The 70,457-nt window shown below is 44.4% G+C and overlaps 1 protein-coding gene across 3 annotated transcripts; it reads left to right on the top strand.

Annotated features, from left to right (window-relative positions):
* Positions 1 to 32,124: 32,124 nt before the first annotated feature.
* On the top strand, positions 32,125 to 59,807 carry HACD1 (3-hydroxyacyl-CoA dehydratase 1). Of its 3 annotated transcripts, none has more exons than XM_037139837.2 (7): positions 32,125 to 32,463; positions 42,626 to 42,743; positions 42,924 to 42,942; positions 43,020 to 43,108; positions 48,599 to 48,720; positions 52,802 to 52,980; positions 55,846 to 59,807. In XM_037139837.2, exons 1-7 carry the CDS (start codon positions 32,324 to 32,326, stop codon positions 55,926 to 55,928), a joined length of 750 nt encoding a protein of 249 aa, XP_036995732.2. In that variant the 5' UTR covers positions 32,125 to 32,323; the 3' UTR covers positions 55,929 to 59,807. The 3 variants fall into 3 exon arrangements, with proteins under 3 accessions (XP_036995732.2, XP_036995731.2, XP_036995730.2); XM_037139836.2 differs by lacking the exon at positions 32,125 to 32,463 and adding an exon at positions 38,328 to 38,419; XM_037139835.2 differs by lacking the exon at positions 32,125 to 32,463 and adding an exon at positions 39,527 to 39,739.
* Positions 59,808 to 70,457: the final 10,650 nt, after the last annotated feature.

Raw genomic sequence — 70,457 nt, forward strand, 5'->3', positions numbered from 1 at the left:
AAATGGAAAGGAGCCCTGGTCACTCACCAGTTGAGACAAAGCTCAGGAGCCCCGCCGGGCGTTTTTTTTGCCTAGTGGATTTCTGGAGGGTCAGAGGGAAATAGCCTTCTCCAGTGCCACAATGAAGTTCTTTGAGGGTAAAATAAAAAATGGCGCCTAAAAAACCTGCATTGGAAAGTAAAGGGGGCTTTCTGATACTGCTGTTTCGTGGCGGGGGTGGGGTGGGGTGGGGGTGGGGTGGGTGAAGAGCAGAGCCTAAGGTGGTTCACCAGGGCCGGGCCTTTCAGAGTCGCTGGGTCATGAGGCTGTCTGTGGAGGTGGGGTCAGAGCAGGGAAATGGCGGCGCCCTCCCTGCCGCTGGCTGCGGGGACCCGCTCCGTCCCAGTCCAATCGCCCACCCCCTCGCTTGTCTATCCGTGCACAGAGGCGCGACCACAGTCAACCCGCAGCCCCGCTCCCCGGCTGTTTGCCCGCGGTGGCTTCCTTGGTCGCTCGCTGGGTCGCTCACTAGGTCCCACCCTGGGCCTGGATTCCGCGCACCTGAGTTCCTCTGACCCAGTTGTCCTGTGCTACCCCGCTCTGCCACCTGCCCCTTTCACCCCTGACGGCTCAGGCTGAAGAATTCCTTGTGAAGACAATTCCGAAAAGCTCAAATTTCTGTGTTCTGGCTGTGTTTTCTGTTGCCAATATCTAGTTGTCTGTAAACTTGGTTGTGTGAGAAGGCCCGGCAAATCCACCTATGCCTCCATCTTGGCAGAAGTCCCCCGCCACCCCCGTTAGGTTTGGAGAGGCTGCAGTGTGAAAACTGGGCTTGCAAAGTAGACTGGAAAATGGAAAGGAGCCCTGGTCACTCAGCAGTTAGGAAAAACCTCAGGAGCCGCGCCGGGCGTTTTTTTTGCCTAGTGGATTTCTGGTGGGTCGGAAGGGGAATAGCCTTCTCCAGTGCCTCGATTAAGTTCTTTGAGGGTAAAATTAAAAAAACGGGGCCTAAAAACCAGCATGAAAAAGTAAAGTGGGCTTTCTGACACTGGACTTAAGACAAAACTCTGGAGCCTTGCCGGGTGTTTATTTTTGCCAAATGTCTTTCAGGCCTTTAATATGAAAAATAGCCATCCCCTGTGCCCTCTGCAGTTGTTTGAGACTAAAAGAGAAAAGGAGGGCTGGGAAAACTAGCCTTGGAAAGGTAAAGGAGCCATTCTCACACTGCAGGGAAGACAGAAGTCGGTATCCTTGAGGGGTGGTTGTTTTTCGCCAAATGGGTTTCAGGTTTTCAATATGAAAAACAGCCTCCTCCTGTGCCCTGCAGGGTTCTGGGATGCAAAAATATGAAAACTGGGCTTGGAAACTGTCCTGGGAAAACTGGAACAGTTTTCCCAGGCCAGTTTCCAAGCCCAGATCCATGTCACAAAGAGCCTTGCTCACTGAGAAGTTAAGAAAACCATCGGGAGCATTACAGGACAGCAGGAGGGTTTCCTGGAATTTGGTTCAAGTTCTTCATATAGAAGAAACGCCTTCTCCAGTGCCCCGTTCAGTTTTGAGAGACTAAAATATGAAAACTGGGCTTGCGGAGTAGACTGGAAAATGGAAAGGAGCCCTGGTCACTCACCAGTTGAGACAAAGCTCAGGAGCCCCGCCGGGCGTTTTTTTTGCCTAGTGGATTTCTGGAGGGTCAGAGGGAAATAGCCTTCTCCAGTGCCACAATGAAGTTCTTTGAGGGTAAAATAAAAAATGGCGCCTAAAAAACCTGCATTGGAAAGTAAAGGGGGCTTTCTGATACTGCTGTTTCGTGGCGGGGGTGGGGTGGGGTGGGGGTGGGGTGGGTGAAGAGCAGAGCCTAAGGTGGTTCACCAGGGCCGGGCCTTTCAGAGTCGCTGGGTCATGAGGCTGTCTGTGGAGGTGGGGTCAGAGCAGGGAAATGGCGGCGCCCTCCCTGCCGCTGGCTGCGGGGACCCGCTCCGTCCCAGTCCAATCGCCCACCCCCTCGCTTGTCTATCCGTGCACAGAGGCGCGACCACAGTCAACCCGCAGCCCCGCTCCCCCGGCTGTTTGCCCGCGGTGGCTTCCTTGGTCGCTCGCTGGGTCGCTCACTAGGTCCCACCCTGGGCCTGGATTCCGCGCACCTGAGTTCCTCTGACCCAGTTGTCCTGTGCTACCCCGCTCTGCCACCTGCCGCTTTCACCCCTGACGGCTCAGGCTGAAGAATTCCTTGTGAAGACAATTCCGAAAAGCTCAAATTTCTGTGTTCTGGCTGTGTTTTCTGTTGCCAATATCTAGTTGTCTGTAAACTTGGTTGTGTGAGAAGGCCCGGCAAATCCACCTATGCCTCCATCTTGGCAGAAGTCCCCCGCCACCCCCGTTAGGTTTGGAGAGGCTGCAGTGTGAAAACTGGGCTTGCAAAGTAGACTGGAAAATGGAAAGGAGCCCTGGTCACTCAGCAGTTAGGAAAAACCTCAGGAGCCGCGCCGGGCGTTTTTTTGCCTAGTGGATTTCTGGTGGGTCGGAAGGGGAATAGCCTTCTCCAGTGCCTCGATTAAGTTCTTTGAGGGTAAAATTAAAAAAACGGGGCCTAAAAACCAGCATGAAAAAGTAAAGTGGGCTTTCTGACACTGGACTTAAGACAAAACTCTGGAGCCTTGCCGGGTGTTTATTTTTGCCAAATGTCTTTCAGGCCTTTAATATGAAAAATAGCCATCCCCTGTGCCCTCTGCAGTTGTTTGAGACTAAAAGAGAAAAGGAGGGCTGGGAAAACTAGCCTTGGAAAGGTAAAGGAGCCATTCTCACACTGCAGGGAAGACAGAAGTCGGTATCCTTGAGGGGTGGTTGTTTTTCGCCAAATGGGTTTCAGGTTTTCAATATGAAAAACAGCCTCCTCCTGTGCCCTGCAGGGTTCTGGGATGCAAAAATATGAAAACTGGGCTTGGAAACTGTCCTGGGAAAACTGGAACAGTTTTCCCAGGCCAGTTTCCAAGCCCAGATCCATGTCACAAAGAGCCTTGCTCACTGAGAAGTTAAGAAAACCATCGGGAGCATTACAGGACAGCAGGAGGGTTTCCTGGAATTTGGTTCAAGTTCTTCATATAGAAGAAACGCCTTCTCCAGTGCCCCGTTCAGTTTTGAGAGACTAAAATATGAAAACTGGGCTTGCGGAGTAGACTGGAAAATGGAAAGGAGCCCTGGTCACTCACCAGTTGAGACAAAGCTCAGGAGCCCCGCCGGGCGTTTTTTTTGCCTAGTGGATTTCTGGAGGGTCAGAGGGAAATAGCCTTCTCCAGTGCCACAATGAAGTTCTTTGAGGGTAAAATAAAAAATGGCGCCTAAAAAACCTGCATTGGAAAGTAAAGGGGGCTTTCTGATACTGCTGTTTCGTGGCGGGGGTGGGGTGGGGTGGGGGTGGGGTGGGTGAAGAGCAGAGCCTAAGGTGGTTCACCAGGGCCGGGCCTTTCAGAGTCGCTGGGTCATGAGGCTGTCTGTGGAGGTGGGGTCAGAGCAGGGAAATGGCGGCGCCCTCCCTGCCGCTGGCTGCGGGGACCCGCTCCGTCCCAGTCCAATCGCCCACCCCCTCGCTTGTCTATCCGTGCACAGAGGCGCGACCACAGTCAACCCGCAGCCCCGCTCCCCGGCTGTTTGCCCGCGGTGGCTTCCTTGGTCGCTCGCTGGGTCGCTCACTAGGTCCCACCCTGGGCCTGGATTCCGCGCACCTGAGTTCCTCTGACCCAGTTGTCCTGTGCTACCCCGCTCTGCCACCTGCCCCTTTCACCCCTGACGGCTCAGGCTGAAGAATTCCTTGTGAAGACAATTCCGAAAAGCTCAAATTTCTGTGTTCTGGCTGTGTTTTCTGTTGCCAATATCTAGTTGTCTGTAAACTTGGTTGTGTGAGAAGGCCCGGCAAATCCACCTATGCCTCCATCTTGGCAGAAGTCCCCCCGCCACCCCCGTTAGGTTTGGAGAGACTGCAGTGTGAAAACTGGGCTTGCAAAGTAGACTGGAAAATGGAAAGGAGCCCTGGTCACTCAGCAGTTAGGAAAAACCTCAGGAGCCGCGCCGGGCGTTTTTTTGCCTAGTGGATTTCTGGTGGGTCGGAAGGGGAATAGCCTTCTCCAGTGCCTCGATTAAGTTCTTTGAGGGTAAAATTAAAAAAACGGGGCCTAAAAACCAGCATGAAAAAGTAAAGTGGGCTTTCTGACACTGGACTTAAGACAAAACTCTGGAGCCTTGCCGGGTGTTTATTTTTGCCAAATGTCTTTCAGGCCTTTAATATGAAAAATAGCCATCCCCTGTGCCCTCTGCAGTTGTTTGAGACTAAAAGAGAAAAGGAGGGCTGGGAAAACTAGCCTTGGAAAGGTAAAGGAGCCATTCTCACACTGCAGGGAAGACAGAAGTCGGTATCCTTGAGGGGTGGTTGTTTTTCGCCAAATGGGTTTCAGGTTTTCAATCTGAAAAACAGCCTCCTCCTGTGCCCTGCAGGGTTCTGGGATGCAAAAATATGAAAACTGGGCTTGGAAACTGTCCTGGGAAAACTGGAACAGTTTTCCCAGGCCAGTTTCCAAGCCCAGATCCATGTCACAAAGAGCCTTGCTCACTGAGAAGTTAAGAAAACCATCGGGAGCATTACAGGACAGCAGGAGGGTTTCCTGGAATTTGGTTCAAGTTCTTCATATAGAAGAAACGCCTTCTCCAGTGCCCCGTTCAGTTTTGAGAGACTAAAATATGAAAACTGGGCTTGCGGAGTAGACTGGAAAATGGAAAGGAGCCCTGGTCACTCACCAGTTGAGACAAAGCTCAGGAGCCCCGCCGGGCGTTTTTTTTGCCTAGTGGATTTCTGGAGGGTCAGAGGGAAATAGCCTTCTCCAGTGCCACAATGAAGTTCTTTGAGGGTAAAATAAAAAATGGCGCCTAAAAAACCTGCATTGGAAAGTAAAGGGGGCTTTCTGATACTGCTGTTTCGTGGCGGGGGTGGGGTGGGGTGGGGGTGGGGTGGGTGAAGAGCAGAGCCTAAGGTGGTTCACCAGGGCCGGGCCTTTCAGAGTCGCTGGGTCATGAGGCTGTCTGTGGAGGTGGGGTCAGAGCAGGGAAATGGCGGCGCCCTCCCTGCCGCTGGCTGCGGGGACCCGCTCCGTCCCAGTCCAATCGCCCACCCCCTCGCTTGTCTATCCGTGCACAGAGGCGCGACCACAGTCAACCCGCAGCCCCGCTCCCCGGCTGTTTGCCCGCGGTGGCTTCCTTGGTCGCTCGCTGGGTCGCTCACTAGGTCCCACCCTGGGCCTGGATTCCGCGCACCTGAGTTCCTCTGACCCAGTTGTCCTGTGCTACCCCGCTCTGCCACCTGCCCCTTTCACCCCTGACGGCTCAGGCTGAAGAATTCCTTGTGAAGACAATTCCGAAAAGCTCAAATTTCTGTGTTCTGGCTGTGTTTTCTGTTGCCAATATCTAGTTGTCTGTAAACTTGGTTGTGTGAGAAGGCCCGGCAAATCCACCTATGCCTCCATCTTGGCAGAAGTCCCCCGCCACCCCCCGTTAGGTTTGGAGAGACTGCAGTGTGAAAACTGGGCTTGCAAAGTAGACTGGAAAATGGAAAGGAGCCCTGGTCACTCAGCAGTTAGGAAAAACCTCAGGAGCCGCGCCGGGCGTTTTTTTGCCTAGTGGATTTCTGGTGGGTCGGAAGGGGAATAGCCTTCTCCAGTGCCTCGATTAAGTTCTTTGAGGGTAAAATTAAAAAAACGGGGCCTAAAAACCAGCATGAAAAAGTAAAGTGGGCTTTCTGACACTGGACTTAAGACAAAACTCTGGAGCCTTGCCGGGTGTTTATTTTTGCCAAATGTCTTTCAGGCCTTTAATATGAAAAATAGCCATCCCCTGTGCCCTCTGCAGTTGTTTGAGACTAAAAGAGAAAAGGAGGGCTGGGAAAACTAGCCTTGGAAAGGTAAAGGAGCCATTCTCACACTGCAGGGAAGACAGAAGTCGGTATCCTTGAGGGGTGGTTGTTTTTCGCCAAATGGGTTTCAGGTTTTCAATATGAAAAACAGCCTCCTCCTGTGCCCTGCAGGGTTCTGGGATGCAAAAATATGAAAACTGGGCTTGGAAACTGTCCTGGGAAAACTGGAACAGTTTTCCCAGGCCAGTTTCCAAGCCCAGATCCATGTCACAAAGAGCCTTGCTCACTGAGAAGTTAAGAAAACCATCGGGAGCATTACAGGACAGCAGGAGGGTTTCCTGGAATTTGGTTCAAGTTCTTCATATAGAAGAAACGCCTTCTCCAGTGCCCCGTTCAGTTTTGAGAGACTAAAATATGAAAACTGGGCTTGCGGAGTAGACTGGAAAATGGAAAGGAGCCCTGGTCACTCACCAGTTGAGACAAAGCTCAGGAGCCCCGCCGGGCGTTTTTTTTGCCTAGTGGATTTCTGGAGGGTCAGAGGGAAATAGCCTTCTCCAGTGCCACAATGAAGTTCTTTGAGGGTAAAATAAAAAATGGCGCCTAAAAAACCTGCATTGGAAAGTAAAGGGGGCTTTCTGATACTGCTGTTTCGTGGCGGGGGTGGGGTGGGGTGGGGGTGGGGTGGGTGAAGAGCAGAGCCTAAGGTGGTTCACCAGGGCCGGGCCTTTCAGAGTCGCTGGGTCATGAGGCTGTCTGTGGAGGTGGGGTCAGAGCAGGGAAATGGCGGCGCCCTCCCTGCCGCTGGCTGCGGGGACCCGCTCCGTCCCAGTCCAATCGCCCACCCCCTCGCTTGTCTATCCGTGCACAGAGGCGCGACCACAGTCAACCCGCAGCCCCGCTCCCCGGCTGTTTGCCCGCGGTGGCTTCCTTGGTCGCTCGCTGGGTCGCTCACTAGGTCCCACCCTGGGCCTGGATTCCGCGCACCTGAGTTCCTCTGACCCAGTTGTCCTGTGCTACCCCGCTCTGCCACCTGCCCCTTTCACCCCTGACGGCTCAGGCTGAAGAATTCCTTGTGAAGACAATTCCGAAAAGCTCAAATTTCTGTGTTCTGGCTGTGTTTTCTGTTGCCAATATCTAGTTGTCTGTAAACTTGGTTGTGTGAGAAGGCCCGGCAAATCCACCTATGCCTCCATCTTGGCAGAAGTCCCCCGCCACCCCCGTTAGGTTTGGAGAGGCTGCAGTGTGAAAACTGGGCTTGCAAAGTAGACTGGAAAATGGAAAGGAGCCCTGGTCACTCAGCAGTTAGGAAAAACCTCAGGAGCCGCGCCGGGCGTTTTTTTGCCTAGTGGATTTCTGGTGGGTCGGAAGGGGAATAGCCTTCTCCAGTGCCTCGATTAAGTTCTTTGAGGGTAAAATTAAAAAAACGGGGCCTAAAAACCAGCATGAAAAAGTAAAGTGGGCTTTCTGACACTGGACTTAAGACAAAACTCTGGAGCCTTGCCGGGTGTTTATTTTTGCCAAATGTCTTTCAGGCCTTTAATATGAAAAATAGCCATCCCCTGTGCCCTCTGCAGTTGTTTGAGACTAAAAGAGAAAAGGAGGGCTGGGAAAACTAGCCTTGGAAAGGTAAAGGAGCCATTCTCACACTGCAGGGAAGACAGAAGTCGGTATCCTTGAGGGGTGGTTGTTTTTCGCCAAATGGGTTTCAGGTTTTCAATCTGAAAAACAGCCTCCTCCTGTGCCCTGCAGGGTTCTGGGATGCAAAAATATGAAAACTGGGCTTGGAAACTGTCCTGGGAAAACTGGAACAGTTTTCCCAGGCCAGTTTCCAAGCCCAGATCCATGTCACAAAGAGCCTTGCTCACTGAGAAGTTAAGAAAACCATCGGGAGCATTACAGGACAGCAGGAGGGTTTCCTGGAATTTGGTTCAAGTTCTTCATATAGAAGAAACGCCTTCTCCAGTGCCCCGTTCAGTTTTGAGAGACTAAAATATGAAAACTGGGCTTGCGGAGTAGACTGGAAAATGGAAAGGAGCCCTGGTCACTCACCAGTTGAGACAAAGCTCAGGAGCCCCGCCGGGCGTTTTTTTTGCCTAGTGGATTTCTGGAGGGTCAGAGGGAAATAGCCTTCTCCAGTGCCACAATGAAGTTCTTTGAGGGTAAAATAAAAAATGGCGCCTAAAAAACCTGCATTGGAAAGTAAAGGGGGCTTTCTGATACTGCTGTTTCGTGGCGGGGGTGGGGTGGGGTGGGGGTGGGGTGGGTGAAGAGCAGAGCCTAAGGTGGTTCACCAGGGCCGGGCCTTTCAGAGTCGCTGGGTCATGAGGCTGTCTGTGGAGGTGGGGTCAGAGCAGGGAAATGGCGGCGCCCTCCCTGCCGCTGGCTGCGGGGACCCGCTCCGTCCCAGTCCAATCGCCCACCCCCTCGCTTGTCTATCCGTGCACAGAGGCGCGACCACAGTCAACCCGCAGCCCCGCTCCCCGGCTGTTTGCCCGCGGTGGCTTCCTTGGTCGCTCGCTGGGTCGCTCACTAGGTCCCACCCTGGGCCTGGATTCCGCGCACCTGAGTTCCTCTGACCCAGTTGTCCTGTGCTACCCCGCTCTGCCACCTGCCCCTTTCACCCCTGACGGCTCAGGCTGAAGAATTCCTTGTGAAGACAATTCCGAAAAGCTCAAATTTCTGTGTTCTGGCTGTGTTTTCTGTTGCCAATATCTAGTTGTCTGTAAACTTGGTTGTGTGAGAAGGCCCGGCAAATCCACCTATGCCTCCATCTTGGCAGAAGTCCCCCCGCCACCCCCCGTTAGGTTTGGAGAGGCTGCAGTGTGAAAACTGGGCTTGCAAAGTAGACTGGAAAATGGAAAGGAGCCCTGGTCACTCAGCAGTTAGGAAAAACCTCAGGAGCCGCGCCGGGCGTTTTTTTTGCCTAGTGGATTTCTGGTGGGTCGGAAGGGGAATAGCCTTCTCCAGTGCCTCGATTAAGTTCTTTGAGGGTAAAATTAAAAAAACGGGGCCTAAAAACCAGCATGAAAAAGTAAAGTGGGCTTTCTGACACTGGACTTAAGACAAAACTCTGGAGCCTTGCCGGGTGTTTATTTTTGCCAAATGTCTTTCAGGCCTTTAATATGAAAAATAGCCATCCCCTGTGCCCTCTGCAGTTGTTTGAGACTAAAAGAGAAAAGGAGGGCTGGGAAAACTAGCCTTGGAAAGGTAAAGGAGCCATTCTCACACTGCAGGGAAGACAGAAGTCGGTATCCTTGAGGGGTGGTTGTTTTTCGCCAAATGGGTTTCAGGTTTTCAATCTGAAAAACAGCCTCCTCCTGTGCCCTGCAGGGTTCTGGGATGCAAAAATATGAAAACTGGGCTTGGAAACTGTCCTGGGAAAACTGGAACAGTTTTCCCAGGCCAGTTTCCAAGCCCAGATCCATGTCACAAAGAGCCTTGCTCACTGAGAAGTTAAGAAAACCATCGGGAGCATTACAGGACAGCAGGAGGGTTTCCTGGAATTTGGTTCAAGTTCTTCATATAGAAGAAACGCCTTCTCCAGTGCCCCGTTCAGTTTTGAGAGACTAAAATATGAAAACTGGGCTTGCGGAGTAGACTGGAAAATGGAAAGGAGCCCTGGTCACTCACCAGTTGAGACAAAGCTCAGGAGCCCCGCCGGGCGTTTTTTTTGCCTAGTGGATTTCTGGAGGGTCAGAGGGAAATAGCCTTCTCCAGTGCCACAATGAAGTTCTTTGAGGGTAAAATAAAAAATGGCGCCTAAAAAACCTGCATTGGAAAGTAAAGGGGGCTTTCTGATACTGCTGTTTCGTGGCGGGGGTGGGGTGGGGTGGGGGTGGGGTGGGTGAAGAGCAGAGCCTAAGGTGGTTCACCAGGGCCGGGCCTTTCAGAGTCGCTGGGTCATGAGGCTGTCTGTGGAGGTGGGGTCAGAGCAGGGAAATGGCGGCGCCCTCCCTGCCGCTGGCTGCGGGGACCCGCTCCGTCCCAGTCCAATCGCCCACCCCCTCGCTTGTCTATCCGTGCACAGAGGCGCGACCACAGTCAACCCGCAGCCCCGCTCCCCGGCTGTTTGCCCGCGGTGGCTTCCTTGGTCGCTCGCTGGGTCGCTCACTAGGTCCCACCCTGGGCCTGGATTCCGCGCACCTGAGTTCCTCTGACCCAGTTGTCCTGTGCTACCCCGCTCTGCCACCTGCCCCTTTCACCCCTGACGGCTCAGGCTGAAGAATTCCTTGTGAAGACAATTCCGAAAAGCTCAAATTTCTGTGTTCTGGCTGTGTTTTCTGTTGCCAATATCTAGTTGTCTGTAAACTTGGTTGTGTGAGAAGGCCCGGCAAATCCACCTATGCCTCCATCTTGGCAGAAGTCCCCCCGCCACCCCCGTTAGGTTTGGAGAGGCTGCAGTGTGAAAACTGGGCTTGCAAAGTAGACTGGAAAATGGAAAGGAGCCCTGGTCACTCAGCAGTTAGGAAAAACCTCAGGAGCCGCGCCGGGCGTTTTTTTGCCTAGTGGATTTCTGGTGGGTCGGAAGGGGAATAGCCTTCTCCAGTGCCTCGATTAAGTTCTTTGAGGGTAAAATTAAAAAAACGGGGCCTAAAAACCAGCATGAAAAAGTAAAGTGGGCTTTCTGACACTGGACTTAAGACAAAACTCTGGAGCCTTGCCGGGTGTTTATTTTTGCCAAATGTCTTTCAGGCCTTTAATATGAAAAATAGCCATCCCCTGTGCCCTCTGCAGTTGTTTGAGACTAAAAGAGAAAAGGAGGGCTGGGAAAACTAGCCTTGGAAAGGTAAAGGAGCCATTCTCACACTGCAGGGAAGACAGAAGTCGGTATCCTTGAGGGGTGGTTGTTTTTCGCCAAATGGGTTTCAGGTTTTCAATCTGAAAAACAGCCTCCTCCTGTGCCCTGCAGGGTTCTGGGATGCAAAAATATGAAAACTGGGCTTGGAAACTGTCCTGGGAAAACTGGAACAGTTTTCCCAGGCCAGTTTCCAAGCCCAGATCCATGTCACAAAGAGCCTTGCTCACTGAGAAGTTAAGAAAACCATCGGGAGCATTACAGGACAGCAGGAGGGTTTCCTGGAATTTGGTTCAAGTTCTTCATATAGAAGAAACGCCTTCTCCAGTGCCCCGTTCAGTTTTGAGAGACTAAAATATGAAAACTGGGCTTGCGGAGTAGACTGGAAAATGGAAAGGAGCCCTGGTCACTCACCAGTTGAGACAAAGCTCAGGAGCCCCGCCGGGCGTTTTTTTTGCCTAGTGGATTTCTGGAGGGTCAGAGGGAAATAGCCTTCTCCAGTGCCACAATGAAGTTCTTTGAGGGTAAAATAAAAAATGGCGCCTAAAAAACCTGCATTGGAAAGTAAAGGGGGCTTTCTGATACTGCTGTTTCGTGGCGGGGGTGGGGTGGGGTGGGGGTGGGGTGGGTGAAGAGCAGAGCCTAAGGTGGTTCACCAGGGCCGGGCCTTTCAGAGTCGCTGGGTCATGAGGCTGTCTGTGGAGGTGGGGTCAGAGCAGGGAAATGGCGGCGCCCTCCCTGCCGCTGGCTGCGGGGACCCGCTCCGTCCCAGTCCAATCGCCCACCCCCTCGCTTGTCTATCCGTGCACAGAGGCGCGACCACAGTCAACCCGCAGCCCCGCTCCCCGGCTGTTTGCCCGCGGTGGCTTCCTTGGTCGCTCGCTGGGTCGCTCACTAGGTCCCACCCTGGGCCTGGATTCCGCGCACCTGAGTTCCTCTGACCCAGTTGTCCTGTGCTACCCCGCTCTGCCACCTGCCCCTTTCACCCCTGACGGCTCAGGCTGAAGAATTCCTTGTGAAGACAATTCCGAAAAGCTCAAATTTCTGTGTTCTGGCTGTGTTTTCTGTTGCCAATATCTAGTTGTCTGTAAACTTGGTTGTGTGAGAAGGCCCGGCAAATCCACCTATGCCTCCATCTTGGCAGAAGTCCCCCGCCACCCCCCGTTAGGTTTGGAGAGGCTGCAGTGTGAAAACTGGGCTTGCAAAGTAGACTGGAAAATGGAAAGGAGCCCTGGTCACTCAGCAGTTAGGAAAAACCTCAGGAGCCGCGCCGGGCGTTTTTTTTGCCTAGTGGATTTCTGGTGGGTCGGAAGGGGAATAGCCTTCTCCAGTGCCTCGATTAAGTTCTTTGAGGGTAAAATTAAAAAAACGGGGCCTAAAAACCAGCATGAAAAAGTAAAGTGGGCTTTCTGACACTGGACTTAAGACAAAACTCTGGAGCCTTGCCGGGTGTTTATTTTTGCCAAATGTCTTTCAGGCCTTTAATATGAAAAATAGCCATCCCCTGTGCCCTCTGCAGTTGTTTGAGACTAAAAGAGAAAAGGAGGGCTGGGAAAACTAGCCTTGGAAAGGTAAAGGAGCCATTCTCACACTGCAGGGAAGACAGAAGTCGGTATCCTTGAGGGGTGGTTGTTTTTCGCCAAATGGGTTTCAGGTTTTCAATATGAAAAACAGCCTCCTCCTGTGCCCTGCAGGGTTCTGGGATGCAAAAATATGAAAACTGGGCTTGGAAACTGTCCTGGGAAAACTGGAACAGTTTTCCCAGGCCAGTTTCCAAGCCCAGATCCATGTCACAAAGAGCCTTGCTCACTGAGAAGTTAAGAAAACCATCGGGAGCATTACAGGACAGCAGGAGGGTTTCCTGGAATTTGGTTCAAGTTCTTCATATAGAAGAAACGCCTTCTCCAGTGCCCCGTTCAGTTTTGAGAGACTAAAATATGAAAACTGGGCTTGCGGAGTAGACTGGAAAATGGAAAGGAGCCCTGGTCACTCACCAGTTGAGACAAAGCTCAGGAGCCCCGCCGGGCGTTTTTTTTGCCTAGTGGATTTCTGGAGGGTCAGAGGGAAATAGCCTTCTCCAGTGCCACAATGAAGTTCTTTGAGGGTAAAATAAAAAATGGCGCCTAAAAAACCTGCATTGGAAAGTAAAGGGGGCTTTCTGATACTGCTGTTTCGTGGCGGGGGTGGGGTGGGGTGGGGGTGGGGTGGGTGAAGAGCAGAGCCTAAGGTGGTTCACCAGGGCCGGGCCTTTCAGAGTCGCTGGGTCATGAGGCTGTCTGTGGAGGTGGGGTCAGAGCAGGGAAATGGCGGCGCCCTCCCTGCCGCTGGCTGCGGGGACCCGCTCCGTCCCAGTCCAATCGCCCACCCCCTCGCTTGTCTATCCGTGCACAGAGGCGCGACCACAGTCAACCCGCAGCCCCGCTCCCCGGCTGTTTGCCCGCGGTGGCTTCCTTGGTCGCTCGCTGGGTCGCTCACTAGGTCCCACCCTGGGCCTGGATTCCGCGCACCTGAGTTCCTCTGACCCAGTTGTCCTGTGCTACCCCGCTCTGCCACCTGCCCCTTTCACCCCTGACGGCTCAGGCTGAAGAATTCCTTGTGAAGACAATTCCGAAAAGCTCAAATTTCTGTGTTCTGGCTGTGTTTTCTGTTGCCAATATCTAGTTGTCTGTAAACTTGGTTGTGTGAGAAGGCCCGGCAAATCCACCTATGCCTCCATCTTGGCAGAAGTCCCCCGCCAACCCCCGTTAGGTTTGGAGAGGCTGCAGTGTGAAAACTGGGCTTGCAAAGTAGACTGGAAAATGGAAAGGAGCCCTGGTCACTCAGCAGTTAGGAAAAACCTCAGGAGCCGCGCCGGGCGTTTTTTTGCCTAGTGGATTTCTGGTGGGTCGGAAGGGGAATAGCCTTCTCCAGTGCCTCGATTAAGTTCTTTGAGGGTAAAATTAAAAAAACGGGGCCTAAAAACCAGCCTGAAAAAGTAAAGTGGGCTTTCTGACACTGGACTTAAGACAAAACTCTGGAGCCTTGCCGGGTGTTTATTTTTGCCAAATGTCTTTCAGGCCTTTAATATGAAAAATAGCCATCCCCTGTGCCCTCTGCAGTTGTTTGAGACTAAAAGAGAAAAGGAGGGCTCCGAAAACTAGCCTTGGAAAGGTAAAGGAGCCATTCTCACACTGCAGGGAAGACAGAAGTCGGTATCCTTGAGGGGTGGTTGTTTTTCGCCAAATGGGTTTCAGGTTTTCAATCTGAAAAACAGCCTCCTCCTGTGCCCTGCAGGGTTCTGGGATGCAAAAATATGAAAACTGGGCTTGGAAACTGTCCTGGGAAAACTGGAACAGTTTTCCCAGGCCAGTTTCCAAGCCCAGATCCATGTCACAAAGAGCCTTGCTCACTGAGAAGTTAAGAAAACCATCGGGAGCATTACAGGACAGCAGGAGGGTTTCCTGGAATTTGGTTCAAGTTCTTCATATAGAAGAAACGCCTTCTCCAGTGCCCCGTTCAGTTTTGAGAGACTAAAATATGAAAACTGGGCTTGCGGAGTAGACTGGAAAATGGAAAGGAGCCCTGGTCACTCACCAGTTGAGACAAAGCTCAGGAGCCCCGCCGGGCGTTTTTTTTGCCTAGTGGATTTCTGGAGGGTCAGAGGGAAATAGCCTTCTCCAGTGCCACAATGAAGTTCTTTGAGGGTAAAATAAAAAATGGCGCCTAAAAAACCTGCATTGGAAAGTAAAGGGGGCTTTCTGATACTGCTGTTTCGTGGCGGGGGTGGGGTGGGGTGGGGGTGGGGTGGGTGAAGAGCAGAGCCTAAGGTGGTTCACCAGGGCCGGGCCTCTCAGAGTCGCTGGGTCATGAGGCTGTCTGTGGAGGTGGGGTCAGAGCAGGGAAATGGCGGCGCCCTCCCTGCCGCTGGCTGCGGGGACCCGCTCCGTCCCAGTCCAATCGCCCACCCCCTCGCTTGTCTATCCGTGCACAGAGGCGCGACCACAGTCAACCCGCAGCCCCGCTCCCCCGGCTGTTTGCCCGCGGTGGCTTCCTTGGTCGCTCGCTGGGTCGCTCACTAGGTCCCACCCTGGGCCTGGATTCCGCGCACCTGAGTTCCTCTGACCCAGTTGTCCTGTGCTACCCCGCTCTGCCACCTGCCCCTTTCACCCCTGACGGCTCAGGCTGAAGAATTCCTTGTGAAGACAATTCCGAAAAGCTCAAATTTCTGTGTTCTGGCTGTGTTTTCTGTTGCCAATATCTAGTTGTCTGTAAACTTGGTTGTGTGAGAAGGCCCGGCAAATCCACCTATGCCTCCATCTTGGCAGAAGTCCCCCGCCACCCCCCGTTAGGTTTGGAGAGACTGCAGTGTGAAAACTGGGCTTGCAAAGTAGACTGGAAAATGGAAAGGAGCCCTGGTCACTCAGCAGTTAGGAAAAACCTCAGGAGCCGCGCCGGGCGTTTTTTTTGCCTAGTGGATTTCTGGTGGGTCGGAAGGGGAATAGCCTTCTCCAGTGCCTCGATTAAGTTCTTTGAGGGTAAAATTAAAAAAACGGGGCCTAAAAACCAGCCTGAAAAAGTAAAGTGGGCTTTCTGACACTGGACTTAAGACAAAACTCTGGAGCCTTGCCGGGTGTTTATTTTTGCCAAATGTCTTTCAGGCCTTTAATATGAAAAATAGCCATCCCCTGTGCCCTCTGCAGTTGTTTGAGACTAAAAGAGAAAAGGAGGGCTGGGAAAACTAGCCTTGGAAAGGTAAAGGAGCCATTCTCACACTGCAGGGAAGACAGAAGTCGGTATCCTTGAGGGGTGGTTGTTTTTCGCCAAATGGGTTTCAGGTTTTCAATCTGAAAAACAGCCTCCTCCTGTGCCCTGCAGGGTTCTGGGATGCAAAAATATGAAAACTGGGCTTGGAAACTGTCCTGGGAAAACTGGAACAGTTTTCCCAGGCCAGTTTCCAAGCCCAGATCCATGTCACAAAGAGCCTTGCTCACTGAGAAGTTAAGAAAACCATCGGGAGCATTACAGGACAGCAGGAGGGTTTCCTGGAATTTGGTTCAAGTTCTTCATATAGAAGAAACGCCTTCTCCAGTGCCCCGTTCAGTTTTGAGAGACTAAAATATGAAAACTGGGCTTGCGGAGTAGACTGGAAAATGGAAAGGAGCCCTGGTCACTCACCAGTTGAGACAAAGCTCAGGAGCCCCGCCGGGCGTTTTTTTTGCCTAGTGGATTTCTGGAGGGTCAGAGGGAAATAGCCTTCTCCAGTGCCACAATGAAGTTCTTTGAGGGTAAAATAAAAAATGGCGCCTAAAAAACCTGCATTGGAAAGTAAAGGGGGCTTTCTGATACTGCTGTTTCGTGGCGGGGGTGGGGTGGGGTGGGGGTGGGGTGGGTGAAGAGCAGAGCCTAAGGTGGTTCACCAGGGCCGGGCCTTTCAGAGTCGCTGGGTCATGAGGCTGTCTGTGGAGGTGGGGTCAGAGCAGGGAAATGGCGGCGCCCTCCCTGCCGCTGGCTGCGGGGACCCGCTCCGTCCCAGTCCAATCGCCCACCCCCTCGCTTGTCTATCCGTGCACAGAGGCGCGACCACAGTCAACCCGCAGCCCCGCTCCCCGGCTGTTTGCCCGCGGTGGCTTCCTTGGTCGCTCGCTGGGTCGCTCACTAGGTCCCACCCTGGGCCTGGATTCCGCGCACCTGAGTTCCTCTGACCCAGTTGTCCTGTGCTACCCCGCTCTGCCACCTGCCGCTTTCACCCCTGACGGCTCAGGCTGAAGAATTCCTTGTGAAGACAATTCCGAAAAGCTCAAATTTCTGTGTTCTGGCTGTGTTTTCTGTTGCCAATATCTAGTTGTCTGTAAACTTGGTTGTGTGAGAAGGCCCGGCAAATCCACCTATGCCTCCATCTTGGCAGAAGTCCCCCCGCCACCCCCCGTTAGGTTTGGAGAGACTGCAGTGTGAAAACTGGGCTTGCAAAGTAGACTGGAAAATGGAAAGGAGCCCTGGTCACTCAGCAGTTAGGAAAAACCTCAGGAGCCGCGCCGGGCGTTTTTTTGCCTAGTGGATTTCTGGTGGGTCGGAAGGGGAATAGCCTTCTCCAGTGCCTCGATTAAGTTCTTTGAGGGTAAAATTAAAAAAACGGGGCCTAAAAACCAGCCTGAAAAAGTAAAGTGGGCTTTCTGACACTGGACTTAAGACAAAACTCTGGAGCCTTGCCGGGTGTTTATTTTTGCCAAATGTCTTTCAGGCCTTTAATATGAAAAATAGCCATCCCCTGTGCCCTCTGCAGTTGTTTGAGACTAAAAGAGAAAAGGAGGGCTCCGAAAACTAGCCTTGGAAAGGTAAAGGAGCCATTCTCACACTGCAGGGAAGACAGAAGTCGGTATCCTTGAGGGGTGGTTGTTTTTCGCCAAATGGGTTTCAGGTTTTCAATCTGAAAAACAGCCTCCTCCTGTGCCCTGCAGGGTTCTGGGATGCAAAAATATGAAAACTGGGCTTGGAAACTGTCCTGGGAAAACTGGAACAGTTTTCCCAGGCCAGTTTCCAAGCCCAGATCCATGTCACAAAGAGCCTTGCTCACTGAGAAGTTAAGAAAACCATCGGGAGCATTACAGGACAGCAGGAGGGTTTCCTGGAATTTGGTTCAAGTTCTTCATATAGAAGAAACGCCTTCTCCAGTGCCCCGTTCAGTTTTGAGAGACTAAAATATGAAAACTGGGCTTGCGGAGTAGACTGGAAAATGGAAAGGAGCCCTGGTCACTCACCAGTTGAGACAAAGCTCAGGAGCCCCGCCGGGCGTTTTTTTTGCCTAGTGGATTTCTGGAGGGTCAGAGGGAAATAGCCTTCTCCAGTGCCACAATGAAGTTCTTTGAGGGTAAAATAAAAAATGGCGCCTAAAAAACCTGCATTGGAAAGTAAAGGGGGCTTTCTGATACTGCTGTTTCGTGGCGGGGGTGGGGTGGGGTGGGGGTGGGGTGGGTGAAGAGCAGAGCCTAAGGTGGTTCACCAGGGCCGGGCCTCTCAGAGTCGCTGGGTCATGAGGCTGTCTGTGGAGGTGGGGTCAGAGCAGGGAAATGGCGGCGCCCTCCCTGCCGCTGGCTGCGGGGACCCGCTCCGTCCCAGTCCAATCGCCCACCCCCCTCGCTTGTCTATCCGTGCACAGAGGCGCGACCACAGTCAACCCGCAGCCCCGCTCCCCGGCTGTTTGCCCGCGGTGGCTTCCTTGGTCGCTCGCTGGGTCGCTCACTAGGTCCCACCCTGGGCCTGGATTCCGCGCACCTGAGTTCCTCTGACCCAGTTGTCCTGTGCTACCCCGCTCTGCCACCTGCCGCTTTCACCCCTGACGGCTCAGGCTGAAGAATTCCTTGTGAAGACAATTCCGAAAAGCTCAAATTTCTGTGTTCTGGCTGTGTTTTCTGTTGCCAATATCTAGTTGTCTGTAAACTTGGTTGTGTGAGAAGGCCCGGCAAATCCACCTATGCCTCCATCTTGGCAGAAGTCCCCCCCCACCCCCGTTAGGTTTGGAGAGGCTGCAGTGTGAAAACTGGGCTTGCAAAGTAGACTGGAAAATGGAAAGGAGCCCTGGTCACTCAGCAGTTAGGAAAAACCTCAGGAGCCGCGCCGGGCGTTTTTTTTGCCTAGTGGATTTCTGGTGGGTCGGAAGGGGAATAGCCTTCTCCAGTGCCTCGATTAAGTTCTTTGAGGGTAAAATTAAAAAAACGGGGCCTAAAAACCAGCATGAAAAAGTAAAGTGGGCTTTCTGACACTGGACTTAAGACAAAACTCTGGAGCCTTGCCGGGTGTTTATTTTTGCCAAATGTCTTTCAGGCCTTTAATATGAAAAATAGCCATCCCCTGTGCCCTCTGCAGTTGTTTGAGACTAAAAGAGAAAAGGAGGGCTGGGAAAACTAGCCTTGGAAAGGTAAAGGAGCCATTCTCACACTGCAGGGAAGACAGAAGTCGGTATCCTTGAGGGGTGGTTGTTTTTCGCCAAATGGGTTTCAGGTTTTCAATATGAAAAACAGCCTCCTCCTGTGCCCTGCAGGGTTCTGGGATGCAAAAATATGAAAACTGGGCTTGGAAACTGTCCTGGGAAAACTGGAACAGTTTTCCCAGGCCAGTTTCCAAGCCCAGATCCATGTCACAAAGAGCCTTGCTCACTGAGAAGTTAAGAAAACCATCGGGAGCATTACAGGACAGCAGGAGGGTTTCCTGGAATTTGGTTCAAGTTCTTCATATAGAAGAAACGCCTTCTCCAGTGCCCCGTTCAGTTTTGAGAGACTAAAATATGAAAACTGGGCTTGCGGAGTAGACTGGAAAATGGAAAGGAGCCCTGGTCACTCACCAGTTGAGACAAAGCTCAGGAGCCCCGCCGGGCGTTTTTTTTGCCTAGTGGATTTCTGGAGGGTCAGAGGGAAATAGCCTTCTCCAGTGCCACAATGAAGTTCTTTGAGGGTAAAATAAAAAATGGCGCCTAAAAAACCTGCATTGGAAAGTAAAGGGGGCTTTCTGATACTGCTGTTTCGTGGCGGGGGTGGGGTGGGGTGGGGGTGGGGTGGGTGAAGAGCAGAGCCTAAGGTGGTTCACCAGGGCCGGGCCTTTCAGAGTCGCTGGGTCATGAGGCTGTCTGTGGAGGTGGGGTCAGAGCAGGGAAATGGCGGCGCCCTCCCTGCCGCTGGCTGCGGGGACCCGCTCCGTCCCAGTCCAATCGCCCACCCCCTCGCTTGTCTATCCGTGCACAGAGGCGCGACCACAGTCAACCCGCAGCCCCGCTCCCCCGGCTGTTTGCCCGCGGTGGCTTCCTTGGTCGCTCGCTGGGTCGCTCACTAGGTCCCACCCTGGGCCTGGATTCCGCGCACCTGAGTTCCTCTGACCCAGTTGTCCTGTGCTACCCCGCTCTGCCACCTGCCGCTTTCACCCCTGACGGCTCAGGCTGAAGAATTCCTTGTGAAGACAATTCCGAAAAGCTCAAATTTCTGTGTTCTGGCTGTGTTTTCTGTTGCCAATATCTAGTTGTCTGTAAACTTGGTTGTGTGAGAAGGCCCGGCAAATCCACCTATGCCTCCATCTTGGCAGAAGTCCCCCGCCACCCCCGTTAGGTTTGGAGAGACTGCAGTGTGAAAACTGGGCTTGCAAAGTAGACTGGAAAATGGAAAGGAGCCCTGGTCACTCAGCAGTTAGGAAAAACCTCAGGAGCCGCGCCGGGCGTTTTTTTGCCTAGTGGATTTCTGGTGGGTCGGAAGGGGAATAGCCTTCTCCAGTGCCTCGATTAAGTTCTTTGAGGGTAAAATTAAAAAAACGGGGCCTAAAAACCAGCCTGAAAAAGTAAAGTGGGCTTTCTGACACTGGACTTAAGACAAAACTCTGGAGCCTTGCCGGGTGTTTATTTTTGCCAAATGTCTTTCAGGCCTTTAATATGAAAAATAGCCATCCCCTGTGCCCTCTGCAGTTGTTTGAGACTAAAAGAGAAAAGGAGGGCTGGGAAAACTAGCCTTGGAAAGGTAAAGGAGCCATTCTCACACTGCAGGGAAGACAGAAGTCGGTATCCTTGAGGGGTGGTTGTTTTTCGCCAAATGGGTTTCAGGTTTTCAATATGAAAAACAGCCTCCTCCTGTGCCCTGCAGGGTTCTGGGATGCAAAAATATGAAAACTGGGCTTGGAAACTGTCCTGGGAAAACTGGAACAGTTTTCCCAGGCCAGTTTCCAAGCCCAGATCCATGTCACAAAGAGCCTTGCTCACTGAGAAGTTAAGAAAACCATCGGGAGCATTACAGGACAGCAGGAGGGTTTCCTGGAATTTGGTTCAAGTTCTTCATATAGAAGAAACGCCTTCTCCAGTGCCCCGTTCAGTTTTGAGAGACTAAAATATGAAAACTGGGCTTGCGGAGTAGACTGGAAAATGGAAAGGAGCCCTGGTCACTCACCAGTTGAGACAAAGCTCAGGAGCCCCGCCGGGCGTTTTTTTTGCCTAGTGGATTTCTGGAGGGTCAGAGGGAAATAGCCTTCTCCAGTGCCACAATGAAGTTCTTTGAGGGTAAAATAAAAAATGGCGCCTAAAAAACCTGCATTGGAAAGTAAAGGGGGCTTTCTGATACTGCTGTTTCGTGGCGGGGGTGGGGTGGGGTGGGGGTGGGGTGGGTGAAGAGCAGAGCCTAAGGTGGTTCACCAGGGCCGGGCCTTTCAGAGTCGCTGGGTCATGAGGCTGTCTGTGGAGGTGGGGTCAGAGCAGGGAAATGGCGGCGCCCTCCCTGCCGCTGGCTGCGGGGACCCGCTCCGTCCCAGTCCAATCGCCCACCCCCCTCGCTTGTCTATCCGTGCACAGAGGCGCGACCACAGTCAACCCGCAGCCCCGCTCCCCGGCTGTTTGCCCGCGGTGGCTTCCTTGGTCGCTCGCTGGGTCGCTCACTAGGTCCCACCCTGGGCCTGGATTCCGCGCACCTGAGTTCCTCTGACCCAGTTGTCCTGTGCTACCCCGCTCTGCCACCTGCCGCTTTCACCCCTGACGGCTCAGGCTGAAGAATTCCTTGTGAAGACAATTCCGAAAAGCTCAAATTTCTGTGTTCTGGCTGTGTTTTCTGTTGCCAATATCTAGTTGTCTGTAAACTTGGTTGTGTGAGAAGGCCCGGCAAATCCACCTATGCCTCCATCTTGGCAGAAGTCCCCCCGCCACCCCCCGTTAGGTTTGGAGAGACTGCAGTGTGAAAACTGGGCTTGCAAAGTAGACTGGAAAATGGAAAGGAGCCCTGGTCACTCAGCAGTTAGGAAAAACCTCAGGAGCCGCGCCGGGCGTTTTTTTTGCCTAGTGGATTTCTGGTGGGTCGGAAGGGGAATAGCCTTCTCCAGTGCCTCGATTAAGTTCTTTGAGGGTAAAATTAAAAAAACGGGGCCTAAAAACCAGCCTGAAAAAGTAAAGTGGGCTTTCTGACACTGGACTTAAGACAAAACTCTGGAGCCTTGCCGGGTGTTTATTTTTGCCAAATGTCTTTCAGGCCTTTAATATGAAAAATAGCCATCCCCTGTGCCCTCTGCAGTTGTTTGAGACTAAAAGAGAAAAGGAGGGCTGGGAAAACTAGCCTTGGAAAGGTAAAGGAGCCATTCTCACACTGCAGGGAAGACAGAAGTCGGTATCCTTGAGGGGTGGTTGTTTTTCGCCAAATGGGTTTCAGGTTTTCAATATGAAAAACAGCCTCCTCCTGTGCCCTGCAGGGTTCTGGGATGCAAAAATATGAAAACTGGGCTTGGAAACTGTCCTGGGAAAACTGGAACAGTTTTCCCAGGCCAGTTTCCAAGCCCAGATCCATGTCACAAAGAGCCTTGCTCACTGAGAAGTTAAGAAAACCATCGGGAGCATTACAGGACAGCAGGAGGGTTTCCTGGAATTTGGTTCAAGTTCTTCATATAGAAGAAACGCCTTCTCCAGTGCCCCGTTCAGTTTTGAGAGACTAAAATATGAAAACTGGGCTTGCGGAGTAGACTGGAAAATGGAAAGGAGCCCTGGTCACTCACCAGTTGAGACAAAGCTCAGGAGCCCCGCCGGGCGTTTTTTTTGCCTAGTGGATTTCTGGAGGGTCAGAGGGAAATAGCCTTCTCCAGTGCCACAATGAAGTTCTTTGAGGGTAAAATAAAAAATGGCGCCTAAAAAACCTGCATTGGAAAGTAAAGGGGGCTTTCTGATACTGCTGTTTCGTGGCGGGGGTGGGGTGGGGTGGGGGTGGGGTGGGTGAAGAGCAGAGCCTAAGGTGGTTCACCAGGGCCGGGCCTCTCAGAGTCGCTGGGTCATGAGGCTGTCTGTGGAGGTGGGGTCAGAGCAGGGAAATGGCGGCGCCCTCCCTGCCGCTGGCTGCGGGGACCCGCTCCGTCCCAGTCCAATCGCCCACCCCCCTCGCTTGTCTATCCGTGCACAGAGGCGCGACCACAGTCAACCCGCAGCCCCGCTCCCCCGGCTGTTTGCCCGCGGTGGCTTCCTTGGTCGCTCGCTGGGTCGCTCACTAGGTCCCACCCTGGGCCTGGATTCCGCGCACCTGAGTTCCTCTGACCCAGTTGTCCTGTGCTACCCCGCTCTGCCACCTGCCGCTTTCACCCCTGACGGCTCAGGCTGAAGAATTCCTTGTGAAGACAATTCCGAAAAGCTCAAATTTCTGTGTTCTGGCTGTGTTTTCTGTTGCCAATATCTAGTTGTCTGTAAACTTGGTTGTGTGAGAAGGCCCGGCAAATCCACCTATGCCTCCATCTTGGCAGAAGTCCCCCGCCACCCCCCGTTAGGTTTGGAGAGACTGCAGTGTGAAAACTGGGCTTGCAAAGTAGACTGGAAAATGGAAAGGAGCCCTGGTCACTCAGCAGTTAGGAAAAACCTCAGGAGCCGCGCCGGGCGTTTTTTTTGCCTAGTGGATTTCTGGTGGGTCGGAAGGGGAATAGCCTTCTCCAGTGCCTCGATTAAGTTCTTTGAGGGTAAAATTAAAAAAACGGGGCCTAAAAACCAGCATGAAAAAGTAAAGTGGGCTTTCTGACACTGGACTTAAGACAAAACTCTGGAGCCTTGCCGGGTGTTTATTTTTGCCAAATGTCTTTCAGGCCTTTAATATGAAAAATAGCCATCCCCTGTGCCCTCTGCAGTTGTTTGAGACTAAAAGAGAAAAGGAGGGCTGGGAAAACTAGCCTTGGAAAGGTAAAGGAGCCATTCTCACACTGCAGGGAAGACAGAAGTCGGTATCCTTGAGGGGTGGTTGTTTTTCGCCAAATGGGTTTCAGGTTTTCAATCTGAAAAACAGCCTCCTCCTGTGCCCTGCAGGGTTCTGGGATGCAAAAATATGAAAACTGGGCTTGGAAACTGTCCTGGGAAAACTGGAACAGTTTTCCCAGGCCAGTTTCCAAGCCCAGATCCATGTCACAAAGAGCCTTGCTCACTGAGAAGTTAAGAAAACCATCGGGAGCATTACAGGACAGCAGGAGGGTTTCCTGGAATTTGGTTCAAGTTCTTCATATAGAAGAAACGCCTTCTCCAGTGCCCCGTTCAGTTTTGAGAGACTAAAATATGAAAACTGGGCTTGCGGAGTAGACTGGAAAATGGAAAGGAGCCCTGGTCACTCACCAGTTGAGACAAAGCTCAGGAGCCCCGCCGGGCGTTTTTTTTGCCTAGTGGATTTCTGGAGGGTCAGAGGGAAATAGCCTTCTCCAGTGCCACAATGAAGTTCTTTGAGGGTAAAATAAAAAATGGCGCCTAAAAAACCTGCATTGGAAAGTAAAGGGGGCTTTCTGATACTGCTGTTTCGTGGCGGGGGTGGGGTGGGGTGGGGGTGGGGTGGGTGAAGAGCAGAGCCTAAGGTGGTTCACCAGGGCCGGGCCTTTCAGAGTCGCTGGGTCATGAGGCTGTCTGTGGAGGTGGGGTCAGAGCAGGGAAATGGCGGCGCCCTCCCTGCCGCTGGCTGCGGGGACCCGCTCCGTCCCAGTCCAATCGCCCACCCCCTCGCTTGTCTATCCGTGCACAGAGGCGCGACCACAGTCAACCCGCAGCCCCGCTCCCCCGGCTGTTTGCCCGCGGTGGCTTCCTTGGTCGCTCGCTGGGTCGCTCACTAGGTCCCACCCTGGGCCTGGATTCCGCGCACCTGAGTTCCTCTGACCCAGTTGTCCTGTGCTACCCCGCTCTGCCACCTGCCGCTTTCACCCCTGACGGCTCAGGCTGAAGAATTCCTTGTGAAGACAATTCCGAAAAGCTCAAATTTCTGTGTTCTGGCTGTGTTTTCTGTTGCCAATATCTAGTTGTCTGTAAACTTGGTTGTGTGAGAAGGCCCGGCAAATCCACCTATGCCTCCATCTTGGCAGAAGTCCCCCCGCCACCCCCCGTTAGGTTTGGAGAGACTGCAGTGTGAAAACTGGGCTTGCAAAGTAGACTGGAAAATGGAAAGGAGCCCTGGTCACTCAGCAGTTAGGAAAAACCTCAGGAGCCGCGCCGGGCGTTTTTTTGCCTAGTGGATTTCTGGTGGGTCGGAAGGGGAATAGCCTTCTCCAGTGCCTCGATTAAGTTCTTTGAGGGTAAAATTAAAAAAACGGGGCCTAAAAACCAGCATGAAAAAGTAAAGTGGGCTTTCTGACACTGGACTTAAGACAAAACTCTGGAGCCTTGCCGGGTGTTTATTTTTGCCAAATGTCTTTCAGGCCTTTAATATGAAAAATAGCCATCCCCTGTGCCCTCTGCAGTTGTTTGAGACTAAAAGAGAAAAGGAGGGCTCCGAAAACTAGCCTTGGAAAGGTAAAGGAGCCATTCTCACACTGCAGGGAAGACAGAAGTCGGTATCCTTGAGGGGTGGTTGTTTTTCGCCAAATGGGTTTCAGGTTTTCAATATGAAAAACAGCCTCCTCCTGTGCCCTGCAGGGTTCTGGGATGCAAAAATATGAAAACTGGGCTTGGAAACTGTCCTGGGAAAACTGGAACAGTTTTCCCAGGCCAGTTTCCAAGCCCAGATCCATGTCACAAAGAGCCTTGCTCACTGAGAAGTTAAGAAAACCATCGGGAGCATTACAGGACAGCAGGAGGGTTTCCTGGAATTTGGTTCAAGTTCTTCATATAGAAGAAACGCCTTCTCCAGTGCCCCGTTCAGTTTTGAGAGACTAAAATATGAAAACTGGGCTTGCGGAGTAGACTGGAAAATGGAAAGGAGCCCTGGTCACTCACCAGTTGAGACAAAGCTCAGGAGCCCCGCCGGGCGTTTTTTTTGCCTAGTGGATTTCTGGAGGGTCAGAGGGAAATAGCCTTCTCCAGTGCCACAATGAAGTTCTTTGAGGGTAAAATAAAAAATGGCGCCTAAAAAACCTGCATTGGAAAGTAAAGGGGGCTTTCTGATACTGCTGTTTCGTGGCGGGGGTGGGGTGGGGTGGGGGTGGGGTGGGTGAAGAGCAGAGCCTAAGGTGGTTCACCAGGGCCGGGCCTTTCAGAGTCGCTGGGTCATGAGGCTGTCTGTGGAGGTGGGGTCAGAGCAGGGAAATGGCGGCGCCCTCCCTGCCGCTGGCTGCGGGGACCCGCTCCGTCCCAGTCCAATCGCCCACCCCCTCGCTTGTCTATCCGTGCACAGAGGCGCGACCACAGTCAACCCGCAGCCCCGCTCCCCGGCTGTTTGCCCGCGGTGGCTTCCTTGGTCGCTCGCTGGGTCGCTCACTAGGTCCCACCCTGGGCCTGGATTCCGCGCACCTGAGTTCCTCTGACCCAGTTGTCCTGTGCTACCCCGCTCTGCCACCTGCCCCTTTCACCCCTGACGGCTCAGGCTGAAGAATTCCTTGTGAAGACAATTCCGAAAAGCTCAAATTTCTGTGTTCTGGCTGTGTTTTCTGTTGCCAATATCTAGTTGTCTGTAAACTTGGTTGTGTGAGAAGGCCCGGCAAATCCACCTATGCCTCCATCTTGGCAGAAGTCCCCCCGCCACCCCCCGTTAGGTTTGGAGAGACTGCAGTGTGAAAACTGGGCTTGCAAAGTAGACTGGAAAATGGAAAGGAGCCCTGGTCACTCAGCAGTTAGGAAAAACCTCAGGAGCCGCGCCGGGCGTTTTTTTTGCCTAGTGGATTTCTGGTGGGTCGGAAGGGGAATAGCCTTCTCCAGTGCCTCGATTAAGTTCTTTGAGGGTAAAATTAAAAAAACGGGGCCTAAAAACCAGCATGAAAAAGTAAAGTGGGCTTTCTGACACTGGACTTAAGACAAAACTCTGGAGCCTTGCCGGGTGTTTATTTTTGCCAAATGTCTTTCAGGCCTTTAATATGAAAAATAGCCATCCCCTGTGCCCTCTGCAGTTGTTTGAGACTAAAAGAGAAAAGGAGGGCTCCGAAAACTAGCCTTGGAAAGGTAAAGGAGCCATTCTCACACTGCAGGGAAGACAGAAGTCGGTATCCTTGAGGGGTGGTTGTTTTTCGCCAAATGGGTTTCAGGTTTTCAATATGAAAAACAGCCTCCTCCTGTGCCCTGCAGGGTTCTGGGATGCAAAAATATGAAAACTGGGCTTGGAAACTGTCCTGGGGAAACTGGAACAGTTTTCCCAGGCCAGTTTCCAAGCCCAGATCCATGTCACAAAGAGCCTTGCTCACTGAGAAGTTAAGAAAACCATCGGGAGCATTACAGGACAGCAGGAGGGTTTCCTGGAATTTGGTTCAAGTTCTTCATATAGAAGAAACGCCTTCTCCAGTGCCCCGTTCAGTTTTGAGAGACTAAAATATGAAAACTGGGCTTGCGGAGTAGACTGGAAAATGGAAAGGAGCCCTGGTCACTCACCAGTTGAGACAAAGCTCAGGAGCCCCGCCGGGCGTTTTTTTTGCCTAGTGGATTTCTGGAGGGTCAGAGGGAAATAGCCTTCTCCAGTGCCACAATGAAGTTCTTTGAGGGTAAAATAAAAAATGGCGCCTAAAAAACCTGCATTGGAAAGTAAAGGGGGCTTTCTGATACTGCTGTTTCGTGGCGGGGGTGGGGTGGGGTGGGGGTGGGGTGGGTGAAGAGCAGAGCCTAAGGTGGTTCACCAGGGCCGGGCCTTTCAGAGTCGCTGGGTCATGAGGCTGTCTGTGGAGGTGGGGTCAGAGCAGGGAAATGGCGGCGCCCTCCCTGCCGCTGGCTGCGGGGACCCGCTCCGTCCCAGTCCAATCGCCCACCCCCTCGCTTGTCTATCCGTGCACAGAGGCGCGACCACAGTCAACCCGCAGCCCCGCTCCCCGGCTGTTTGCCCGCGGTGGCTTGCTTGGTCGCTCGCTGGGTCGCTCACTAGGTCCCACCCTGGGCCCGGATTCAGCGCACCTCAGCTCCTCTGACCCAGTTGTCCTGTGCTACCCCGCTCTGCCACCTGCCGCTTTCACCCCTTACGGGTCAGGCTGAAGAATTCCTTGTGAAGACAATTCCGAAAAGCTCAAATTTCTGTGTTCTGGCTGTGTTTTCTGTTGCCAATATCTAGTTGTCTGTAAACTTGGTTGTGTGAGAAGGCCCGGCAAATCCACCTATGCCTCCAACTTGGCAGAAGTCCCCCGCCACCCCCGTTAGGTTTGGAGAGACTGCAGTGTGAAAACTGGGCTTGCAAAGTAGACTGGAAAATGGAAAGGAGCCCTGGTCACTCAGCAGTTAGGAAAAACCTCAGGAGCCGCGCCGGGCGTTTTTTTTGCCTAGTGGATTTCTGGTGGGTCGGAAGGGGAATAGCCTTCTCCAGTGCCTCGATTAAGTTCTTTGAGGGTAAAATTAAAAAAACGGGGCCTAAAAACCAGCATGAAAAAGTAAAGTGGGCTTTCTGACACTGGACTTAAGACAAAACTCTGGAGCCTTGCCGGGTGTTTATTTTTGCCAAATGTCTTTCAGGCCTTTAATATGAAAAATAGCCATCCCCTGTGCCCTCTGCAGTTGTTTGAGACTAAAAGAGAAAAGGAGGGCTCGGAAAACTAGCCTTGGAAAGGTAAAGGAGCCATTCTCACACTGCAGGGAAGAGAGAAGTCGGTATCCTTGAGGGGTGGTTGTTTTTCGCCAAATGGGTTTCAGGTTTTCAACATGAAAAAAAAGCTTCCTCCTTTGCCCTGCAGAGTTCTTTGATGCAAAAATATGAAAACTGGGGTTGAAAACTGTCCTGGGAAAACTGCAAAGCAGTGTGGAGGTACCTCAAAAAGTTAAAATTGAATCTGCCTTTTGACTCAGTGACCCCACTTCTGGGAATATATCTCAAGGGACCCAAAATACTAATTTGAAAGAATGTGAGCACCCATATGTTCATTTTTGCATTATTTACCATTACCAAGCTATGGAAGCAACCCAAGTGTCCATCAGTAGATGAAGTAGCCGCAACTATGGAACATTTACATAATGGAGTACTACTTGGCCAGAGAAAAAGAAGAAAGTTGTACCCTTTGCAACAGTACAGATGGACGTGGAAAACAGTATGCTAAGTGAAATAAACCAGTCAGAGAAAGACACATACCATATGATATCACTCATATGTGGAATCTAAAGAATAAACTGAGCTAACAAGCAGAATAGAGACAGACTCATAGATAGAGAGCAGGATAAAAGGTGTGGGGAGGGAGAGTAGGGGTGGAGGGATTGAGCAAAAAGGTGAAAGGACTCATGTACATGGACAATAGTGTGGTGTCTTCAGAAGGTGGACGAGGGTATAAGGGGACCAAATGGTAATGGAAAAATACAGTAAAAATCACTTAAAGATCAAAAAACATATTTAAAATTCATAAAATTAAAAATGTTTGATGTAGTGGTATCTCATTGTGCATTTAATTTGTGTTTCTTCAATGACTAATACTACTGAGCATCTTTGCATGTGCTATTTTTATTTCTATATCTTCTTTGTGAAGTGTATATTCAAATCTCTTGCTCATTTAAAAAATTGGGTTGTTGTATTATTGAGTTGTAAGGATTCTTTATATATATATGGTATTCTGGATATGAGTTTTTTGTCAGATACATAGTGAATATTTTCTCTTTTTAAATGGTGTCTTTGGAATAACAGAAGTTTTACATTTTGATGAAGTTACATCTGTCTTTACTGATTGATGCCTTTTTTGTCATTACATGTAAGAAATCTCTGCCTTCCTCAAGGTCACAAAAATTGCATTTTTTCTAGAATTATATAGTTCTAGCTTTTAGGATAAGATCTATGATTCATATCAAATTGATACTTGCATGTGGCAGAAGTTAAGAATATCATACTTTCCCCCCATGTGGATATCCAGTTGTTTCAGCAATATTTGTTGAAAACACTTTCCTTGACATCTGTTGAAAGTCACTTGACATATGGGTCTGGACTGTATTTTGTTTCGTTGATCTATATGTCTATCCTTATGCCTACCTATCATACTATTCTATTAACTGGTTTTATACTAAGATTTGGAAATAGGTATGCAATGTGCTCCAACCTTGTTCCTCCTATGCATTTCCATATAAATTTGAGACACCTGGTCAAATTAAAAACTTTTCTCCTGGGACTTGGGGATAACTGACAATTTTAACAATCCAGGGTGCTCTAATTCATGAACATTGGAGTAGTTATTTATTTAGGTCTTCAATTTCTCTTTGGCACTGATTTATAGGATTCACTGGACAGGTCTTGTACATGCTTTCTTAAATTCATTCCTATACATTTCATGTTTTAGGATGCTGATGTGCATTAGATAGTTTTATTTTGAATTTCAATTTTCAGTTGTTCTTTTCCAGTATGTAGAAAATGATTGATTTTTGTTACATTGACCTTGTATACTGCAACCAGTTCCAGTAACTTTTTTTTAGATCTCTTAGGATTTTCTGATTACACAGCATTGTGAATGGCAAATAGTTTGACTTCTTTCTTCTCAATTTAAATGCCTTTTAAAAATAGTTGTTCATAGTGTTCATCAAATGTGAACAATTTTTGAGCCATTATTTCTTCCCCAGGCGTCCCTTAAACTCCCTATTCCCCTTCCCACTTTCCTCCCTTCCCCTTTCCCCTATTGGAATGTCTTCCTCAAAATTATCTAAACTTTCTGGTGCAGGCTGCCAGTGCTGTCTGGGTGATGGGCCAAGTGCCTGGATTGCAGCCACGTGGGCCAGGTTGTTTTCTCTCTTTGGTGCCCTCCCCAACCCTCTCTAACGCATGAGGATGGCCCATATCCCCAGGAGCTCTCAGACCTGGGTGTCTGTAGTTTTCATGTGGTCATCCCTTGACTGGGGCTGGGCTTATGTTCCAGGAGAGTAAGGCCTAACAAGCTGATGCCTTCTGTTGGCCTGTGCAGAATTTCTTGCACTGGGGTTTGAGAATCGCCAGAAGAGTGCTAACATGCTGATTTGGGGTGACTCAAGGTGTTTCAGGCCTGTGAGTGGTTTACATGGATGCTTTCACTTAAATCTCACAATAATCTCCTGATGTTTTAGAATTCTTGCCATTGAGGAAACTCATGTTCATACAGTGAATAAGACTGGTGGAGCCAGAAATTTGCAGTTTGAATTTCAGTACTGTGACTCCAGAGCCTGCTCTCTTAACTGTGTTCTTTAAGGGGAAATAGGCAAGAGCTATTAGGAGAAAGCTTACATATTTGGAGGAAGATTTTTAAAAAAGGGAAAGAGATAGCATAGAGAAAAGCGGGATGCTATCTTTCCTGTGGTATTGGGAACCACCTTGCTTGGTTTCAGAAGCTTTAACCCCTACAAGGCTAAGGCTGAGTGATTGACCGTCCGAACATAAGCCACTAAGGAGACAGTTTATCTCCCTGGCAGGGGTGCTGTCTCTGCTCCTTTTTCTTCACCCTGCCTGGCTCCCAGTGCTTGATCAGTTAGCCAGTGTGGGGTAAGATTCCTCATGGAATGACAGAGGAAGGACCTCAGACAGGCACGATCATGGGGAGGTCCCAAGGAAGGGCTTTGGGGGCTATGGCAAAAGGGGATGATGGACCCTCGCCCCTTGGCTGAGTCCTCATTCTCTCTGAGAGAAGTCTCCTAATCTCTTGGCTGCCTTACTCCCCCTGCTTGATTTAAGTCTGAAACAATGACAGAGGGTGGAGCAACCTGTGCTGGAAACGGTGGTTCCCCAGGTGATCAGGCCTAAGAAAGAATACATAAAATCCTGTGAACCTGCTTTGCTAGGAATGCTCTCAATTAAATGATGAGGGTCCGAGCTGAAAATGACTTTGTTTCCTACAGTTTTGTAGCCCTTTAGCTAACAGACCCCGACTCAGAATAAGCCTTAGTTCTTTGTATGTTATCTATTGTTTGATCCTTACTGCCTAACAATGATTACTGAGCTTTACCTGTATTCCCATGCAAAATGAACCTAATACAAACCCATTGAGGAAAAGGCTCATTCTCCTTGGAGAGATCGGCCACCTTTCCTCCCCAAGCAGATCATGCCTTGGTAGACTTATTCTCATCCATGGGGGGGGAGGGGTGTTCCTTGTGTACGGAGCCCCCCCACGCCATGGGAAAGGATTCTTGTTAGTCCTACATCTGTGGATTGCTTATATCCATTCAAACTTTTCTCCTTTGGCATCTTGCCACCATCTCTTTTCCTCCAGCTTCCCTCTAACATCCACCATTCTGCACTGCATTGAAATTATGCCCCTAGAATACCTGGCTCCATGAAATCCACAAAGTGGGCCGCCAATCCTGTTGTATTCCCACCATTCATGTCCCACAAAGTGAAACGGGGTGAAGTAGACACTTCTTCCCCAAAATATCTTAAGAATGAGTCTTTGATGGGAAGATCTCAGTACTTGTCTCGGTATCCAGAAACAACTTGATGAAAAGTTGGGTGGGGCAGGGCTTCTCTAAACCCAGGTGAGTTCTGTCTGTCCTGACGCAATGCATTAGCAAGGCGCATGTTGCAAGGCACACGACTTTTGGGGCATTTTCTGGGATGAGGTTCCCTTAGCCAGCGAGGTAGACAGATTTTTCGTGGGAGTTTCCAAACCGTACCCAGGGACTCGGAGACCAGGAGCTCCGGCAATCCGGGACCAGCAGGCGGTCTCCGCCTCAAGCGCGCTCCCGGGCAAGGGGCGGGGCAGGCGGGGCGGCGGTTGGGGGCGCCCGCTCCTCCCCGCGCGAGCCGCTAGGCTGGCGGCGCCGAGCCCCCTGTGCGCGGCGGCACAGGGGGCGCCTGACTGAGGCGGCGGCAGCGGACAGCGGCGCTTTAGCTGCGAGCTCTGCAGGGTCCCCGCCCACTCTCCTTCCCCTCGCGGCCACCTACCCCGGCTGCACGGCCACCATGGCGTCCAGCGAGGAGGACGGCACCAACGGCGGCGCCTCGGAGGCGGGCGAGGAGAGGGAGGCCCCCAGCAAGAGAAGGCGCCTAGGCTGGGCAGCCACCGCCTGGCTCACCTTCTACAACATTGCCATGACCGCGGGGTACGTGCGCCCCACGGGTCCCTACTCTGCCTCAGGCCCTCCCCACGGTGCTGTTCCCCGATACTGCGCGGCTGGAGCGCTGGCTGGGTGCCGGGGGGCGCGCGGGTGGGGCTCGTGGAGGTGCGTGCGGGCCGGGGGGCGCGCGGGTGGGGCCCGTGGAGGTGCGTGCGGGCCGGGAAGCAGGGTGGTCACACAGCTCACGAGACGCGGGCAGAGGCCGTGGGGGAGGGGCGCCGCCGCCGAGTTGAATGGAGCGGAGCGGGGCGGGGATAGGGCCCAGTTCACCGGTCATTGCCTAATACGGTGCGCGGCGTGGCGCGGCGGCTGCGGGGCGCGGGCCGGAGGTTAAGTATAGACCCGGGCAGGAATGCGGGGCCGACCCGCGGGGGAGGCCGCTTCGGCCTGACAGTCCTGGGCGCCGCTGCTGCTCCTGCAGTTGAAGAAACGCCAGGCTCCAGCCATCCCGGAGCTGTCCCGCCAGTGTCCCAAACCTGCTTTCCCCGTCGCCGACCCCTAGCGTGCATTTCCTCGTGTGGCAGATCGCTTGGCAGAGTTTTCTTAACTGTTAATGTCACCACATTTTTTTTTTTAAGCAATAGTACTTCCTAGAGCTTCTTACTTGGGAAGATTTAAATAATAATAAAAAAAAATGTCTTATTAGAGCGTGTCACCCGTGTCCAGTATCTTTATGGCCCCCTGCTCCATTACTGATACCCTATACTTTTACTTCAGGCTGTAAGTTTGAGTTACACATTAAGGTTACACAATGACTATCGCTCTTAAGAGCTGTCAAAGTGACTTCTGTGTAGACTGCTTTTCAAAAGCTGTTAAGAACATGCTCTTCCGTTTCTGATTTGCATTGCCTTCAAAAAGAAGTTATTTTCGATATGGCCTGAGTATAAGTAACCTATATAAATGTGAGGAAAGTTTTAAAAGCTTTTATAGAAAGTTTAGAAAAATGTGATTGGGGATTTAATAAATGATTTGACACAGTACTGAGTGTACAATCCTGAATACCAAACACAGTACATAAGAATATTTATTGAGGATTGCTGTGTGCCAGGCACTGTGTAGGTATCATCTCATTTTTAGCCCTCTGCAGTCCTGTGAGGGGTACATGATATATTTGATAGATTGGAAAACTAACGCACAAAGAAGTTAAGTAGTTTGCTCCAGATCACACAACCAGCCATTGTCAGACTTGGTCTTCAGCCCAGACAGTCTGACACCAGAGCCACGTTTCTTCTTCGCCTTTCTGCTTTACTCACTTTTATGATCTTGAAAGCAGAAAGCTCCTATGTTCAAAGCAACTGGAGAACAATTAAGCACCCTCTATGTGCTGATACCTTTAGATACAGTGGAGGCTGAAAGAATTCTCTCTCCTCTGTGATAGTCTTATCCAATTAAAAAACATTTTTGGAATACCTGCCATTTATTAACTGGTCTGCTGTACCTTCTCTTTTCAGTCCAGCCTTTCTTTAGAACCCTAAGTTACCCACTAAAATATAGAAGTTAGTGCATAACTCTGGTTAAAGCCTTCATTGACTCACTGTTACCTTCACCACCACTGGAATTTAGGCTGTGTCATTGAAGGCTCTTCTCAATATACTTCCAGATGCCCCTTTCTAGTTTTATTGCATTTGAAATCCCTCCTAACACATCATGCCCTCAAAGCGCCATGCATTTTCATTTTCATTTTCATGCTCTCTTCATCTTTGCTCAGACTGTTCACTCTTTGTATAATATCCTCCGTGTACCTTCCATGACTTCTAACCAAGCTACCCACTTTGAAGCTTTCTAGGTCTCTTACCCGATCTAGAGCAGAACTAACTGCTCTCTCCTTAGTGGTCTCACACTTCATTCACCTCCTTCCTACCTGCCCCAGCAAATTACTGCTTGTCTGAAACTTGTCTGTCTCCCTACCAATAGTGAGAAGGTCTTTTGGCAAAGAGAACTGGAATTGATTATCTAGGTAACTAATTCTTTGAAGGTTTTTTAGGGCCATTGAGATTTGAAGAAAGAATAGGATTTGCACATGTGGAAGGTGGACATTTCAAGTGATATGAATTCCGTAAATATTCATGAGATGTAAGAAAACTTGGTATATTCTCTTGGTTTAATTGGAAGGTTGGTAAATAGTGACAAATAAGTTTGGAGAAGTTGTGTTGGAAATGGGACACCAAAGTGTACATTTTAATGGGATTTATAGCAGAGGGTTAGCCGAGGATCTTAGTAGTAATGTTAAGAAATAAAATTTTTACATAAATATAAAAGAGAACTTGCCTAATTCTATAAGCTTAGCATGACCTTTAATTCCACCACCACCCCCCCTTTTTAAAATAAGTATAATCTCCAGATTTTTATTCAAACCTCCATTCTTAGGAAAGCCTTCCCTGACTATCTGATTCATATAGCAACCCCACCCTATTGCCCTTGCTTGCTTTGCTGCATCCCACTTATTGCTGTATAGCCATCCGATGTATTTACTAATTTGTCGTGTTGCTTATTGTCAGTCATCCCCTATTGGAGTGTAAGCTCAGTGAAGCACTCATGAAATTTTATTGTGAATTAGTTCATATTATAGAGCATGCTAGTTATAGTATGTGCTCTGTTGTATATTGTTTCCACTTACTATTCTGTCATATATTTCTATGTAACTTTCATAAATACACTCATGGTTAACATAAGAGTATATAGAGTTAATATACAATAACAGATTAAATCATCCACTAATGCTGTTTTACTTTTGTTTCTCTCGAATTAGTTTCTTAGGATGAATTCTCAGAAGCAGAATTACACATTTAAAGGATTTTTATGGTACTTTTTAAAAAAATTGATTTTATCAGGGGAGAGAAGGAAGGAAGGAAGGAGGGAGAGAGAAAAAGAGAGAGAGAAACATCAATTTGTTGTTCCACTTATTTGTGCATTCATTGGTTGCTTCTTGTATACGCCCTGACCAGGGATTAACCTTCAACCTTGGGATATTGGGACAACACTCTAGTTAACTGAACTACCTGGCCAGGGCTCCCCCCGACCCTGCCTTTTCAACAAAAATCTATTGAGACTGTTAAGTACCTTGTCCTAGGTTAAGTAAGTGACATAAGGTAAATATTTTAGTCCCTGTCCTTGAGGAAGTGTGACCTGGAGCATTTATAAATGGCAATAAGAGACAAATGAAATAGATGACGTTGCAGAACACCTGTCTACAAAGGTGTCAGGTTAGATAGGTAGGGAGAATCAGAGAAAGCTTTGTGGGCAGACCATAGCATTTCAACTGGGCATTGAAGGATGAGTAGGATTTAATAGGCATGAGGGGGAAGTGGCATGAGTTAGGGCACAGAGGTGGACATTGCTGGACATGCTGATGAGGCAACAACACATGGGCTGAAGTGTAGGGAGGGAGATGGGGGTGGATGGGTGGCTTAGGCCATGGCAAGTGCTCTGAATGCCTTTCTAAAATGTTTGGGTTTAATTTGTAAACAGTACAGGAAGGTGTTGATGAAAGGTTACGTTTCACTCCTTTTTTAGCTGGATAACCTCAGATAAGTTACTTAACCTCTGTGACCCTGAGTTTTCTCATCTGTAAAATCGGAACAACACAGCTTTGCTGGATTATTACAAGGAATAAACAGGTCATGCATATAAAGTGTTCAGCAGGGTGCTTGACAGACAGTGAATGTTTAAAAACGATAATTCCTAGTCATAGTGGTTAATTTAAAAATGCACTTCTTGCAGAAATAGCAACTATTTAAGGTAGTTTCACAGTATACATAGTGTGAATTATTAGACCACCAAACCTAAGGTTCAGGCATACAGGGCAGGGCAAACATAGGTTTACAGTTTATCATATTGAAAATAATTCCGTAGTTAATAAATAATAATACAAGAATAAACTCTGACCCTGGCCAGCTAGCTCGGTTGGTTAGATCATCCCAATATGCCAAGATCGTGGGTTTGATCTCCTGTCAGGGCACACACAGGGCACATTGGTTAATGAATAGGTGGAACAATAAGGTGATGTTTCTCTCTCTCTCCATTCCTCTCACATTTCCTCTCTCTGTCTCTCTCAAATCAATAAAAAAAAGAATAAACTCTGTTTTGTGTACTCACAACTATAAACCTCCTTTTGCTCCGCCCTGTATGTGTTTCCCAAGATGTTAACTATACGTCTTGGATTCCTGAGGAGGACAGACCAGGCATGGATCTGCCCCCACTTGTTTGTCCATTCATCTGTTGATGGGCATTTGCGTTCTTGCTCATTCGGAGCTAGGACAAATAAAGCCGTGAATGTTCGCGTTCAGGTTTTTATATGGACACATGCTTTCATTTTTCTTGGGTTAATGCCTACAAGTGAAGTGGCTGGGTCATAGGGTAGTCACGGTAGTCACATTCTTGATTTCTTAAGAAACTGCCAAACTTTTCCAAAGTGGTGGTACCATTCTCTAGTACTACAGTTAGTGAGCAAGAGTTCCACTTGCTGCGTGGCCTCACATTTTAATAGGTATGTTACCTCATTGTGACTTAATTTTTTTAATTTTAATTTTTTAGAATATTTTTGTTTTTAAAAGACTTTCTTTTCAGAGAGAGGGGAAGGGAAGGAGAAAGAGAGGGAGACAAACATTAATGGGCAAGAGAAACACCTATTGGCTTCCTCTCTCAGGTTACCAGGGACCTGGCCTGCAACCCAGCATGTGCCCTGACTGGGAATTGAACCAGTGACCTTTCAATTCACAGGCCAGTGTTCAATCCACTGAGCCACACTAGCCAGGGGTCATTCTGACTTTAATTTACATTTCCTTAGGAATTAATGACACTGAGCATTTTTTCATATGGTTACTTACCAATTGTTTATCTTTTTTGGTATAGTGTCTGTTCAAATCTTTTTGTTCATATTTTATGGGGTTTCATTTTCTGTTAAGTTTGAGGGTACTTCATATAATCTGGATACAAGTTCTTTATCAGATTATGTGATTTGTAAATATTTTGTCCACATTGTAGCTTGGCTTTTCATTCTTCTCACAGTGTCTTTCAAAGAGCAAATGGTCATAATAAAGTCCAGATTATTTTTTTATGAACCTTTTAGCATAACTCTATTGGCATGAGTGTGTTATGTATGATAAGTTAAAACATTCATTGGCTGCTAAATGAAAGTTTCAGTTAGCGTAGGAAAGGAGAGTCAAAGATGTAATGAACAATCCGTGAAACCACAGATGGTATGAACGTCAAAGACCATCATGGTACAAGCCTCCAAATGGTGACTTTGAAGGAGGTAGAGTATAAAGAAGACATGATAAAATTAGAGTATCATTTTTTAGTAACTGCTGAAATTATTATACTGGACAATAATTATCACTGATGGCTAGCATCACAGACAAGAGGGACAGCCAGGAGTTATGTACTCTCTTGAGAAGTACACAGCACAACCTATGAAGTACCTGGAATGTGAACCTATATGACCAAGCCCCCAGATCATATAAGAATTATAAGGGGCAGAAGAACATAGTATATTACATGTGGGTGTTCGATTAGCACAAACCAGATTGAGGGTAACTCTGAAGGACAAACCACTCAGCATCTTCAACAGAAAAATTGTAAGAGAAAAGCAAATGGAGTGAGGGGAAACCTAGAGATTAAAAGAGACATAACAGACACAGCAACTTATTACAATGTATGATTTTTATTTCAATCATAATGTAAAAAAAATTAAGAGACAATTGAGGAAACTTGTATCCTTACAGTTTTATTATTTAAGAAGTTATTGTCAATTTTTAAAAGTGGGATAGGGGTGTTATGGTTGCATTTATTAAAATAATGCTTTTAGAGATGCATAATTAGGCATTTATGAATTATATTATAGGATGTATGATTTGATTCAAAATAACGAGGAGAGGGGACAGTGGAGAGAAGTGAATAGACATTTGGATGAAACAAGATTGTCCATAAGCTAACAGTTAAGGTGGGCAATGGGTACATTTTACCTTCTTTATATCTTTATATGTGTTTGAAATTGTTGGTAATAAAAATTTTAAAAAGCAGTGTTGAAATTTTTTTTAAAAAGGAAATACAGATAACCAAATTCTTCAAGGATCAGGTGGTTGCCAGGAAATCTCAGGAGGAAAAGAAGCATGAGAAGACAGCTAGAGGAAAGTTCTCTATAGGGTTTTTCAGGTCATTATAGCCGTACTGGCATGAGAAGAAGGCCCTGTGTTTAGCAAATGATGGCATATATCTCCTGTTACCACGCTGTTCTGTTACCTCCACTCACTAATTTAGTTCCTTGAGTAAGTACTGCCCCTCTTACCTCTAATTCCCTGGCATCTAGCACACTACCTGGCTTAGAATTAAATGCTGAACCTAAAGATGAATGAATAAACAAATGAATTAAGCAAGTAAGCAAGGAAATTTCTGCAAATGGAAAACATGTTTATATTTTCCCCAAAGAGTATTTAATCAAAGACCGAGTGTGTCTGTTTGGGTGTACATTTGGGTAATCGATAGCTTTGGCATACTTTTAAATTCATTGAACTTTTCAGAAAAGAATTTCTAAATGCAGAAATTCTAATTGTTGTTGGAATTGCTTTAGGATGTAGGAAGTCTGAAGTTAGGTAAAAACATCAGGTTCCTGGGAGAGACTTTGTGATGGGGTTAGGAAGTGAGCACTTACTGGTTCAGGTGAGTTCCTGGCCGTATTTACTGAAAAACAGACAACAGGTGAGCATGGATGGTTGGGTGGCCCTTTCTAGCCCCACAGTGTTAATATCCTTTATTTTAAACAGGTTAGCGGTCAGTATTCTATTACTACTATACCAGTTGGTACAACACTGCCACCTATGGATCAATAGTGAAGTTTCTTATAATGCTAACAATACATGGCTTTTTATATCATCCTTTGTAAAAATAAAGAAAACTTGTCCTTTAAAGGAATTCTGTGATGAATTCTTTGGTAGGTTAATAATTGCCTCTCCAATTGATCTTTAAAAATCTGAGTTTGGATTTGCCTTAAAAAGGCAAGAGTATGGAAAATTTGAGTTAAAACATCTTATTAAACTTTTCGTTTTCTTATTAGAAGTAGTATAGGGACTTGGAATTGAGGGGGTATTGAAGTAATGTTTTGACCTGGAAGGTACTTAAAACACTGTGCTGATCAGTGGTGTCAGGCTGGACCAGCACGGAGTCGACACCAGCAGCTGAGTGCCCAGGGAGAGGGAACAGCACTGGGGCTGGGGCGCTCTAGGGCGGTATTTCAGACTTGACCGTAACCTACTCTAGATTTGGGGTAAGTCACATACATAATGTCTCTGCATGGTGATTGTCTCATAGAAAACAGAGACCTTCAAACTTTTTTGATAGGACACCATTATCAGTTACAATATTTGAGTATAACTGTCCACATAACTTTTAAATTTATGATTTACATACATGAATTACTACAATTTGCAAATATCTCTAGGCACAGTAAGTACAGTACTTAGGACCAGACCAGTACAGCACAGCGGTTCAAGAGCGTGGACTCTGTCTAGCTCAGTGGTGGGCTTAGGTCCCAGCTGAGAGGTTATGTGACCCTTTCCACCTTCTTCCACAGCAGTAAGATGGGGTGATAGTCGTCGCTTCCTCATCGGGTTGCGTGGTGGTGAAATAGGAATGTGTTAACTGTGTGTGTAGAACAGCACCTAGAACATTGAAAGTGCTTACTGTTATTATCATTCATAGTTCCACATTTCTAAGGTCTTTGTGGTAGTTTCAGACATTTATTTGACTTCTTGTCATATCCTATGAGACAGTCCTGGTTTTTTCCCCCATTATGTGCTGAGGTAGAATAAAAGTCCCAAGAGTAAAAATGTCACTCTGCCAATTGATAAAATAGAACAATTTTCTTATTGTTCTATTGAGCTTGCATTTTCATTTATTCAATCAGTAGTTTATTTGTAGGAGTCATAAAGCCATTTGTCCATTTGTGACTGTTCTTTAAAAAGTTAAAACTGTAATTTTTTCTTTTTAATTAAATTTATTGAGGTGATGTTGGAAAATAAGTGTACAATTCTGTAACACATCATCTGTATGTTGCACTGTGTGTTCAGCTCCCAGTGTCGAATTTTCCTCCATCACCATATATTTAACCCCCTTTCCCCTTTGCTACTCCTCACCTGCCTCCCCTCTGGTAACCACTGTACTGTTGTCTGTATCCAAGTATTTTTGTTTGTTTTTCTTGTTTGTTCATTTGTTGCTTTGTTTTATATCCCACAAATGAGTGAAGTCATCATTTTGCTTAGCATGATACTCTTAAGATCTCCCCATGTTGTTGCAAATGGCAGTATGCCATCTTTCCCTGTAGCTGAGCAGTAGTCCATTGTATACATGGACCACATCTTCTCTGTCCACTCATATATCAAAAGACACTGGTTGTTTCCATGTCTTGGCCACCGTGAATAATGCTGCAGTAAACACAGGGGCACATATATCTTTGTGAATAAATGTTTTCAAGTTTTGGGGGTAGATAGCCGGAAGAGGGATTGCTGGGTCATTTGGTAACTATTCTAAATTATTTGAGGAGCCTCCATACTGTGTTCCATAGTGGCTCTACCAGTTTACATTCCTACTAGCAGTGAATAAGGATTTCCTTTTCTTCACATCCTCAGCAACACTTGTTATTACTTGTATTGTAGTTTTCATTTGCATTTCCCTAACAGCTAGTGAAGTTGAGCATCTTTTCATATATCTGTTGGCCATTTGTATGTCTTCTTGGCAGAAGTATCTGTACAGGGCCTCTGCCTCATTTGCAAATGCCATCTCTGTGATTGGTTGCCTTTTTTTTGGTGGTGGTGGTTTCTTTTGCTGTGCAGAAGCTTTTCAGTTTGATATAATCCCATTCACCTATTTTTGCCTCTACTTCCCTTGCCTTTCAGGTCAAGTTCATAAAATCTTCACTAAGACCAAGGTCCATACATTTTGTTCCTATGTTTTCATTATATAATTAATTGTTTCAGATGTTATATTTAGGTCTTTGATTCATTTTCAAATAATTTTTATACATGGGGACAAACTGTAACCTAGTTTTATTCTTTTGCATGTGGCTTTCCAATTTTCCCAATACCATTTACTGAAGGAACTTTCTGTTCCCCATCGCATGTTTTTGGCCCTTGATCAAAAGTTATTTGCCCACATGTGGGTTTATTCTGGACTCTCAATTCTATCCCATTGGTCCGTGTGTCTTTTTCTGCCAGTATCATGCAGCATAACTTGAAGTCAGGGAGTGCGATACCTCTGGCTGTGTTCCTTTTTCACAGGGTGGCTTTGGCTACTCAAGGTCTTTTGTGGTTCCAAATCAATCTGATGATATTTTTGTTTTGTTTTTAAAAGTAATTTTAGAGTTTTTAAATCCATTTAACTAGACAGTTTGGAGACCACTGATTTAAAAGCCTGCGGTAGCTACTCATTTCCATGGTTATATCATTAAAGGTTTAAAAAAGTTACAGATATAGTGGAACTTTTTAAAACGTTTATGCTTTTGTAATTGTGACTGTAGGGGGTTGAGTAGCAGGGAGAGAAAGCTGGTCTCCCCAGATGCAGTTTATATTCTGTGTACTGTGAATTCACGGTATGGAATCTATATTCGACATGCAAATACAAGTTAAAAAGGGAGGACGTAGGTTTTTATTCTTTTTAAAAATAAACTCTATGGAAGTGGGCCCATGCCTAACCTATATGTGTCCCTTATGTGGCACAGCAGTTATTTAACAAAAAAATTACAAAAACATTAATCAATTCTTATTAAAGATTTTATTTACAAGTACCTATTTACATACACACAGCTTTTTACCTTAAGAAGTCACTATATAATAAGTAAATGGCTTTATAACAACATCATTTTTTGGTAATACACCTGACTTTTTCAGTCTGTCACCTTATCTGCTGAAACCAAAGACAGAGTGGACATCGCTTGACATTTGCGTGTAGTTGGTCTCAAATGTTCTGTTTCTCCCCTTGAAGAGTCAATGAAAAATAATGTCTGTCCTTTCTTCCTGAGATTTTTAAAAATGGAATAGCGAACTGAGACCACAATAAAACACGCATGCTCTTTCTATATAAATTATGACATTCTTTTTAAGAAGGTTAGTGGTATTCATTTTTATCAAACTTTATAAAATACTTCTATTTTCTCTAGGTGGTTGGTTCTAGCTATTGCCATGGTACGTTTTTATATGGAAAAAGGAACACACAAAGGTTTATATAAAAGTATTCAGAAGACACTTAAATTTTTCCAGACATTTGCCTTGCTTGAGGTAAGTTTTCAATGATGCTATTTTTCTGTGATTGTAATATTTATTCAAAAACATATTCGTTGAGCAAAAGTAATTTTGCTGATTATATAACACCTACAGATTCATTTAAAACCAAAGTTAACAGGAATTTATTTTATGTTGTATGCTACTGACTTGTGAATTTTTTTTATTTGCCTATAGGTAGTCCACTGTTTAATTGGTGAGTTTTTTTATTTAATTTTTATTTTTGGTATGAATTGCCTTGAAGACAATGGTTGACTTGATTTTCTCATTCAGGAATTGTACCTACTTCTGTGATTGTGGCTGGGGTCCAAGTGAGTTCCAGAATCTTTATGGTGTGGCTCATTACTCACAGTATAAAACAAGTAAGTGACATAAATGCATCCTCTACTCAAGCCTGCAGGGAGAGCTTTTGTAGTAATAGGAATTAATAATAGCACTGGAGTATGTCAGGAAGTAGAACCAGTGGACTAAAAAGGGTTGGGTTTGGATTTAAGTGTGATTGTTCATTGGCTCAATGAATTAGCAAAATAACTGAAACACAAGCAAAGCCAAATATTGGTATTTTATATTCATGGTATAGTGTCCTCTAGTATTTTCCAACTTCAAAAATTAATATCTGTATTCTCTATCAAATGGTTAACTGAAAATTTTATTTTCCACTGAGGTTATTAGTATTGTCTTTGTTTATGTAATTGAAGTTGTTGGCGTAAACAGTTTATTTTTCCTCATTTAGCATTGAGTGTCGTAGCAACACATAAAATGGAAGTGTAGCTCTGGAGAGCTCAACAAATGGCAAAGACTAAAAGTTAGAAGGGTTAAGGGACTTAGGGAAAAATAAGTACAATATTTGTTGAAGCATGACAGGAGACAGACCTGAATCTAGTTAATGGCTTAACTCCTTTTAGGCAAACAAACACATTCTTGCTGTGTCAAGACATCGGGGCTTTTAAACCCATGACAGAAGCATTTCCCAGATGGGCCCTTCTGACCTTCTTGACAGCCTCTGGAGTCTCCTGTCTACTTGAGGACAGATCTCTGACCTCCTTTCCATTCCTCAGATGCCTTTCTTGTCTCTTCTGCTTGGGATGATTCATAACCTCCCTCCCACTGCCTGCAAGACTCATTGGCCTGCTGTCTTTGTGGGGACAGATCGCCGACCCTCTGCCATTTTATTACTCTACAGTTCAGCTCTCTGGACTTCTGTCTTTCACTCGACCTACTTAATCCATCTGGTCCCTAACCAATGACTGCTGTACAAATAGCAGTCTGTGCATGCCACCTGGAGAGCCAGACTTTTAATTCAGATTGCCATGTAGTTTAAAAGCAGGAGTCCAACATTAACGTAATAAAATAAAGACTATGCTGAACAGTGAATGAATATTACAGCTGGGCCAGGACCACAAAGAGTCTGAAGACTGAGGAAGAAGAAACAAAAGACAGGGTGGCTAACATTAGCTGGAGAAAATAATTTAAAAACGAGCTATGATCTCATTTATATGTGGAATCTAATGAGCAAAATAAACTGACACACAAAGAAGAAACACAGGCATGGATCCATGGGACAGACTGACAGCGGTCAGAGGGGAGGAGATGGGGGGACTGGGTGAATCAGCCAGAGAACACGTGTGCACAGCCCATAGGCACAGACAACAGTGTGGTGACGGCCGGAGGGAAGGGTGGTAGCAGGGGCTGGGTAGAGGTGGGCAAAGTGGCGGGGTGGAGAACAGAGACATCTGCAATAGTGTCAACAATGAAAATAAATGAAAACATAAAAGGATAAAATAAAAGCAAACTACAAGGTGACTAGTCCCCAAGTGATAAAAGCCATCTGCTTGGTTTTTTTATCTTCCAGAGGATCTCTGCCTTCATGTTATTATTTAATTTTATCCAACATTAGCTTCCACTGGCACCTTTTCACCACTCTTTAAGTAATTCAACATTTATTGAGTGCATTCTATACACCTGGCCGTGTGTTAATTTGTGGATTTACAAAATGAATATGGCAGTCTGCTGTCATGTGCACTGGCTGTTGTAGACCAAGCAGGGGCGGCCATGCAGATGTTGAGTGGTTCAGCAAGTACATTAGTATGCACCTGCTCTGTGCCTGTTACCGCACTGGGGATCCAGCTATTAGTAATACAAATGTAGTTCCCACCTCGTACAGCCTGTAATTGGGAGAGATACTAAGCAAGGTGTTGCACAAATAATTGTTTCATTATTTTAGTGTTAGTGCTTTGAAATAAGGGACCAGCAGGTACTGCAATATACTTGGGGACTTAGCCTGAGCTAGGGAGCGAAGGAAGGCTCCCTGAGGGAAAGACTATAAGCCAAGCATAGAGAGGTATACAAGAGTCAGGCAGACCAATTTCAGTACAAACTTGGAGAGTGTTGTAATACAAATATGAATAAAATACTGTGAGAACAAGGAAGGTGAGCATAACTTCTCAGGGTGAGAGGAAGGGTTTGGAAAAGTTTTTCAAAGGATATGATGTTTTTGCTGGAGATGCGAAAGGATTTTCTAGAGGAGAAGCATTCAAATTAAAGGGAATAGCACAAACATTCAGAACATATTCTGGAAATAATACAAAGTTTAGTGTCTCCAGACAGAGGTGTTGGGGATGCAGAGGAGGGGGTCTGGGTGAGGGTGGGTCAAGTAACTGAAGATGAAGTTGGAGAGATTTCTGAGCTCAGATTATGAAGAACCTTGAACTTTCTGCTCAGGTGGTAGGATTGTATCCTTTCCTCTTGTTAAGCAGTGGGGCACCAATGAATTTTTTTATTTTTTAATTTTATTTATTTTTATTTTTTACTTTTTATTTTATTGATTATGCTATTACAGTTGTCCCAATTTTCCCCCTTTGCCACTCTTCACCCAGCATCCCCCATTCCCTCAGGCAATTCCCACACCATTGTTCATGTCCATGGGTCATGCATATAAGTTCTTTGGCAACTTTATTTCCTATAGTTGCTCCTAATATCCCCCTGCCTATTCTGTACCTACTGTTTGTACTTCTTAATCCCTTCACCTAGTCCCCCATTCCTCCAAACCCCCCTCCTCACTGGCCACTATCCCAGTGTTCTCTATATCTATGATCCTGTTTCTGTTCTGCTTGTTTGCTTAGTTTGTTTTTTAGATTCAATTGTTGATATTTATTTATTGCCAATTTAATGTTCATAGTTTTGGTCTTCTTCTTTTTCTTAAATAAGTCCCTTTAATGTTTCATATAATAAAGGTTTGGTGGTGACGAGCTCCTTTAACTTTACCTTGTCTCAGAAGTGTTTTATTTGCCCTTCGATTCTAAATGATAGATTTGCTAGATAGAGTAATCTAGGTTGTAGGTCCTTGTTTTTCATTACTTTGAATACTTCTTGCCAATCCCTTCTAGCCTGCAAAGTTTCTTTTGAGGAATCAGCAGCTTTTAAGATTCTCTCTTTATCTTTAACCCTTGGCATTTTAATTATAATGTGTCTTGGGGTGGGCCTCTTGGCATCCATGTTGTTTGGGACTCTCTGTGCTTCCTGGTCTTGAATGTCTGTTTCCTTCACCAAATTAGGGAAGTTTTCTTTTATTATTTTTTTTTCAGATAGGTTTCCAATTTCTTGCTCTTTCTCTTCTCTTTCTGGCACCCCTATGATGAGAACATTGGGACGTTGAAGTTGTCCCCGAGGCTCCATAGACTATCCTCGATTTTTTTGGATTCTTTTTTCTTCTTGCTGCACTGACTGGATGGCCTTTTCTTCCTTATATTCCAAATCATTGATTTGATTCTCAACTTCATCCACTTCATTGTTAATTTTCTATAAATTGTTCTTTATTTCAGTTAGTATCTCCTTCATTTCTGATTGGATCCTTTTTATGCTGTTGAAGTGCTTGCTCACTTAGTTCTTTGAGCATTCTTATAACCAGTGTTTTGAACTCTGCATCTGATAGATTGCTTACCTCCATTTTGTTTAGTTCTTTTTCTCTTCTTTCATTTGGGCCATATCTCATTTTGGCAGCCTCTCTGTGTTTGTTTCTGTGTATTAGGTAGAGCTGCTTTGACTCCATGTCTTGATAGTGTGGCCTAATGTAGCGGGTGTCCTATAGGGTCCATTGGCACATGGGTCCATTGACTTAGGGTCCCCTATCCCCTAAGCTGGGTACTCAAGGTGCACCCTTAGTGTGGGCTGAGTACACCCTCTTGTAGTTGAGTCTTGATTGCTGTCAGCAGGTCAATGGGAGGGATTTAACCAGGTCAGACAGCTGGTAGGACAGACTGTGACCTCTGGCCAGCAACCACCTCCCTCTGTGGCTTGTGGAGGTCGTTGGGTGGTGGTGCACCAGCGTGGTCTGTAACTGTCCACTGGGTGTGCAGGCTCTGGGGTTTGGAGGTGCAGGCCCAGGTCAGCCACCACCTGTGCTCTGTATGAGCCCTTTGGAATAAGCTATAAAGAGATCTGCAGATGGGTGCTGCTAGTACCAGGCCTCAGGCCGCTCAACGAGAAGTACGGGGCTGGGCTCAGCTGTTGCTTGTTTGAGCACATTTAGGAAGGTCTGAGCCTGCACCTAGCCCAGCCATTCCTGTTGAAAAGCCACTGTTACCAGCTTGGGTGGGTCTGTAAAATGGATGGGGTGGAGCCTTAGGTAGCTTTCAGGGTGCAGCTAAGTGTGTGAGCCAGGCTGATGGAGAATCAGATACGGTGCTACTGCACTGTGGCTCTTTGTGGGGGAGGGCTCAGAAAAGGAACAGTGGCTGTTCTTTGTAGTTCTCTCTGGGAGGAAGCAGTCGCTCAGCTCTTGCCCTGATGCCAGGCACTTCAGTTCTTCCACGTATGCCGCTGGTGCCCTTTAAGGCGCCGCCCCAGTGCTGGAGCCCAGAGGTAGTGAGTCTGAATAAGTCCATGTGCGTGATCCTCCAAGAAGAGATACCTGGGTTTCTTCCTGTTGACCCAACCCCCACTGGTTTTTACAGCCAGAGGTTATGGGGATTTTTCTTCCTGGCATTAGAACCCTGGGACGAATGGTCTGGTGTGGGGCTGGGATCCCTTACTCCGGAGATACCCTCCATTTTATATCCACCACATGTGGGTTTGGGGCCAGCCCCTGTTGCGTCTTTGCCCCTCCGCCCCTCCTACCCATCTGGATGAATGGGATTTCTTTCATTCCTTAGTTGTAGGACTTGCATGCAGCTCTATTTTCTGATGATTCTGAATGATAGTTGTTTTGTTGTTTAGCTATAATTTTGCTGTGGTTGTGCAAGGAGGCAAGCCACGTTTACCTACGCCTCCGTCTTGACCCCCAGTGAAGCTTTTACTTGACAGGACTAGCTGCCTCCAATTTTGTTTTTGCTTGCTTCTTTGTTTTGCTTTTAAGAGAACTTTTGTCCATGAAGCGAATCAATAGTGGAGATACCCTTTTAGGAGGCTGTTACGATAGTCTGTGTGAGAGATGAGAAGGCCCTGGATTAAATAGGTGGTAGCAGTGCCAAGGACAAGTGGGCAGATTCAAGACTTAGTTCTACAGTAGAATGGCTCTGATTTGATGACTATACAAAGTTGGAGGCTTGGATCGTTCCTGTGCTCTTTTGAGGGGGTGATGCTGTACTGGGACAGTTGAGTTATTGGCAGCAGTAAAGGGTGAGAAAGAATCAGTAGAAATGTGACCATTCCTGTCCTAAGGACATATTTACATTGTGTTTTTATAATGAATTATGTGGCAGCGACTGCATTAGTTTTCTGTTTTTTATATCTGTTTAACCCTACCATTCCATTATATATAATGAAAGACACACAGTAAATAATTAAGATATAATATCTTCATGGAGAAAAAATTTCGAGCTTAAACGACACTGGATTTCTCTGTCATTCTGCAGATCCAGAATGAGGAGAGTGTGGTGCTTTTTCTGGCCGCGTGGACTGTGACAGAGATTACTCGCTATTCCTTCTACACATTCAGTCTTCTGAACCACTTGCCATACTTCATTAAATGGGCCAGGTGGCGATGCCTTGTAGTTTAGTTTCTCACAGTCCTATGCATGTGTATTTTGTTGCTGAGCTTGCTCTAGAGAATTAAAGTTTGTGTTTCAGCCCTGTGATGCCAGATGCTGTTGTTTTGCATATTTAACAGTGTTATAAGTTGCATTCTAAAGGCCTAATTTAATGATCAGAGAGAAATCATATTAATATGTATTTTCAGTGAAGTCAACATAAGACAAATTATATTAGTTTCCTTAATCTCTAAATAGGTCATTAATTTTTCTATGAAAGTAACATACACATTTTTGCAATTATATTAAGTATACTTTGTGCTAAAAATAGGGCATTTTGTCTGATTGATTTAAATTATTTTAATATTCAGTCTAGGAGCCACAATTTTTAGTCTCTTATACATACAATGTCAAGTTTGTTTTAAGTAGCAGAAACAGGAATTTTTAAAAAGTCACACTTATTTGAAATTGTATTATTTGCAATGGGGACAGAATTTATATTTCAAAGGTTCTAAATATATCTATCCTAAAACAACAGTTTTTAAAGCAAAAGATGTTTTGTTCTTTTTAAAGTTTGAATTCTCTGAGCAGCTGATATTTTACAAAATTATTAAAAAAACAAGACTGTTCTTTGAAGATCAAACCACAGACCATCATAGATTTGTCCATTTTATTCCCTATAATGTACTTATAGTTGCAATAACAACAATAACCATAACTTAATATGCTGTGCACCGACTGCATACCTGAGATGCAGGCATGAACACAACAAAAATCTCTGTCCTCTCAAGATGGAGAAAACAAAAAATAAAATACTAACAGCCATGTGAAATACTGTATGTTAAGAAGTTCAAGGAGACACAGGGTAAGGACGTCTCTCTCATTTACGTCTGTCCAGGGTAGGCAAGATAAAAGAGTTCCACAATATTTTCATTTCTTTAGATTTTTTTGTTAAACTACAGAAATATGTTTCATTGCAAAAAGCTCAAACAGTACAGAAGTTTGTAGAATAAACATAGAGTTTCTGTTTGTGCTCTTATCTGACCGACTTCTTTCCCGTTGGAGGGAAAATGTTTGGAGTTTAACCATTCAGACTTTTTCTTATTAACAAAAATGTGAACACGGTGTGAATTTTTAAAAGCATAGATAGGATGACATTGTGTTTGCTTTTTGTTTATATCTAGGAGTTTTTTTTTTTTTAAAGTCACTACAGGTGTATACAGATTTAGCTTATAGTGTGACTGACCCAGTTCTCTTACTGCTAGAATTTAGACCATTTTCAGTTTTCTGATATTATAAATACTGCTTTGAGATATTATAAATAATGCTATATCCATATTTCTGTTCTTTTTAAAAACTCCGCTATTCCTATTAAGAAATTCCTAACTTGTTTGAAGGTAATCCATAACTAGTGTCTAAAGTTGTTTTTGATTCTCATATATTAAAAGCCTACCATTTTTCTTCAGTGACCACTCCTTGTTTGTAACTCATATATTATGCATGTTCCAGTGTAATAAGTGAGAATATATGAATAAACCAGTAAACTGAAAAGAAGAAAAAGAAAACCTTTTACATTCTTTATTCTCTCACTGCGCAAGGATAATCACTGTTGTTATATACTTTTTTAGACTCAACATATTTTCTAGTTCTTTTTTCAACATTCTTGGCTTATCACTTTGTATTGATAAAATGCTTGAAATTATGATTTGAGCTAAAACATATTGTTCATCTTAAGAAAGTTGTATTATCATTTACATTTGTTTGGTTGGTGTCACTCCTGCTGTACCCGGAAACTTACTTGTAGATACCGGACCTTTCACAGGTCCGTAGTTGGGAAGGTGGCCGACCGCTAACCCTAGAGTGCCCTGTGCTGTTTTCGTGACCTGTCGTCTGGACATCCAGCGCTTTTGAAAATACTAATTCATGAAAGTAGCCTTCTTTTTTATTTGCTGTATTTATAACATTTGTTTGTGTGGAAGATAATGGTTTTTAATGCTGCCTTTTGGAATGCATTTGCATGTCTTGGATTTCTGGAGAAGTTCCCAATGCTGCCATTCATTGCATGTTACAATTTGCTCTTTAGAAATCCTTTGTCAATTGTCTTAATGTTAAACAAGATAGTATAAAAATCTTTCAACTTTGAAATTCACATGTTAGCATAATACATCATGTCAGTTCACTATAATCATGAATAATTATATTTCATGTCAAAAATCATAAAGATCTCAGCCACCTATATATATACTTACCAACCCTCTTAAATAACCTAAAATTATATTTGTACTTACGTTCAGATGTTGAAGGTATTGTTCTCATATAAAGCTTCGCTTTAAAACTGCCTTTTTATTTATGACTAGTTGACCTACTGTGACAGTTGGAATATAATTTGGTTCAATTTACATCAGAAGTGTTCCTAGAAAGTCCACCAAACAGATGATTGTATATTGTTTTGTTTTCATACTGACTTCCATTTTAGTTTCAAAAAGGCATTCCCTTCCAAAACTTTTAGATGACAATTAGGAATCTTCAAGGAACATTATATTTTTTCTGAGTGGTAATTAAATCATGCTGCCATCAGAAGTTAGAGAGTTGGTGACATGTAATCTTTTAAAAATGCAAATGAAGTAAAATAAATTATATAATTGATTTCCATTTCAGTAAAAATAATCACTCTTTAAGGCTTTAAACTAATTTATTCTACGAGTGATCTTTTTTTCTGTTAAAGAACAGTGCAACAAAAATATCTGAGAGTCAGATAAAGTTTAAAAAACTACTTAAATAAGTTTGAATGTGTTACTTGCAAAAGGAATAGATATTTAGTTATATGATTTTAAGTTGAGATAGGAAATTGATATTGCAAAAGATTGAATTAATTGATACACAAATAACTACATGGTCTAGAAAGAAAGGCAATAGACCAAAGGAAAGGAAGGGATACACAGGGCAGTAAAAGGATCATATTTCTTTCTTAAGCAGTTAATCTATTTGGCAAATAATTCTGTCTTTATCCACCATATTTTACCCTTGTATATCCTTGGCATGTAGGAATAAGGCGATTTTTAGGTTGTCTCCAAGCTTCTATCATACTGACAAATTTGGCTTCTCTTTACATGTATTTCTTAACATCAACAAAATGATCAAATAAAATATGGATTATGTTTTTGTCCACCAAAACTTTAACCTTAATTTTCTGCTGTGTGTTAACTGACTTGGAGAAGAATGATTTTCTTTAATGGAGAAATATCATTGCTTTGGGTCCTTGAGGCGCCAGCAGCGGGTCACCGGTACACACCTGAGACTGCCCCCTGCCTGTGGCTTAGGTGCTGTGCAGCCTGCTCCAGGTCGGAGAACTGGCCACAGTCTAAGTGAACTAATTGTGATTTTCAGATTTTTGGATAGAATTTTCGCAGCTCTGTTTTAAGCAAGCTAAACTGTCATTTAATGTGGGAATTCAGGAAACAACTGGTCTTACTTGTTTTGTTGCGAAAGTAGTTTTAGACAGTGTATTCTTTAGTAGTATTAATGCTTTTAGGTAGTGTTATCAGTTTTCTGGAATGTTAATTCCCTTTTAATTAGTAGCCATAGAGTTTTCCAAATTTCTCCCAAAGAAATACTTTGGTAATTTCAAGGTTTAGATGTAAAGTAGGATCATAACTGGTCTTTTAAAGTGCAGCATTGAACAATAAACGTCTAGCTGCAGTAGGGAAAAATCAGTCAGAGAAGTTACCTTCACAATACCTTACAATACTTACATATGCTTCACAATACATACATACTGTAAAATACTTAAAAAACTGCATGTATAGTAAAATGTATACAGTTATTTTAGTACTTTAAAGTAAGTTGACTTCTTATTTTAGTATGATTTTTCCCATTTAAAGTGGAAACTGCTGTGAGAAAAAGGATAATTAAGTTAAGAAACAAATGATTAAAGTAGAAAAAATTAATTTTTTATGTGAGGTTATTGTAAATATGTATATGAAGGAGAATGTGTAAGTTCAAGCATACATAGTAATAGCAAAAGAGCCATTATATACAATCCAATACTTATTCTAGAAAAATAATTCTCTAAGGTTTTTCTTTCTGCAGATATAATTTTTTTATCATCTTATATCCTGTTGGAGTTGCTGGTGAACTTCTGACAATATATGCTGCCTTACCATATGTGAAGAAAACCGGAATGTTTTCAATAAGACTTCCTAATAAATACAACGTCTCTTTTGATTACTATTATTTTCTTCTTATAATCATGGCTTCATATATACCATGTAAGTATGTATTGATTAGTACTTTGATTTAGTATATGGTATGAAAGCTTTTGGAAAGATACCATAATTGCTAGTTTAATAAGTAAGGAGAAAAACAGTTTGCAGATAAGATACATCAGAACCTCTATTCAATCCCACATATTTTCTTTAATTTGAAATAAATGAAGATCTAGTGAGTCAAAAAAGACTTTTTCCTAGTTATGAACTGAAAGGTAAGTAAATTAATACACAAATGATTGCCTTCTCAAAATCACTTAACAATAAGCTTAGTTTGATACATTCTTAAAGAAAATTGAAGTATTTGTAAGCATTTAGAATTACAGATCTGAATAGAAACATTTTATTCAAGAAAATGTGAGGTCATTTCCATCTATTCATTAAGCACATGCTTGGAAAAATCATCTAGGAGTACTTTTTAGTCTTATGTGTATTGCTCTGTGCACTGGAAAATAATGAAGCTACTTTCCTTAAAATATATTGAATGATTCAGCCTTTTTACTAGTTTTCATCACCCTTCAATAGATGCAATGAATTAGTGACGCTTTACTCACTGCATTTAAGTACTAACAGTGGTATATGTTTAGGTCAGATTTTGGTAGTCACTGACAGAGAATAATGTAAAACAAGATAGTTACCCTTTCACTAAAATTAGAGACTGATGTCAGTGGGGAAAAAGGGAAATAAGAAAATTTGAGAGAATCTAAAATCTACATTGATACAATATAAAACATTTAATCTAAAGGGGATGAGCATAAAACTTGGCCAGCACCTGGAGGCCCCCAATTTTTAAGCTTTTCGAGATAAAAATTGACTTAATGGTCAGGTAACGTTTTTAATCCCCTCCTCTTGTCGCGTTTCAGCCTGTCTCACAGAGTCAGTTCAGAAGGGCTAAGGAGTGGGACACCTGTAACAGTTGTTTATACCCACCCCCTGCTTTCTCAACACCCAGTATTTGGCAACACACCTTGAGCAGAGCCCCACCTGGCTTCAGTGTCTTCCATACATAGTTGCACGTTCAGGTATTGGGTTCTCCTCTTCCTCATGACCACTGAGACATCTGCACAAAACCCCGGGCCCCAGTGGATTATGGTGAGAAACCAGTCAGCTAGTAACTTTCGACTGCGTGTTTTCAGGTGTTCTGGGAGACACAGACCCTGTCCTCTGCCGGTAGCAGCTTCTCAGCTCATCATGCTGCCATTTACCCGAGAGGCCCACTTGCTAGAAGATCAGTCAGCTGGGGGATGTTTTTGACTTGATTATTAATATTAGCAATAATAACTAACTTTGCTTTGCTGACATTCTTTCCTAAGTAAAAGTACTTTTTGAGTACTTATTTGAATACTGTTTATTCTCATATATCATGGGGACTTTATAGATTAGAGAGATTAAGTAGATGCATTAAAAATCACCCAGTTATTAAATAAGGCCAGAATCTGAACTCAAGCTGATACTTTTACTGAAACTATTCAGAATGTTAGAGAAGCTTTTGCAATCATTGGTCAGTTAGCTTTAAGTATATATGATCTGAGTATATTTTAGTCTCCTAGGTATAATATGATCATTATATTTATCAAGATAAATAGTGACTAAACTTAAAAAAGTAAAATCTGTTGTGCGTTTTTCTCCATTTTAGCTAAGTTCTATATAGATGCAAGATAAAAGAGATTAAGTAACCCTGGCTGGTGCAGCTCAGTGGATTGAGTGTGGGCTGTGAACCAAAGGGTCGCTAGTTTGATTCCCAGTCAGAGCACATGCCTGGGTTGCAGGCCAGGTCCCCAGTGAGGGCCATGTGAAAGGCAACCACACACTGATGTTTTTCTCCCTATCTTTTTCCCTCCCTTCCCCTCTCTCTAAAAATAAAAATAAAATTCTTTAAAAAATTAAAACGAATATTAAGTAAAAACTCTAGTCTTGCAAAAAATAAATAAAATAAAACAAAATAAAAATAGTTATCTGAAGTTGCCTAAGCAAGATAGTTAAAGCTTATTTGTCATTAAAGTCACTGATTTGGCTGTTCTATTTCTCACTTCCAGAGATGCTTTTATATTTGTATTGTTAGTAGTTGATGTGAATTTGTTCATCCACTAACACTTATACTGTAATTTAAAGCACCAATTCAAGTAGACTCAGAATAATTCTCCAAAATTGGATAGGGCAGGTGACAGTATGGTCACTGGTCTGATACATGTACATCTGTGTGTTTGTATGTAACAGACCGCCCTTCCCAGCCTAGAAGTGCTTCTGCACTGGGCTCTATTCTAACCTTCTACTGGTCACTCTCCACACAGGCCCTGTGCCTTCTTGATCACCCTCTGGGAACCGGGGACCATGGGACTTGCTACCCATGTGGCACTGAGTGTACATGTAGATACTGCTCAGACCTCTTCCCCCATCTGCTCTCTTCAGGGTTAACCATGTCAGCAATCTACACAGCCCTGAAATCAAGGGGTGGCAGGGCAGCAGTTTGGGAGGGGCATGGGTTGTGTGGGCTTGCATCTCCACACGTATATTCATAAGACCCCTCATGGGCCAGGTGGGCAGCTATCCTTACACTGGAATTTTCTGGCACAGTACTCCAAATTGTTACAGGATTCTAAATTCAAAAATGGTCTCCCAGGTCATTAGGAAGGTGTATTTATCGAGGTATTTAAATTTGCTGAAATCCCCCACAGCTTATGGCATTAAGGTATTTAGGCAGATGGTATTATGTGGGCCTCCATTTGTGCTCGTACCTGACCTTTATAAATATTAGGGGGTAGCAGTGGTGTCTGATGCCCTTGCTCTGAAACTTTGCCGCCTTTAAGAAGTTTCCAGTATAACTAATTTCCAACAATAGCTTATCTTTGTTTTCTTTTTTCAATTAAGTGTTTCCACAACTCTATTTTCACATGTTACGTCAAAGAAGAAAGGTGCTTCATGGAGAGGTGATTGTAGCAAAGGATGATTGAATGACCTCTGCAAACAAGGTGCTTTTTCCAGAATACCCAGGATTACTTGAGTCCGAGTTTTAATAACAAGAATAAACAACTTCATGAAATATTGCAGATTGTATTATTTCTTCTAATATAACTTGAGACATGTGGTATTTGTCAGTATTTGTCTTCACATTATGCCACGTCCATTTTCTATAAGAACTATACAGATATTTATCAACTGTTGGGTAGGTGAGGATCATTAAGAAAATAATTGGTATTTTACAATACCTTAAAAAAAACCTTTTGTGTTTCTTTTTAGTTTTATAATTTTTTGCAACATATGCTCAAAGCCTTTTAAATCAATATTTAGAAATTACTTTAGTGATTTAACATTATATGCCTGCTGTGATAATCTATATTTATAAATGAAAGTAAATGCAGAATTACAATAACTTATTAATAATGTGTTAGTGTTTCTTGAACCCAAGATCCATTTTTTCAAGCTATAAGGAAGGGAGCATTTTGATTAATAACAATTTTTGGAAGCATGGATGTAATTTGCCATTGTGAGACCTTAGATGTGGATGTCAGAATTGGAAAATATACTTTGGAAATATGTCTAGGCCATTGAAATTACTTATACTACTAAGCAAATTTATTTTTATTTGAATTAGCCGTTCAAGGATAACCTCTTCAAATCCAGGGGTTTGAAGGGATTAAAAACAACGTAAGTATATACTTTGCCTCCCTTTCTGCAGCCTGGTGACATGAGGTGTGTTTATAATGTTACACTCAGAACTCTGGCTGGGAAAGGCTGCTCTGTACCGTGGAATTATCCATTGAAATCATGTTATGATAATCTTTTTGTGGTGCTGAGATAAAAAGAAGTTTTGAGCCATGGTCTGAAGCCAGACTCCTTTTATCTGAATTTCACTGAAGAGCAAAAGTCTGATAACAAAGCTCCTGTCTAAATATTTAATAGAAAGATACACTGAAAGGTACACTTTCATACTGTTTTAATCCTTAACTAAGTTCCTTAAGAATTTTCCCCTTATCTTAAGGTTTGCTGCTTTAAAGACTCAATTTAGAGAGAATACTAAATATGTGACTTAAAAAGAAAAGAAACTTTTCCTACCCTAATATATATATAGGTGCAATTTGGGCTTTCTGTGCTCTGTGGTGTTTGCATTTACATCAATGTAACATTGCACTTCAAAATTTTGTCATCACCTCCTTTTCAAATGATTTCACGTCATTTGTAGTTCAGAATAGTTCTGCAAACTTCCATTGTACCTAATTTGATTTTTCAAAGGTGCTACTTTCATACATTTTAATGTTTGCAGCTGAATGTTTTAATGAGCAGTATGCATTAGGTTACTAATTCTCAAAGTGCAGATGTGTAAGTCTCTTTTTACATGGCTTGACCTGTTTTCATCTTGAATTTTTATATGGAATGATAAAATTTTCAGGGAAATTTTATTGTTGGTAACAAAATATAAAATGTTCGCATATTTATCTTGTTAGATCCTGGCCTCCGAAATATATTTCAAATCCTTTTCTTGAAATTTGCATTAATTCAACTTGTACTTTCCTTAAGCAGTCTAGTACTCTCCCCGCCACCCCCTCCCCTTAAGTTGTGGAATATCTTGAAGTAGGAATTGTGATTAACTTTAATGAGACAGGCACATGCCCCTTGTATACTGTTGGTGGAAATGCAGACCGTGGAAACAGTATGGTGTTGCCTATGACCCAGTGATTCCACTTGTGGGAATACATCCAAAGAAACCAGAAATACTAATTTAAAAGAATTTATGCACCCCTGTGTTCATTGCCATGTTATTTGCAATAGCAGCCCAAGCACCCATCAGTAAATGAGTAGATAAAAAAGCTGTGATATATTTATACAACAGAATAGTACTCAGCCATAAAAAAGAAGGAAGTCTTACTTTTTGCAACATCATAGGTGGACCTGGAGAGCATTATGCTAAGTGAAATAAGCCAGTCAAAGAAAGACAAATACCATATGATTTCACATATAAGTGGAGTCTAATGAACAAAATAACAACAGAAAGAGACTCACAGATACAGAGTACAGACTGACAGCTGTCAGGAGGGAGGGGATTTGGGGGGCTGCATGAAAAATGTAATGGAATTAAGCAAAAAGAATTCCTCAGACACAGACAAAAGTGTGGTGATAACCAGAGGGAAAGGTGGCAGGGAGGAAGAAGAGGGTAAAGGAGGGGATAAATAGTGATGAAAGGAGACTTGGGGTGGTGAAAACAATATACAGATGATGTATTATAGATTTGTACACCTGAAACCTATATGATTTTACTAGCCAATGTCACCCAATAAAGTGAAAAATAATTAAAACTAAAAGTACAAACTCACTGAAATCGGAACTGTTTCACACTGTCTGTATGCCCCACACTGCAATCTGTGTAAAAGATGTTCAATAAATTCTTATAGAATGATGAAAAAAGTGAAAATATATCAAACTATTCAGTGACTAATGAAGGGTGCCCCCCCAAAACCAGAATTATCTCTTGGAGGACGGGCCCCTTGTCATATAGGCTTCCCCACGCTAGGTGAGTGTTCTGGGAACCCATCTGTATCCGTGGACCAGCTGGCATCAGAGGCTGTGTTCGGCTTTGGTAAATTTTTTTTAAACTTCATGCATTTGCCCATTTCATGGTGGGTGATCTATGAGCACACCTGCCCACAGCATGCTGAGTATTCAGGAGTTTTTGACCAAAACCAGCATAATCTCTGTGCCCCGCCCTCCCTATTTACCCCATCTTGGCCCAAGTGACTTTTTTTGTTTCCCCACATGAAAAAAGTCCTCGAAAGGACAGTATTGGCAGGAGCACTAATAGTCATCAAAGTCAATGAGTTCAACCATTGTTTTGAGCAGTGGAAAAAATGTCTTGATAGGTGTATTGCATCAGATAGAGAGTACTTTGAAGGTGACTGAAGTTTAAATGTAAGAATAAATACACAATTTTTTATAAATAAATTCTGCATTTTTGGGTCCCCCTTCCTATCTTAAGATACTGAAAGTATGCATAAGTTTAGGTTTAGTTTATTTTCAGTATCTTCCATATAACTCATTTTTAAGGATTTTATTTATTTTTAGAGAGAAGGGAAGGGGGAGAAAGAGAGGGAAAGAAACATCGATGTGAGAAACTGGTTGCCTTCTGCTTGCACGCCCTCCACCCCCAGGGTCTCAACCTGCAACCAAAGCATGTGCCCTGACCAGGACAAATCGACCCCCTTTCACTTTGTGGACAACCCCCAACCCACTGAGCCACAAGGGTCAGGACCTACTGTGTGCCAAGTACTGTTGTAGGGAATTTACCATCTTGCTCCCATCATACCTCTCTCTTCCTAAACCTTTGACAATTACTAGGTTCAATTGGTTAAGAAATCCCATAGCAAAATAATTATCCGTGCTTTAACAGCATACAATGCATTGGTGATCTGATGATTTCAAAGTTCTTTGTTACTTGTGTATGTGTAAGTATATCAGCACCATTAAATAGGTAACATTCTGGTTTCAAACTGCTTTCAAACAAATGAAAATCAATTATTAATAGAAAACTGATAAATCATTAAGGCATCATTTAAAGACATTATTAAAAGCAACATTTAAAATATTTTTCAAATTAATGTGCAAAATGTAGATGTATTTTTAACATGTAGATCTGGAATATACATATAACTGATAAAATAAAAATATGAGCAACACAGTTATATAATTTCTACTTGAGCATTAAATGGAATTGGAACTTCAATTTGTTCATCTTTTTAGGCTAAATTTACACAAACATCTTAAATAGACATAAGTAATTTTTCTAGATATGAAGCTTAAAAATATACAGGGTCCAGCACAAAAAAATGCCCCCTTTTTATTACAAAATCATAAGCAGGTAATACTGCACTATAACAATATGACAATCAATCATGCCATGTAACATTTTAGGTGAAATGTTCAAATTAAAACTGTATATTATTACTCTACCAATCACACTCAAGCAGGTGTTACTTTTGTCGGACCCCGTATTCTAAAAAATTGAGGGTTTTTTTTAGTGTTCTTGTTACAGCTTTCAACAATATTTTTATTTGCTTTCTCTTCATATATAGTTATAATATTTTGTGAATCATTTGAGAGAAGTTGAAAACAATCCCTAATTACCTCAGTGTGTATTTCCTAAGAACAAGGAATTCACTGAGGTAGCTACAGTGCAGTGATCAAAATCAGAACATTCATCTAAACCACAGACTTCATTCAAACTTCACTGGCATGAGTTTCCGAACATGGCTACGTTCTGCATTCAAATCCAGTGCAGGTTCAGGCGTTACGTTTAGTCATCACCTCAGGCTGGCGTGGTTCCTTGGTTTATGTTCAGGTTTTGTGACTGACATTTTCAACAGTACGGGACAAGTGTTTTATAGAAAGTCCCTCAGTGTGGTTTTGACGTTGCCTCATTATTAAATTTGATTCACTCCTGGGCAGAAATGTTGGTTTGTTTCGTGTACTGGTGTGATGCTGATGCTAACTTCGACGTTTTAGGGTTTGCTTTTTAATACTTTGGTTGCAGAGTAACACGTAGGTATTTTGCTAACAGACGCCTTTGGCGTAATTCATTGGAGTTTAGCTTTGACATGAGGCATTGGGATTTTTTTACCCGAATATGCCTGTGCTTTGATACATGGAGATTAATATCTTTTTATATGCTTAAAAAGTAGTAGTTTTTTTTACACATGCAATTTCCAAGTATATTATTAACTCACCTTTATATTGGCTTTTACACTGCTAGGCTGTAAAACTTCTGAGTAATTAATATACTTTGATGTTGCTTTAAAATTCTTAACTATAGTATTCTGTTCTATGTTATATGCCTTTACCATGATATTCCACTATACTAAAATGACATATAATGCAAGATTGAGATTGCTGTAAAAATACATTTTATTTTTTGATTTATGACACTGTCTTACCTGTATATTTAAAAATGCAATTTGTACAATTTGAAAATTAAAAATTCTTCTTAAATCCACTTCACACTCCGCATGGTTTCGCCTTGAGGGCAGTGACTGTACGATGATGGTTTCAGACCACAGCCTCTGTGAGAACTGCGGGCAGACCTGGGAGCCCTTGCGTCGGTTGCTGTGGGGTCGAGAATCTTCATTTTCGGGAGGCCTCGGGCAGTCCTGTTGCACGCGGCGAGGCTGTTTGACCACCTGTTGAGAAACGCTGCAACAGAGAAATATCAGGGCGGAGGGTGTGACTTCTTACAAATGCCGTAGTCACTGTTGTTCTTCTGAAAAATCAGCATTCCTACCTCATTCTAATCAGAACGAGCACCATAGTTTTAAGTTTATAAAAATAAAAAATCCTGATATTTACATAATATAAAATAGTAAGACATTTTGTATGTGTTTGTAAAACACTATTTTATAGCCATACAATTGATCTATCCATTCACTTAAGTAGAGCATAAAACAGATAACAGTAGTAAAATCCAAATTAATAGGCTTTTGATTGTACTGAATTGAATGACATGAAATAAATGCATTACAGTTAGCAACTGTGTTAAAAGATTTTTCTTCAGTAGTATTGTTAACTGAACAGGACCTCTAGTCTTTTTTAAAAAAATAAAATACAAGTTTTATGAATAAATTCAAGATTGTGGAAGGCATACGTGATCCAGGTTTTGAGCAGTCTGCGTGACAGAAAGTAATTACAATTTGCCTCAATGATTTTTGCTTGAATCATAAGTTGATGAAAACAGATTTGTGGCAGAATTAATAAGTTCAGAAGCTATTTTATTGAGTTAAACTTTAACTGAACTTTATTAAGACCCTTACAAAACAAATTAATTCTAAGAACTGAGGAAATGAAAGATTAATTTACGTTAAGTGTACTCAAGGAGAAAAAAAGAATTTTAAACAATTTTCAGCCTGGAGAATGTACATTTTTAAGCATCATATATTAAATTATTTTCAAAGCAACAACTTAATTTGTAACTTGTAGGTTTGCCCCCAAATCTGGTGTTATTTTTTGTTTTAATTCCCAAATTGACACATATGAGACAATTTATATAGAAATTGAATTTGTAGCATTTAATGTATAAATATTTTTATGGAAATTACAATTTTGGAAAGTTCAAAATATTTTTTTGCAGAGGAGTCAAGGTCATCTGCAGTAAGCAGTGGCAATTACAGTGTGATAGGTAGCAAAAGGCAGGTCTGGGTGCAGCTAGAAAAGAAAAGCTTTTAAAGGTCCATTGTGAAAATGGCAGGTTATTTGGCAGGTTGTGTATACTCATAGTTATGAAGCATTTTGGGCCCTGGAAAATTTCTAGTTATTTATTTTGCTTATGGGGTTAAGTGCTTTATGTAAATGCATCCAGATAGTTTTTGGAAAATATTTTTAAAATACTTCCTGTGAATTAACTTTAGGTATGTATATACTTTGCAAACACTCATTGAGTTTTCTTAAATTCATGTATGTTTTTTTTAAGAGGCTTTATTTATTTATTTTTAGAGGGGAAGGGAGGGAGAGGGAAAGAAACATCAATGTGTGGTTGCCTCTCGTGTGCCCCCTACTGGTGACCTGGCCTGCAACCCAGGCATGTGCCCTGACTGGGAATCAAACCAGGGACCCTTTGGTTCACAGACCAGCACTCAAGCTGAGCCACACCAGCCAAGGCTAATGTATGGTTTTTGTTGGGTGAATAAACACTAAGAGAAAATAAATTATTACCACATTTATTTAAAAGTTGTGTGGAAGTATGGCTGAGCTGTTTAGTACCAATACCAGCTTAGAGTGAATGAAATAGATTAAAGCTATAAATATTTCTTTAGTGGTAGAGAGTAGATAGATCTGTTTATTGACAAATACTAGTAAAATAAAAATGATAAATCCTATCTTGGGATGTTATTATTATTATTAGACTTTGGTGACATATATAAAATTCTGCCTCATCAGTCATGTTCAGTGGTAGAAGGGTGACATGTGTAATGGTTCTTTCAATGGTGACAGGTGGCCTGGGGCCTGGGAGTGAGACCTGTGCTGGATTTGGGAAAAGTGCTTAACTTTCTTCAGCCTCAGAGCCCCCATCCGTAACATGGGGTAAGAAGTTGTGTGAGTTGCAAATGAGGTAACATCTATAACTGTGCAGCACAGAGCTTGGCAAGTACAAATATTCAATAAATGTTAGCTCTTCATGACACTTTTTGCTTTTAATGATTTACTCTAACTTCATCTTTTATATTTTTGTCCTTTACCATTTAGTCACCTATGTTCCCCTCCTTCCCCAGCAGTCACCACACTGTTCATGCCTATTTTTACTGGTCTTATATAACAACCGTATTGTGCCAGGTGAAATTTCTAAAGTCATACCATTCGTTTCTTTGATCAAATTTAATATCACTTATAGAGAATTGTTTTAGTATAATTTTCTATATCTACATTTTCTTCTGCTTTGGTTTGAAAGATTGCTTATTTTGAACTACTTTTTAAATCTTGACTTAGAAGTAAAAGGCTAACGTTTCATTTAGTAGTCAAACAGCGGGAAGGAGCTGCCAGTAAGTTGGTGTCCTTTAGGATACATGAAGTATCCTGATGACCGTGTGACCTGACAGTGTTTCAAATAAGGCAGAAACTGTGGTGAGATGCTCTCCAGCCAGCCTGGCCCCTGGGCGGTGCTTGTGTGAAGGAAGAGGTGGCTTAGACCCCCTGACGGCAGTGTCAGGGATGGGTGGATATGACCACTCTCACTACAACAGGAGATCCTTTTAGAGAATTCTACTGTGTCAGCATAATATTAATAATTTTTATGTGTGCTACTAGTAGAAGAATATAAAAGATTTATATAGGTTTCTCAAATGAAGAATTCCTTAATCAGAATATGATGAAATAATTTTGTTCAGAAATGTCTCATTAATCTAGCATTATTAGCAATAAGATGATGTATCCAAAAAAAAAGCAAGTTCATCTTATGTCCTCATTTAAAAAATTAGATGTAAATCTCTGTTATCCTAAATGGTATGTAAAATATAGATCATAAATTATCTTCTATCATTTTTAATCTGAAAAACTAGATGGCCAGATTTAGCTAGAGTTGACTAAGGTCATACATGGTCCAAATGTTATAGTTTCAGATGTGGCAAGTTCATTGGTTTTAGAAGGAACATTGCAACTTCTTCGGGCCATTCAGAAAGGTCAAATTCAAACAATGCAGGATGACACAGGGTCAAAAATGTAAGTTTCTCTTCACTTGTTCACTTTGTTCCTATACATCAGGCATTAATCACAGCGTGGTATCTTCAGACCTTTATAAAACAAACATTCATTCTTTCTCTTCCTCTTTACACACACACACACAGAATTAGATAAATGGGAATAATTTATACTTACTTCATACAGTTTGACTTGCACTATGTCTTGGTGGTTCATGCACATACATATATACACATTATTCTTGTATTTCTCTGTTGATGGACATTTTTGTTTACAATCCATAGTATAACCACGTCAAAATAAAGTGGTAATGATAATAATAGTATCAATAGATAACATTTATTGAAAGTTATGTACCAGGCCATGTGCTAATTTATATTTAAAATTTATAAACAAATAAGGTATACACTCTTAAGCATTTTACTAGCAAAGAATTAGTTTCGGAGAGGTTAGTAACAGGCCCAAGTATACCATGCCTTTGGACAGATGTGTAATACATTAATAAAAGAGATTTACAGGTGTAACATTGTCAGGTGAAAGGGAACACCCATTTTAAATTTTGGTAGTTGCTGCTAAGTTGTGTTCCAAAAAGATATATCAGTTCAACCCTAACGTCAAGCAGTGGGGGCAGCTATTTTCTTATATTGTTACACTAAAGGGTGTAAATCTTAAAACTTTTTAATTTTGTATTTATGAGATTGTTATTATTGGACAGATTTTCTTATGCTTATTGTTTATTTGTATTTTTTTCTGTGAATTGCCTTTTCATATTATTTTCCTGCTATTCTGTGGAGTTGTTCATCTTTGTTATTGATTTGTAGCTGCATATCAGTTGTTTTCATGTATGTGCCTGCTTCGTCATATGTATCCAACACGTACTTATGTTTACCTTTGTTTGTGATGGCTTTTGTTCTGTAGGAGATTTACACTTTTATGTAAAAATCCACCAGTCTTTCCCTTGATTTTATAGTTTGTTTAAAAAGACTTAGTTACCTCATAATCTTCAGTACCTATTTTTATTTCTACATTTTTATGGGTTATATATTTTCTTTTTATTTGAAGTTTTGACAGTTCTGATGTAAGTAGGAAACTATTTCTTTTTAGCTGCATGAATTCCATACTATTCTACCAGAATTCACTGATGGCTGCTTTTCTCTCAGCAAAGTGAGATGCTGTCTATGGTATGTGTCAGGGGGACTTTTCCTTTCCATGTTACTCAAATATACAATTGCTATCATGAGACGAAAAGATTCTTGGACTTGTCACATGTGTGTTTGATTTGTGTGTTTCATTTCCCATTCTTTCCTCCACTTTTTGTGTCCAAGTCTCTTTAAGTACAAGCATGAATCTACTGTCACTTGGAACTGAAATATTTGTTTGCTGAAGGTATGTTTCATGTGACAGCCTATGGAGACTGATGCTATCGTCTGGGAAGGCCTGGAACACTCCCCCGGGGCGGAAGGTACCCTGCTTGGGGCCGGTGTTGTGGTTGGACCTGCCTGGGAGGTGGTTCTCATTTTGACTGCAAGATGCACCTGAGCAACAACCATCAGGGAAGTGTGATAAAACCTGGTTCATTTCTCACAGGTCCCGGAGGCCACCCAGGGAGCTCATGGGTAAAGAGAGAGCCTGGACCAGGGGCTCTGGCTGAAACCCTAGGATTTTGAAGGTGCACTATTGTGAATTTAAAACAAGAGTCGGAATTAAAACATGAGAAGGTGAAAGGCAGTGGTCAAAGGGTCAGTTACCTAGGTCACCCAGGACTTTATAAAGGGGAACTTCGTGGGTGGAGTGGCCATGCTGTGTAGCTGGTCCTGGGTGTGTTTATTCAAGATGGGTGTCTGAAATGGATGCCTTGGCAATCAAAAACTTAGTGTCAGACACTTCCATTACAGTCAGAACAAATTGTCATGCACTTGTGCCACAAGGTAAAGGTAAAATAGGAAAAATCCATTTATGGTCTACATGTTGATTATTCTTTTTATTAGGGCAGACTTCAATGAGGAATGGTATTTTTGACCATTTCTTTATCTAAAATTTCTTACCTTTCAGTGGGCAGTGTAGAAATCCTCTAGACCAGGGGTGTCAGACTCATTTTCACCAGGGACCACAACAGCCTCCCAGTTGCCTTCAAAGGGCCAAATGTAATTTCAGCTCCTTAACAGTTAAGGAGTACTTACATTTATTCAGTCCTACAATTATTTTGGCCCATCGAAGGCAATTGTGAGGCTGATGTGTCCCTCAGTGAAAATGAGTTTGACACCTGCATTAAGGGAATAAATAGCATTTTAATCTAGAACTAGGAATATAGTGTAAGTTATTTTTTCTAAAGGGATATGACTTTAAAGTTGAGTTCCTTAAATATAAAAATCCCCAATACATATTGTGTTTTATTGATTATGCTGTTACAGTTGTTCTATTCCCCCTTTATTCCCCTCCACCCTACACCCCATCCCCACCATTACCCCCCCTTTAGTTTATGTCCATGTGTCTCAAGTTCTTTAGATTCTATATTTCCCATGCTATTCTTGCCCCCCCCATCTATTTTCTATCTACTGTCTATGCTACTTATTTTCTGTACCTTCTCTCCCCTTCTCCTCCACCCACTCCCCTGTTGCTAACCCTCCTTGAGATCTTCATTTCTATGTTTCCACTTCTGATCTAGCTGTCCTCTTAGTTTGCTTTTGTTTTAGGTGTGGTTGTTAATAACTGTGAGTTTGTTGTCCTTTCACTGTTCATGTTTCTTTAACTTCTTTTTCTTAGATAAGTCCCTTTAACATTTCATGTAGTAAGGGCTTGGTGATGATGAACTCCTTGAATTTGATCTTATCTGAGAAGCACTTTATCTGTCCTTCCATTCTAAATGAAAGTTTTGCTGGATAGAGCAATCTTGGTTGTAGGTCTTTGGATTTCATGATTTGGAATACCTCTTTCCAGCCCCTTCTTGCCTGTAAGGTCTCTTTTGAGAAATCTGCTGACAGTCTGATGGGGACTCCTTTGTAGGTGACTGTCCCCTTATGTCTTGCTGCTTCTAGGATTCTCTCCTTCATTTTAATCTTGGCTAATGTAATTATGATGTGCCTTGGTGTGTTCCTTCTTGGGTCCAACTTCTTTGGGACTCTCTGAGCTTCCTGGATTTCCTGGAAGTCTATTTCCTTTGCCAGATTGGGGAAATTCTCCTTTATTATTTGTTCAAATAAGTTTTCCACTGATGGCTGTGCCTTTCCCCCTTCTGGTACCCCTATAATTCAGATGTTGTAGCGTTTAAAGATGTCCTGGAAGTTCCGAAGTCTCTCCTTATTTCTTTGAATTCTTGCTTCTTGACTCTTTTCTGTTTGGCCATTATTTGCTTTCTTCTGGTCCACTTCATTGATTTGATTCCCAGTTTCCTTTTTATTGCTATTGGTTTCCTGTGCAATTCCATTCATTTCAATTAGTTTCGCCTTCATATATTTGTCTAATTTGTGGCTATAATCAACCAGTTCTGTGAGGATCCTGATCACCAGTGTTTTAAACTGTACATCTGAGAGTTTTGCTATTTCTTCATCGCTTAGATTTATAGGCTCTGGGGCTTTGAGATCTTCTTGAGCTATTTTTGGTCTGTTCTGGCACTTTAAGTGTGAGGAGTGGAGCCTTGGACTACCTGGTCGCTGGTTTGTGATGCTGTATGTGGGGGCGTGGTCAGAGCGGTGGAATGGCAGCACCCTCTGCTGTTTCGTGCCACTGGGTGAGGAGCAGAGGCTTAGGTGGTTCACCAGGGCCGGGCCACTCAGAGTCGCTGGGTTATGACGCTGTATGTGGAGGTGGGGTCAGAGCAGGGAAATGGTGGTGCCCTCCCTGCCGCTTGCCCGGAACCGGCTGGTTCCGGTCCAATGGCCCACTCCCTCCCTTGTCTATCCGCGCACCAATACGCGACCACAGTCAACCCGCAGCCCTGCTCCCTGGCTGTTTCCCCCTGGGGTCACTGGCTTGGTCGCTCGCTCGCTCACTAGGTCCCACCCCGAGCCTGGATTCCACGCGCCTGAGTACCTCTGACCGAGTTGTCCTGTGCTACCCTGCTTCACCAGCTGCTGGTTTCGCCCCTTACCGGTCAGGCTGAAGAATTTGTTGTTAACAGACTTCCGAAAAGTTCAATTTTCTGTGTTCTGACTGTGTTTTCTATTGCTAATATTTAGTTGTCTCTAAACTTGGTTGTGTGAGAAGGCACGGCTTATCCACCTATGCCTCCATCTTGGCGGAAGTCCCCCCAATACATATTGTTAATAGGGGAAAAAACAAAGGGGTGGAACAAAATGTAAGGTGTATATATTTTTTAAATAATAGAAAGAGGAGAAATGTTTATTTGTATGCGTATATAGAAACTCTAGCAAGATAGCTAAGAAAATACAATCATTTTTACCCATTGGGAGCAGAGGTGGGAGTGGACTTGATCAGATGTGTGGAAAAATGGAGGAGAAACTTTTTGCTGGTGACAGTTTTTTTTAAAGATTTTATTTATTTATCTTTAGAGGGGAAGGGAAGGAGAAGGAGAGAAATATCAATGTATGGTTGCCTCTCATGCGTCCCCTGCTTGGAACTGGCCTGCAACCAGGCATGTGCCCTGACTGGGAATCGAACCACCATACTCTGGTTTGCAGGCCCATGCTCAATCTACTGAGCTACACCAGCCCGGTGCTGGTGGCAATTTTAAACTTTCTAGTTTTGAAACGTGGAAATATCGTTCTTTTATATATATATCCATATTTTATTTGTTTATTTGCTTATAAAGAGGGAGGGGTGGTCAATAATCAAATCTGTCAGGAATTTCAGTAGGGCAAGATTGGGATGGTATCTAATAGGTTTCCCAACCGTGTGTTAAATTAGGAGCTTTACTGGAACAGATGGTTTGCAGTGTTGGTGCAGAAGCAATACTGCATGCAGTGCATTGTAGTGTAAATAAGAAGCATTTTTTATAATGTATGTCTGAGTTAATAAACCACCACAACACTTAGTGGCTTTAAAACAGTCATTTTACTCTCTCTCACCATCTCTGAGTGGACTGGGCTCAGCTGGACAGGTTTTTTCCTCTGTGTTGCTGTCAGCTCATTTCCTGGAAACTCAGAGCAGGTAAGAAAGTCATGCTACTGTTCTCAAGATACTTACCCTAGTTTATGGACTATAAGACTCTCTCCCCACTCCCAAATTTGGGAGGAATAATGGTTATTTATGTTGCTGTTGAGTTCTGTTTACATTTACATTGGTGAAATATTATGTTATGTTATTAAATATTTTGCCACATTTTTTGCTTCAATTTTTTCCCCAGTTTTCCTCCTCTAAAGTCTTTGTGCATCTTATGGTCTGAATATTTCTCAAAAACTATTACTTATAGATGCCTTGTCCTTCATATGGAGAGTAAAAGGGGTTTCTTGAATGCAGTAACTAGTATCTACAAAGAGCCTACAGCAGACACACTACAGGGTGGTCCCGTGCATGTTTCCCTTGTCATAACGGGACCAGTGTGTTCACTATTACATTTTCAGTTGAACTTCGTTCAGGAGGTCCCGGCTAGTGAAATAAGGCAGCCAGGTGGGGGCATGTATAAGGATGAGAAAGAAAGACAAAAAAACTGCCATTATTCACAGATGATACAACAGAAATTTAGAAAACAAATAAGGTATTCCTGGTTACCAGGAATAAAGAAATGGAAGTTGTAATGAAAATTGCAGACATAGAAACGTAAGTGACAAAATGAAAGGTGGCATTCTGGTGTGTCATAGAGATCTCTGGTTGTCTTCCAAATCTGTTCTCCACTCCTACTGTGATGGATCCCTTGAGTTACAAGTTGGCACTGAGAAGAAAGAAATTTTCCAGTCTCCCTTACAGCCAGGTGCCTCGGTGTGACTAAGTTCTAGACAATGGAATGTGAGTGGAAGTGACACATGCAGCTTCCAGTCAGCATACTCTTACGGAATGTGGAGGTGGTGGCAGGGACCCATCCTGGCTCATGACGGATTTTGGAAGAGGGGGCAGTTGGATAAAGGGTCAGGATCTCTATCACCATGGAGCGGCCTTGGGATGGCTGAATCTAGGTGTACAGCCCTCATACCTCTGACTAGCAGAGCAGCACCGCAGACCACAGTGCGATGGGGCCCTCAGAGGTGTGGTGCAGTGCCCATCCTACACAGCCACACACCGTGGTCCGGGGCCATCTGCAAAGGTTGGCTAGACTGAGGAGGAAGTCTTGGGAAGCTTTCTCTGGTTTAAACCACTGTTATTTTGGATCTTGCTTCTAACCTCTGTACCTATATTACAAGTAATACAGAATTCTAAATCAG

This window comes from Artibeus jamaicensis, unplaced genomic scaffold (genome assembly GCF_021234435.1).
Source record: "Artibeus jamaicensis isolate MK-2021 breed Jamaican fruit bat unplaced genomic scaffold, CSHL_Jam_final contig_426, whole genome shotgun sequence".
Lineage (NCBI taxonomy): Eukaryota > Metazoa > Chordata > Mammalia > Chiroptera > Phyllostomidae > Artibeus > Artibeus jamaicensis.

Bases quoted from the DNA above. Each gene is read 5' to 3' on its own strand.
- HACD1 (XM_037139837.2), top strand. From the start codon at position 32,324: ATGGCGTCCAGCGAGGAGGACGGCACCAACGGCGGCGCCTCGGAGGCG. The intron at 48,721-52,801 runs GTGGCGATGCCT...TTCTTTCTGCAG, and splicing joins TACTTCATTAAATGGGCCAG to ATATAATTTTTTTATCATCT. The intron at 52,981-55,845 runs GTAAGTATGTAT...TTTTCAATTAAG, and splicing joins CATGGCTTCATATATACCAT to TGTTTCCACAACTCTATTTT.